At 41.7% G+C, this 72,089-nt stretch overlaps 3 protein-coding genes and 1 long non-coding RNA gene across 10 annotated transcripts in view; 2 read left to right on the forward strand and 2 right to left on the reverse strand.

Annotated features, from left to right (window-relative positions):
* Nucleotides 1-2,152: 2,152 nt before the first annotated feature.
* On the forward strand, nucleotides 2,153-16,779 carry gtpbp2b (GTP binding protein 2b). Of its 6 annotated transcripts, none has more exons than XR_006957797.1 (13): nucleotides 2,153-2,518; nucleotides 3,089-3,115; nucleotides 3,233-3,417; nucleotides 3,767-3,878; nucleotides 4,053-4,250; nucleotides 6,704-6,878; nucleotides 10,288-10,507; nucleotides 10,933-11,068; nucleotides 11,293-11,351; nucleotides 13,064-13,235; nucleotides 13,457-13,483; nucleotides 15,219-15,624; nucleotides 15,890-15,980. XR_006957797.1 is itself a non-coding variant. In XM_047043654.1 (13 exons), exons 1-13 carry the CDS (start codon nucleotides 2,324-2,326, stop codon nucleotides 16,076-16,078), a joined length of 1,860 nt encoding a protein of 619 aa, XP_046899610.1. In that variant the 5' UTR covers nucleotides 2,154-2,323; the 3' UTR covers nucleotides 16,079-16,779. The 6 variants fall into 6 exon arrangements, 5 of the variants coding, with proteins under 5 accessions (XP_046899610.1, XP_046899612.1, XP_046899613.1 ...); XM_047043654.1 differs by having other exon boundaries at nucleotides 2,154-2,518; nucleotides 15,219-15,383; nucleotides 15,890-16,779; XM_047043656.1 differs by having other exon boundaries at nucleotides 2,154-2,277; nucleotides 15,219-15,383; nucleotides 15,890-16,779.
* Nucleotides 7,631-8,544, forward strand: LOC124483290. The gene is made up of 2 exons (XR_006957798.1): nucleotides 7,631-7,824; nucleotides 7,906-8,544. It is a non-coding gene; the product is annotated as an uncharacterized LOC124483290 (long non-coding RNA).
* Nucleotides 16,780-18,384: 1,605 nt separating the features above from the next.
* Nucleotides 18,385-50,600, reverse strand: tp53bp2b (tumor protein p53 binding protein, 2b). 2 transcript variants are annotated; one of them, XM_047043651.1, is made up of 18 exons: nucleotides 50,067-50,600; nucleotides 43,808-43,955; nucleotides 42,996-43,109; nucleotides 39,201-39,277; nucleotides 38,490-38,588; nucleotides 37,853-38,042; nucleotides 36,933-37,114; nucleotides 36,500-36,664; nucleotides 34,297-34,510; nucleotides 33,437-33,559; nucleotides 33,154-33,248; nucleotides 32,257-32,647; nucleotides 31,346-32,112; nucleotides 30,842-30,979; nucleotides 25,322-25,455; nucleotides 21,862-22,028; nucleotides 20,074-20,273; nucleotides 18,385-19,624 (listed from the first exon to the last, which is right to left on the reverse strand). In XM_047043651.1, the coding sequence occupies exons 1-18, from the start codon at nucleotides 50,073-50,075 to the stop codon at nucleotides 19,583-19,585; spliced, it is 3,255 nt and encodes a 1,084-aa protein (XP_046899607.1). In that variant the 5' UTR covers nucleotides 50,076-50,600; the 3' UTR covers nucleotides 18,385-19,582. The 2 variants fall into 2 exon arrangements, with proteins under 2 accessions (XP_046899607.1, XP_046899608.1); XM_047043652.1 differs by lacking the exons at nucleotides 42,996-43,109; nucleotides 43,808-43,955; nucleotides 50,067-50,600 and adding an exon at nucleotides 40,254-40,794.
* Nucleotides 50,601-72,048: 21,448 nt separating this feature from the next.
* Nucleotides 72,049-72,089, reverse strand: part of LOC124483740 (epoxide hydrolase 1-like) — a 3,687-nt gene continuing 3,646 nt past the window's right edge. Inside the window, exon 9 of the mRNA XM_047044282.1 lies at nucleotides 72,049-72,089. This exon is cut by the window's right edge and continues 173 nt beyond it. Within this exon, the coding sequence (XP_046900238.1) occupies nucleotides 72,049-72,089 (41 nt within the window).

The following is a 72,089-nucleotide window of genomic DNA, read 5'->3' on the forward strand; positions in this document are numbered from 1 at the left end:
TTGGCGAAACTGAAGGTGTCCGAATATTCCAACACACGCGTCAAAGTTGTCATGTGTGAGTCTGGCCAATCATGAAATTGCTGCGTCGTCACTTGAACCCGTGCAGTTGCTCTTGAGAAAATGCGCTCGGCTACACAGCCGGCAGTTCTCGAATCGATCTCACGGTACTTTGATGGCGACGTCACAGTGACGTGTCCTCGGCGCCGTCTCAAGTCGGACAAAAAGTCTAACCAGAATGCACTTTTTCAAGTCAGCCGCCTGCAGCCGGCTGCGGCGCCGCATGAAGTCGGGTCATGTCGAACGCACCTATTAGTAGTTTACAGCGGTCGGGATTGGACACAGTGACGCTACATAGCTTCCGTTTTGAAAAAATAACTCACGTACTCTGGTGAAAGTGTCTGAAATATTTAGAACTCACGCATCTAAAGGTTAAAACGAATACACTTATCCAAAAACAGATGTCATGTACAAATTGGAAGAATTAGTGACATGATACTTTGACAGACGCCATTGCTGTGCATGCCATGACCGACTGTGAAAGTGATCAGCCACGCGCTATCGTCTTTGAAAATTTAGGGCTAGCTAAATAAACTATTTTGGGAAAAGGTTTTCTAACAGTTCGGAACGTTTATTTTCACTGATTCTTTTGAGGGTGATTTGTGAGACGCTAAACTTTGATAACATGTAGCGTTATGCATTTTCAGTATTTCAAAATAACTTTCTGGAGGGTTTAACCTAGCTAGCGAAATCCTAACGTAAACAATGTGAATCTGATATAACGCTATAAACAACTCAATTTCAAACCTATATGCCCCATCCAATTTCTGAAAATATGTTTATATATTTAAAAGTATGTCTGTAAAGAAACTCACCTTTGAAGTAACTTATTTTCAGGTAAAATCCATTGTGTGAAAGACGGTGGGGCCCCGGCAAAATCTGTTTAGGAAGCCCAGTTTTAGCTATGCGTTGAAATGGGCATGCGCAAAGTTGTTGCTCAGGGGCAGATTGAGGCCCCGTTTACACGGAAGAAAAAGGCATATATTTTCATGCGGTTTGACCTTTCATTTACACGAAAACGGAGGTTTTATCACGGAAAACGATCATTTCTAAAAAATCCGGCCAAAGTGGAGATTACTGAAAACTCAGTTTTTGTGTTTGCGTGTGCACTAGCTTAAACGGAGTTTTAGGTTCTCAAACCTCACAGTATGGGACTAAAAAAGCATCACGTCCTGTGAGCGTCCTGTTTTTAGTAACATGTGCATTCGACTTCATGCAGCGCCGGCGTCGCCTGCAGCCCGGTTGACTTGAAGCGGCCAATGGCTTTCTCAGCTTCAACGCAGCCGGCTGACGGCACCGCCGGTGGTGCATGAAGTCGAACACAACCAGGATAATGGGGTCATTTATTTGTGAATTGCGTTACATTTATGAATCACGAAATACATGTCTGCATCGCATCACATTCAAACAAATGAACCTCGCGCCTGAAAGGTAAAGGAAGTCGGTCGTGTTTGTTGATTTTTTTAAATTCTGATTGGTTTGCATGGCTTTATCCTTCACATTACACTGCCGCCTGCAGGTTTGGCATAGTTATGATGGCGCTCGGGGGCGTGTATGCGAGTTCATGTAAACAGAAACATTTTTGAAAACGTAGGCCTACTTGTGTGTACGACGTTATTTTTGAAAACGGAGAGGCAGAAATACTCGTTTCTGTAAATACCCGGCTATGTGTAAAGGTGGCTGAGGGGCAGGTTTGCTAAGGAAGAATTGTAATATTCTGTGATGACGTGTCTTTGAAAATAAAACTAAGAGTCTTAAGAGTCGCTTACCTTTTGGTCACATTTAACAATTTTGTATTACAAAACTATTGGAGCACAAATTTGCATTGTGTGTCATGCAGCTTTGATGTGCTATACAAATAATGTTTGCTTAATCATGTTACTCATCACACATTGATTGCTTTTGTACATGTTTATAAAATCAGCGTAAGCCACGGTCTCAGCGTAAGCCACGGCCTCTTGGGGCTTATTGCTTAATTATTTCACAGGCATCTGGAATTAGTAGTTTTGTTCAAGCACCTCTGGAAGAAGATACAACATCAATATTTTAGATACAAGCATGTTATTTGTGTAGACACATTTGCGCCATAACGCATCCTTTGACGTCACAAGCAGCTTTGTCTTGTGTGGATGATGGAGAGGCTACAACCTCCACTGGACCAACTTGTCTGTGTCCCGGTTTTCGAGGACTTTACTTTAGTAGTCTATGAGAAATTGCAACGTAAGCGTGCAGTCATCGATATAAAAATAAGGCTCTAGCTCTGGTCATGATGGATGCTCAAATATCAGAAAGAGGAGTTGATAGTCTGAGGACTCATTTTAATGGACCCAGCTCGTGCAATAATGCTAATGGAAAAAGAATTATGTCCAAAAAATCGCGTTCAAAAAGAGGCAAAAGAGGGAAGAGGCGACGAACTAAAAAGACAAGGAATAACAAAGCACCACCATATTTACCACCAGAGGTAGCTACTGCTATTATTGAATCCGATAGCTTGCCAACGATCTGTATACCTCGTAGCTAGTCTAGCTAGCTACGAGGTATACCAGATAAACAGTGTAGCCTATCAAAACCCTCACAGCTTGCTAGCCTAGTTATCTAGCTTAGCCAGGAAAGCGTCTAAAAGGTAGCTAGCAAAGCACCCTCGATCTTCGGTGTGCACCTGGTATGGTTATATTTGTTGCTATAGCTAGATAACGTGGTGTTCATTATTTAGTCGAGTCTAATTTACTAGCTAACTAGACTAGTAATAACTACCGTGTTGATAGTTTCTGATGAAATCCAACCCACACAGTTTGCAATGGGGCGTGGTGGTATGAAATCATTTGGGGTCAGATGGCTGAGCAGTTAGGGAATTGGGCTATTAATCCGAATTGCTGGTTCAATTCCCGACCGTGCAAAAGGACGTTATGTCCTTGGGCAAAGCACTTCACCCTACTTGCCTCGGGGGAATGTCCCTGTACTTATTGTAAGTCGCTCAGGATAGGAGCGTCTGCTAAATGACTTTTTTGACCGTCTTCACCCCTTTTCACAGGCTGAAGAGGGAAATATTGAATATAAGGTATGATGCTCCTCTTTCTATGAGCATTATTTCAGATCACTGTAGGGTGGCACACTATTCTTAAATAGCCTACACTCTTGACGTGAATCTTGATGCCACTTTTATTCTTCATCCTAGCTCAAACTGGTGAACCCTACTCAATATAGATTTGAGCACCTGGCCACACAAATGAAGTGGCGTCTGCAGGAAGGACGAGGAGAGGCAGTGTACCAGATCGGGGTAGAGGACAATGGCTTGCTAGTTGGTCTGTCAGAAGCAGACATGAGAGCTTCACTGAAGACCCTGCGCAGGATGGCAGAAAAGTACCGTACTTCCTTAACGTTTACCTTAACATTTTAAGTCATGACCCCCACCCCCCCAAAAAAACCTATAACAACAAACAAAACAAAAAACAAGAACAAAACATTCTAAGTACAAGTTGCCATTCATTGTTTAACAACTTAAGCAGTACCATGCCTGCCAACTTTGTCAGAATTAAGCGACTTAGTAAGGTAGAAAGACAAGTGTGCGACCATCTTATTTACTTGGGATATCCTGGGAAAGGCTATTTCAAGCAAGTATTGATAAGCAGTCTATTATTTATGATGGTTTCAGTACACACTCAAGCCTGACCAAGTTTAGGAACTTGACTACTTCTCTCTATGATGCCAGGGTTGGTGCTGATATCACACTACTCAGGGAGAGAGAGGTGGACTATGACTTGGAAAGAAACTCTCGTAAAATCGCAGAGGTTCTTGTTCGAAAAGTTCCAGATGACCAGCAGGTGAGACAAAGCAACTGTCAATATTATTTTTTAGGACACCTAGAAAGTATTGTGGACAACAAACTTTTCAACACTTGGCTTTGACATAGTAGTCTTTTTTTGGTATTTTTTTGAATGGATTTTTTCTTCTATTGTCCTCACTTTTTATGTCTCTGTTTATGTCTCTGAGTCCAGTTTCTAGACCTTCGTGTTGCTGTTCTGGGACATGTGGATTCTGGGAAATCAACTCTATTAGGTGTCCTGACACAAGGAGAGCTAGATAATGGCAGAGGTCGAGCCCGCCTCAACCTGTTCCGGCACCTTCATGAGATCCAGACCGGGAGGACCTCCAGCATCAGCTTTGAAATTCTGGGGTTCAATAGCAAAGGAGAGGTGGGTTCAAACACATCTGCTGGCGAAGGTACAGACAGGGCTCCAGACCAACTTTTTCCCTTGGTTGAACTGGTGCGCCTAACTTTTTTATTTAGGTGCACCAGCACTAAATGTAGGTGCACCCAAATTTTCCTTGCGTCGCCACAATTTCATGGTCACTTTGTTATCACGTTCCATATACATTCATATATATTATGTAAATGATCTTAAACAAGAATAAGGTGTAGGTAAATATTGGTTTTATTTGAAGCACAATTAAACTATATAAAAATACAAATCTTTTAAGTGCTTCACTGACCTGCCAAACTAAAAAATTGCAAGCAAAATAAAACATTCCAAAATAGAAAGTGCTACTGACCTAACATTTCATGGCTCAAAGTCTTATAGCTGGGGTCCCCCTTTGCTGTCGCATGCCCTTCAGATGGCCAACCCCTGTAATTTGGCTTTCTTCCCCTTTGGCCTTGGCTAAACCAGCTTGACACTCCCTAGCATCAAAATCCTAGCTCCATGGGTTAACTCCATGGCCCAGCTCCGTAACTCAGGGGTGGATAATTAATTTTTACAAGGTGCCACATGAGAAACTTGAAATGTGTTGGAGGGCCGCATCAACAATAACTTGAACTTAATTCTGCTCACTATTCATTTTCCCCCATTGTAAAAAGCAGTAAAGTATATATTTTGATTAGCTGCTACTGGTTATCAGAAGATTCTGTCAATAGTTATATAAATATTTTACATGTGGGTCAACTAGGAAAAGACTATCGAAGTAACAGTAAAAACTTAAATAATCATTGCATCAGTGTTTCATTTTATGTGTAAATAGTTAATCTTCACAAACACTGAAAAGTTGTTTTGCAGTAGGTTAAAGTTATGCAATTGATCAACTTTATACAAAAAGCAATACTTTTTTTCCAGTTTATTTTGTTCTGTGAGAAGAATCCAGTGGGCTTGAACAAGTGCATCGAAATCTGGCTGAATGTCTGAGGTGGATATGCGAAGGACAGCTGAAAGGTGATGATCCGAGTCTGCAATTAAACTAGCAAACCATCAGCCCGCTAGCCTGGTCCTAACCAGACCCTTGTACATTTAATTTGTGCAGAGGGTCTGGGATCTCTCCATTGACAAACGTTAACTTCCTTGAAGGCGGGTCCTCTGTTCAAGTTTAAAACTATTGGATCTGCCCAGAGCCACTCTGATTTGCAATAACCAATCGCAAGCGTTCGCCTTAGCCAATTCCTTCACCACACTGTAACGGAGCTAGCTGCCGTAGCTGTAAAATCAAACTTTTCCCGAACCCCGTGGGGAGGAGGGCCACAACATCATGGCCACAAACAAAACTGGGCAAGGAATATTCTTGCTCCGGCTTTAACCTCTGGATATTCGGCAGCGTTGCCACAACCGCAGAATAGCTTCGCTCGCATCTTTCTCCGCCGCCATTAATGAACTGCTCAAACGAGTGCACGACATTAACGTCATCGTTCTCAGCCACTCCTTCTGTTCGCTGATGGGACCTACAAAAAAATTGTTTCTGGAAACCGACTTCAAAGTCAAGCTCCCAGACCTAGTACAGAAGCAAAATCCAAATTGAGCGGAAGTACGTAGGAGGGCAGAGCCAGGCTATCAGCCCGCGTCCACTGAATCAGTCATGTTCTTATTATGTCCGCATTAGTTTTTTTCTTTAGTCCCTTAGTGCCGATTCAAATTATAATCTTTCTACACAGCGACCTTAACAAACTAAGAACACAGCTTTAACTTTGACATCAGTAAACAGATACTTAGAAGTCCATGTCTTGTTAAAAACTCTACATTCTGCATCAACCTTTCGTTTTTCATTTTCGAGGGGTCTAACCAACAGCTAACTCTCCTGTCGGTGAGGTTGCGCAAGCGCACACATGTAAATCACCTGATCACTAGTCTTTCAGGACTACATATTTACTAGCACTCAACACATTTATTTATTTTTAATTTTTGATTTACCTCACGTGGGCCGGATTGGGACAGTACAATGCTCAGGTCTGCCATAACTGATTCTCTGGTGCTCAGGTCGTAATTTTAATCACACAGCACTTGTCGTGTAGGCCTACAAGAATATCTGGACCACAGCCAATCAAAGGCAAAGACCTGCCCCATCACTGTCTCTGATTAGTTTACACCACGATAAGATCCAACCATGAGTGTGAGTTCCGTCAAAGAAGAAACAAACGCTTCGTTCCTGGAGAGGCAGCGGATGCGAGGAGGTTAGGTGCACCAGTGCGACCTAGGAAAATGTTTAGTCGCATCCGTTCAAATTTGGGTCGCATATACATGTGCGGCCATTTTATAACTCTGTCATGTCAGCATTCAATGCACGATCTAGGTTACTATTTACTTTTTCTAACATAAGTTACAGATCGCCGTTCATTTACCAAAAAAATCAATTTTGAAAAGTTGCTCATGCTTTTCATCATGTTAAGGTGGTGAACTACAGTGACTCCCGTACAGCTGAAGAGATTTGCGAAAGCTCCTCCAAGATGATCACCTTTATTGACCTGGCGGGCCACCACAAGTACCTGAAGACCACTATCTTCGGCCTCACTAGCTACTGCCCGGACTTTGCCATGCTAGTAGTCAGCGCTAACACGGGCATAGGTGGGTGTGCCCAGTCATTTTTTGCCTTTGGTATTGCATATTTCTTTCTAGGGATGCAACTAACGATTATTTTTGTAATTGATTAATCTGTCAATTCTTTTTTTGATTAATCGATGAATCGGATAAGAAAACAAAAAAGCATTACTTTCCGACCCTTTATTCAAAAACGGAACTGACAGTGCAAATTCACAGTCCAAAGAATCTTCAGAATATGCACAAATAGGCACACAATTTTGAAAAAGTTATTACAATTTTCACAATTGTTAACGCACAAAAAGCAAATATTTGGCACAATTTTCACAACCTTAACTTCATCTACCAATTGCTCGACCCAATTTGGCACTACTTCACACTCCCTTATCTGCATTAGACACTGACTTTCCTTGTTTACACACTGATTTCAATACACATCACCTTGTTGTCAAAACACTACACACAATGTTCAGTTGTTGCACACACTTTTCCAGAAAAGTCTCAAAGCATCAACCTACAACACACAAATATTCAAATCTCTAAACACTCAGGACTGGTGAGCAATTTGCGATCAGGACTGCAGCATAAAAAGGGCCTTGAGCCTCTGTTTTGTTTGGTGAACAATGGAGAACTTAGAACATGTCAACAACCAGAGAAGGAGAGGGCTAATGGTGAGAGGAGGAATAGGAGGACAAGGAACAGGACAAGGAAGAGGAGGGAGAGGATGACAAGGAGGAGGATAAGGAGGAGGAAGACGAGGACGACAAGAAGAACGAGGATGAGGAGGAGGAAGAGGAGAAGAAGGAGGAGAAAGAAGAAGGAGAACGGTCATCTCTAATGAGATTCGGGCAACCATGGTTGACCATGTGCTCAACCATGGTTTGAGCATGAGGGAGGCTGGCCAGAGGGTCCAACCAAATCTCAGCCGCTTCACAGTTGCTGCCATCATTAGAACCTTTATAATGGAGAACAGGTATGAATTATATTTGCCTTGTGTACTGAAATACTGCATATCAATCGAATACAGTGTGTTCACTGTATTTGTATTTTGCAGGACTGAAAGAGAACCACACCGTGGAGGAAGAACATGCACTTTCACAGCCAAACAGGAGACTGACATTGTGAAAATGGTTCGGGAAAAAAACACACTATCACACTCCAACAGATACAAACCAGGATCCTGGCTGACCATGCCACATTCAGAAACATCCAGACTGTCAGCCTCTCTTCACTGGACCGTGTTCTCCGCAGGAATGCAATGCGGATGAAACAAGTGTACAGGTTCCTATTCGACCGGAACACAGACCACATCAAGGAGTTACTGCAAGAGTTTGTGTTTGTAAATCCCATACATTCAGCACTGACACATGCATGTATTGTACCTGTAATCCAATATTGTTCTTTTTCTACAGTGTCTCACTGTACCTCACCGTGTTGAACTATCTGTGTCCATACTGTAACTTGCATTATCATGCTGTCTGTTCCAGCGGATCCAGGAGCATAATATAGCTAATGAGTTAAATGAATACATATTCATTGATGAGGTTGGATTCAAACTGGTGAAGAGGAGGCGCCGGGGCAGAAATGTCATTGTCCAGCGCGCCATTGTTGAGGTCCCCGCCGAGCGTGGTGGGAACATCACTTTGTGTGCTGCAATGGGTTGAGCAGGCCCGTTGACAGTACTGTACTGTTCAGAAAGAAAAAAAAATGGGTTTTGAGAAAGCCGTTATTGTTTTGAGAAACGTTTGTTAACAATTGTGAAAAACTGTAATATTAGCGTGGATTTAATGCTATTTTCAGAGATGAGCAATTTATTAGACTTTTGTTAAAAACGATTGTTAACAAACCTGGTGTATATGTGACATTTTTCAGTACAATTCTGAAAACGTTAAGATTAGCGAGGATTTCATGCATTTTCAGAGATTAGCGATTTGTTATCATTTTGTTCGAAACTTAATTGAAAAGATAAAGGGTGTGGAAGTATGCCAGACATTATTAGAATAATCTGGTGTATATTAGAGATTTTTTGACACAATTTGGAAAAAGTTAAAATGTGCGATGATTAAGCAATTTTCAAAGATTAATGATTTTCTATCATTTTATTTGAAACTTCATTGAAAAAGTAAAGGCTGTGGAAGTATACCAGACATTGTTAGAATACTCTGGTGTCAGTTTGAGGTTTTATATTCATAAAAATATTATAAAAGTCATACATTTTCAAAATTGTATGGATAGTTTTCCCCCGGTCCCTAATGCAACGCTGCAAAGTAGCATCTTCCGAATGTGTGACGAATGTCGAATATGAAACTAACTTCACCTCGACAATTAACACTTTTTCGATTTATTTAGTGTGAAATGCTTCCACACCTTGGATGACTTAAGGCCGATATATGCTTTTCCGTTTTCCCAAAAACGGACACATTGGAACGCCCTCCTCTACGGGGAACAAGCTCTCCGAGAGCCCTCAGAGAGCCTTGGAGAGCTTGACGTGCACCTCCTGAATTTTCAACTATCCGTCCTTATCCATAAGCCCGCCCATCCGTAAACGGAGTCAGAGAAGCATATTGAGGCCTTTAGGTCGTACTGATTTCTCTGCCTCCGCCATGTGTTTCAGAACAACGTAAAGGCCGATTTTATACTACTCCGTTACGGACGCACAGAGGGAGTCAGACGGATTCGTTGAATTTATAGTACTCCGAAGGCTGTGGGTGCTGAAAACAATTCACTGCCAGAAGAGTTGGTGGCGCTGCACTGCGATGCTAGCTAGGTTATCGAAAAGTCGGAGCAAATTTACAAATTAGCCGTTTCATCAATAAAATAAGCACATTTTTAGCAACTACACTGCCCACTTCTCGTGACATTTAAATTCAGATGCTGATTTACATGTACTGTTTAGCTGAAATATGAATTGTAAACTTACAGCAATGGCGGTCAAAGGATTCTGTTCGTCTTGTTGGTCACGGCAACCCTGACGCAAGCGGTTTTTAATACGGACCAATAACAGCCAAGGGGTATCCGTAAAATGACGGACGGATAGTCAGGAAAATCAGGAGGTGCACGTAGAGTTCTCCGAGGGGCTGGGAGAGGGCGTTTCACATCAGAGAGGGCGTTCCCTGTGTCAGTGTCCACGTAAACGGAGTAGTATAAATTGGCCATTACTCAACGTCTCTCCAATGGTCTTTCCTTTACCTCCATTCTGTTCCGCGCTCAACGAAACTTTAAAAAAAAATACTAAAACATTTCCGCGACTTATTGAGTGGCGTAATAATCGTGCGACACAACGAATGGATAATTAATGTAGTTGCCAACTCTTTTAATAATCGATTTGATCGATTCGTTGTTGCAGCCTTCCTTTCCCGACTCTTTGGGACTGTACAAGAACACACAAATGTATGTTTGACCTGACTGCCATGCACCTCTGACCTCTGACCCCCAGTCGGTACCACTCGAGAGCACTTAGGCCTGGCCATGGCCCTCAAAGTGCCGATCTTCATTGCCGTTAGCAAGGTGGACTTATGCGGCAAGGGTACGGTGGAGCGGACCGTGCGCCAGCTGGAGCGAGTGCTAAAGCAGCCCGGATGTAACAAGGTCCCCATGGTGGTGGCCAGCCCAGACGATGCTGTCACTGCTGCCCAACAGTTTGCTCAGTCCTCCAGGTAGCTATTGACCAGACCCCATAAAGCTGGAATAACAGATTTACTTAATCCTTCTGGTTGCTAATGGCCAGCCCCTAAAAGCTTGAATAACAGATGGTACATTAAACAAACATTTGAGATAATAGTTCAGTTATCTTACTTACATTTTTTTTTTTTTTTTTACTAAAGCATCAAGTATTATACTGCAAGGCACACTCAAGCAAAAATGAAAGTCTACCAAGCTTCAGAAAGTTGGCCTTGAATCTCACGGGCATGAAAGACCCATGAATGATGTGAACATTTATTATTTATTATCAATGATTTTCACATTTTATGTTAAGACTGTTGTCAGGAGGCCCTCTATGTCAATAAGCAAAGTTTTAATTCTAAGATGTAGAGTAACATTGAATGCCAGTGCCTTTATAGTGTGTCTCTACTGTGTGCAGCATCACACCAATATTCACACTGTCCAGTGTGTCCGGGGAGAGTTTGGACCTGCTCAAGGTGTTCTTGAACATTCTCCCACCCCTCAGCAACAGCAAAGAGCAGGAGGAGCTCATGCAGCAGCTGACAGAGTTCCAGGTACAGCTCATTCTCTTTTCTCAATTATTATATTAGCATAGAATACTATTTTGTCAAAGCAACCATTAAATATAAATACACACAGAGAATATGTATTATATCAGGTAGTAATAATTAAGGGAAGGTCTGGCCTGTAATCCATGCATAAGATACCTTAGTATGTAATCCTGGTTTTAAGTTCAACACTTTCTCTAACGTTAGCCATGGTCTGTGTGTGTCTACAGGTGGATGAGATTTACACAGTACCAGATGTGGGCACCGTGGTGGGTGGAACGCTCTACAGGTCAGTCACTGGAACACTCACCACCTGTAGCACAGCATGGGCCAATACTACCAAGCAGGATTTGGGGTTACATTTATTCATTTAGCAAACGCTTTTATCCAAAGCGACTTAAACAAGGTAACTTCAGATTTAACCCTGGGTTTTCAGTAATACAACGGTGGTTCACTTCTACCAGGGTAGATCACCATGGTAACTTGTGCTGCACACATAACCTGATCTGGAGCAGGTTATGTTTGAGATAATAGATCAAATAGCATCATCGGTCACGATCCTGTGACCTTGGTGCGTCAATAGTTTGAGTTTCCCTGACGAGGGGCCCATCTTTGTTGCCTAGCCTATATGCCAATATTATTCTAAAACAGAGACTGATTAAAGCACTGAAACCTTATTAATTACTTTTGCTTATAAGTAATCATAGTTACAGGTGGAATTATGTTTTGTATTTGATCTTAATTTGATCAAAATACCGTTGAACACCATCATGCAGCTGAAAGAATAAGGCTAAAATTGTCTCACACGCCATAAGAATACACCTAAGTAACACATTCATTTAATGGATTACATAATTGCAATTATGGTCAGAGCTAGGCCTACTTGTGCCTTAATGATGGGGAAGTGATGTTGGTAAGCCTACTAATTGTTGGCTAAGCGTATTAACTTTAAACTGCATTCACACAATCTGCAAAATGTTACTTTTATCTATCCTTCCTGCCTTTCACAGTGGCAACAGTGTTGCTTTTAGCCTGGTTTATATAGTTACATTTTTCATATTTGTTTAATATTATTGTTTGCTCATCTTGTAAGATATATGGCTCTGGTAGACTTCCAGGTTTGCGATTGGTCATAAGAGCAAATGCCGGCCCTTTAACGTGAACGCACTCGTGGCTACTTGTGTTGATGTGAAACAAGTTGATAACCACTGTCATGACACTGCTTAGGGTAATAGCGGTTGTTAGTCTTAGTGAAGCCCGCTAACTAGAAAATATCCCGGGCATGTTGAACTTGCTTCATAGTACAAGCCCCGAGTCAGTTGATCTGGTGTCTGCAGTTGGTCACCAGCAATAGACATCCTTAGTCGAGGCCAATGGCTGAGGAGCTCTCTTACAGTTATTAGTGACAAATACTGCATATCTGACAGGACACAATGGTTATCCATGGCCGGATTAGATTTCCATTGCTGTGCAATCATCATCAGTGACTTACTTGCTGGACATTATTTAAACTGGCAATCCACAAAAATGCTTTTTGGGCATAATGTCACTTAGAAGTAAATTTTCTAATTACTATTAACTATAGCGCAGATTTGGCCTGATGAGCTGTGCTGGTTACGCTGGCACAACAGAATCAGAAGCTTGAATCATCTTATTTCAGAGGGTTTTCTTTATGGGTGAAATACAGGCTAGCTAACTAAAAGCAAGACAGTGTAAAGTGGATAGTGATACTATATTTTCAGTATAGATTATGAATTTTATGTCAATTAACTAACTTGTTTACTGATTATCCATGTGGATGTGCAGTAATATCTCAAATTGAACTGTGGACCCATGTGCACATTTCCAATTAAGTTAACACCTAATCAACTAACCGACATCTTAATTACCGGCTGCATTACGGGCACTGCACTTGTTAAAGAAGGATCAGTATAAAACTAGTCCTTCTGCACTTTGGTGTTTAGCTTTGGTGTCCCCTGTGTGGTGTCTCCCTGTGGCCAGTGGGGTGTGTAAGGAGGGCGAGAGGCTGGTGGTGGGGCCTACGGACGAGGGCCGCTTCCTGCGCCTCAGGGTGGGCAGCATCCAGAGGAACCGCTCAGCCTGCAGGGTGCTCAGGGCCGGCCAGGCCGCCACACTGGCTCTGGGAAACTTTGATCGTTCTCTGCTTCGGAAGGTCAGTTGTCAGACACAGAGTTGCCTTACCACATGACGTTGAGGGAGTCTTCAGGATTTCCTATTGTTTGTGCTTGATTTGGAAGTCAATGTCTACAGTTGACATACTGTATACTTCAGGCCTGCGATATTGGTTCTGTATTGACTGTATAATCTGCGTCACATTTACACAGCAAAATCACATCAACATTTAGTCTTTTTTTTTGTCATTGCCCCTTGCAGGTTAAACGGAAAAGGAAACACTTTACAGTAAGGTTATGTTGACTACTATGTAGCGGTTTAGACCCCCCCAGCGGTTTGTATCATGTCAGGACGGGGGGGCGGCAAAATAATTCCTTTGTTAATAAATTGTTACACAGAACTTTATTGTATTAAATATTAATCCAAAATGATTCAAACCTTCACAAAATCAGCAACAGCAAACAAATAATTTATGCATATGCAGGTAGCAACGCTAGTGCTAAATAACTATTTAACTGGTCGGCTCCATGACCCCGGCAAAGTAGCTAACTCCTGAGACTTCTCGACAAAAGAACAAAGGGGAACCTTTGATTAAGACATGTTCGTAGGTACCTAGCGAAAAGTAGCCTCAACTTTCCTAGACCTTTAGCTGCGGCACTAATGCTGAAGGCTCGCTGATATAGCTGTCTGTCTTACTAGAACGGCGTATGTATGTGAGAAAGACGCTTGAGTGACAGAGAGACAGAGTGAGAGCAGGGGAAGGAAATGCAGCTGAACGTATACGCTGCGTATTTTAACCTAAATAGTGTTCAAACATTTTTTTTTTACGAAACGCAATATGTGGCGGCCGGTGTTGATTCTGTGGCGCACCGCCACAAATTAGTCTATGTGTGGGAAACACTGACATTGATTTGTTTAATAATACATTGATTGTTTTGGTAACACAACCTTCAACTGCCCCTTTGCAGCATCCACTCACCTCAGCATACACCCTTCCCTCGTACTGTGCTTTCTTACTCGTTTGTAATGACCTAAACCATGTAATATCAGTACATCAGTACATTATGAAGCATTGTCTACGTACCACTTATTTACTAGGTGGTAGGTAGTTACATGGTAGTTAATGTTACCTTGATGGGTAAGCCTACCCTAGGCTCAAGGGGTAGTGAGGGTTGTCTGTTAATTGCAAGGTTGGCGGTTTGATCCCCGACGCCTCCTAGGTCATGTGCCGAAGTATCCTTGAGCAAGACTCTGAACCCCAAGATGCTCCCAATGGGCAAGCCCGGTGCCTTGCATGGTAGCTCGCTGCCGTCGTTATGTGTGAGTGTGATTATGAATGGGTGAATGAGAGGCTAACATTGTAAAGCGCTTTGAGTGCCGCTAAGGTAGAAAATTGAAAATAATTACAAAATATATAAATGCATTCAATTTACCATTTACTGTAACCTTAATGTAAAGTGTTGCTCACAACCTGTACAGATACATAATGCATATAAAATATATTGTTTGTAATATAACAGAATAAATGAGTACATAATAGATAAATAAATGAAACTGTTATTGGCAAAAGCGTTATTGATGTGGACATTTTTCACTGTTATTTATTTTTGAACACAAGCAGCCTAAAATGAATTGCTTGCTGCAATCAGTGTGTCTGTCATTATGATTGGAATCTATTAACCTTTAAAAAATCTACCTCATCTATTGGGTATTCCATGTTGACCAAAGTTGATCTTATTATTGGTCTCAATTAAGGGTGGGCTGTATGAACAGTATAGAAATATACCAGTATGAATTTGGCCTATGATATGGATTTTGACTCCACCGTGCAACCGCGGTAGAGCCTTCCAAAATAAGATTTGTCACAGCCCCATCACACCAGGCACGGCATAAAATTACCGCACAGAACTTTAACGCAAATATCGCAATCAATCTTCGACATCCTGTTCAAAAGTTGGAATGTTGCACAGATGCACATTTTCAGAATTGAGTATTCAGCCATGTAATAATTTGTTTTGGCTAGGGCATGGTGATGGTCAGCCCTAAGATGAACCCCACCATCTGCTGTCTGTTTGAGGCGGCCATCGTTCTCCTGTTCCACGCCAAGACGTTCCGCAGGGGCTCCCAGGTCACAGTGCACGTTGGGAACGTGAGACAGACAGCCACTGCTGAGAGCCTGGATGGGAAGGTGCTCAGCCTCTCTTGTTCTGTTCACATGCCGGCCTTTTGGCTTGACATGGGGAATACAGCAGACAATAGAAAAATACTTGACTGAGTGAGACGGCAAACTTGTGAAGAGAAGGTGGAGTTAAAGTTTGCCATCTCACTCAGTTGAGTATGTTTCTGTTGTTTCTGGATCTTCTTGAAGTTTCATTCCAAACTTATCCATTGGGGAGAAATTGGTCCACAGATTTGTCTGCCTGAAAATGGTATGTTCATATAAAAAATGCAAGATACATTTTTTGCCAACAATGATTTTGTAATGAATGTTAAGCTATATATTTTCACAAATGTAGGTCCTTACAATAAAAAATATGTTTGACCCTATATTTCAGTATGGGGCCCAATCTAGACCAAAGTATATTTGTCAATGGCATACAAATGTGGCAGTAGAGAGTAACTCTCCAGTGTCTGAACCTAAGCTGTCTTGTGGCCCACCCTGCCCTGACATGATGTCCCTCTCCTGACCACCAGGAGGAGCTGCGTACGGGCGAGCAGGCGGTGGTCTGCTTCCGCTTTCTCAAGCATCCGGAGTACCTCCGCCTGGGAGCCAAGCTGCTCTTCAGGGAGGGCGTCACCAAGGGCATCGGCCATGTCACACGCCTGCTGCCTGCTTCCCAGCACCACGACCAGAACCACGACCAGAACCTGAAGGACCACTGATTAGGGAGTGTCATGGGTGGAGAAGGAGAGGAGGAACACCACTCTCTCACACATGCACCCCAGACGGAGACAGATGCCCAGTAGTGGTCCGTGATTGCCCAACCCATCCTGATACAAGGATGACATCAGAGTAGATTGGATTCCACACATCACCCATCGCATTTAAATCAGTGCCACTGTTTTGCCATATATTTACGTCCTTATTTACCCACACTGTTGTTCCACGTCGGGACATGTATTTGATCAGACACTGTTGATCCCTTTGGTATTCTGGAGTAAAGCTGGGATAAGTATCCCTCTCCTGCCCTCTGGCCTCCAGCATATTATAGTAATGCTGGGTGACCCGTTTAAGTGCTAAAGAAAAAAAAGAACTTGCTGAAATCCTGAAGCAGATTACTTTAAAAAGGCAATTCTCTGCATCAGTCTGTTTCCTATCCCTGGTTTATTTTGCTTCTCTCCAAATTAATGTGAGACAGACAGAAAAGAGGCATCGTTTTGAGATCAAATAGGGATATCTTTTACTGCAAATCTGTTTTGGGATAGGCGGATCCAATGCAGTAGTTGCTTAATTTTTATTTTGAGTATTTAGGGATTACATAGACTAAATACCAGGATGTCCCATGAAAGTCCTTTCAACATGGTCGCCAGTGTTTAAACGTTGCATGGAAGCAAGGGCCAAACCAAACTTTGACATTTGATTTGAAGCATCAGCCTAATGCCATCTTAAAAGTGTGTGTAGCTGTTAAAGAATTATTCCCAAAGGGAACAAGGACCAGGAAGGTGCAGTGACTGCCCTTGCTAGAATGAAAGAATGTAAGACAGCTGGTGATTCAACCATTAAAATGGACACTGTCTTTGTTTCACTCAGCCCAGATTAATGGCTAAAGTACAGTAGTGAAAGTCCACAACTGAAGACAAATATTATGTATGTATGTATGTCCTCTGGTGATCTCCAGCACTTTAACTTTAGTCAGTTGTGAGGTTAAGAGACTAATGAACACATTTTAATGAGAGGAACGCACCGCGCCTGCATCAACTTGGTATATACCATTGTGTAATTACAATGCTGTATGTTGCTTTTAAAATACATTCCCAAGTAAGTGGTGTGTATTTTAAGTATTGCTTTTATTTATTTTTACATTTTCATAATGTTGCTGTGGATGTGATGTACTATTATCTTAAGGGTAAATTTCAGAAGACACTGAGGGCTTAAATACTTTTAGTCCTGTCATTTTATGAAAAAAGGTTGGAGAATTTGCAACAGAAGCAAACTCAACTGATTTTGTATCCTCAATATGTCCTGAGTAAGGAACAAAAAGCCCAGAATAATTTAATTTAGGGGAAAGATTAAAAAAAAAACCCAGGTATAGCCTATTCATATTCATTCTTTTTCTCACGTGAATAGGGTAAAAGTTTTAACCTTTACATATCACCATGAAAATTACTGTGTTGATTACTTACATGAAGACAAACAAAAAATGTATTACAAGTTTTTTTTTTATTGCTTGCTAACATGGGCAAATGGTGCATAATCTAATTAGGTATGTGCTAATTTGCTTAAATACCACAACAGATCTAAACGTTGGGTATAGCCAGGTGAAATGTCTTGTTGAATCTTGTTGACGTATAAAAGTAAAAGACTTAATGTGAAGGTCTGAATGGAACCCATTTAGGCTACCTATGAGCATTAATACATAGAGGCAGGAATAAATACTTTATCCAACCTTTATTAATTAATATTGCAGAGATGGAGTTTGAGGCTGGGTCGTTTCACCAATAATAGTCGTACCACAGCGCAACACACATCCAGATGTTCCCATTAAGTTGTAGTTGATCACCAGGTATGTTTTATTAATGTAGGTCAGTCATTTTCATGGTGATATCTAAAGGTTAAAATGTTTAGCCTTTTCACATGAGAAAAAGAATGAACAGACGTAAGCTATATTTGGATCTTTTTCAAAACTTTTTTTTCCTTACTCAGGACATATTGAGGATACAAAATCAATTTGTCCTCGTTGACCCCCATTTTGGCTTAAAATGACTTGACTATTTAGTAAACAGACTGGTCTGAGACGCAGAATTACAAAACAAATTATACTTTGGCCTTTGTGTATAGTAAAGGTACATGACTGAGAGAACCTTCTGTGTCAGTGGCAGCTTTGTACATCTAACTATGTTAGAACTGCATGCCCAACTGTGACTATTGACTCAGAATAACTAGTCAAATGTTGGAGAATTGTCTGTTCCCTTGTATTTTGAGGTTTTGTGCAATTATAAACAAAGCATTGAATGTACTGTACATACTACACCTCAGTGTTATCATATTATGGCACTACAAATGTTAATTAAACATGTTGATTTTGCACATTTTGGAATCTCTTCTGCATGTAGTACTTATTGTAAAATCTGGTCTTGGGACATTTCAAGTTATGTGGACTTTAGTTTGAAGCTATGATACATTGGGAAATCAGTTTAAAGACTGAATGATACAAGCTGTAGTTTATTAATAAGATAATGCACCTTGAATAAATCAGAAAACTATCTCATAGGTTCGAGTTTGATTCATGCTCTTTTTGTAAGTGTATTGTGTATGTACCATGTTAAACCTATATAATTATATCCCTCTTGGATCACATTTTACTGCAGCAATAATACGTGTTTTAAAGATGAGTTCTAAATGTGATTTCTTTATTAGCAATTGACTTATTTGGCTTGATCAACAGATATTTTACATGACAGTTACTATTATTTTTTACCGTTGAAGTAAGCACAGCCTTAAACATTTCCTCACACATTTTGTCAACAAATGCTTGTCTTTCTGTATGAAGTCAGTTTGATTGAAGGATTTCGAAAATATTCCATCCAAGGGACCTATTAAGCTTTTGCAAATCGACATTCATTGTTTATGTAGTTGCACTTGAAAAAACTGCATGCTAGACTACACACATACACGGCACACATACACTGCTCACACACGCATAACACATACATTAAGACATGAAAAAATTACATTCATATGAAATTCAAAAAAATAACAAAATTACACATTATTGAGCCCAGGCGTAATAACGTAATAATTTGACAGCTCACTTCCTGTGATAACATATCACGGCACATTGTCAACCAAGCTTGAGCGTAGACGTTGGCCTCTTGCCATGAGATACAAAAAGCTTCATCATGATATTTACTAACTTTTACAAAACAAATGTGCTCAAAAACAGCGCTCAGTTTACAAAAAACACTGTTTAGAAAAATCCTCTTCATTACAAATGTAATGCAACAAGGACATTCCTTCTGGTCATACTGGCATTTCAACCTGCACACACATGTGAAATGTATTCACAGCAATGTATGGCCTTGTTGCTGTGACCCTTGGATCAAGGTCAAAAACGAAATGCTGAGATTCAGTGCTAGTGTGCCCTTTCAACAATAACTTATTTTCATGTCTTTGCCATGTTAAGTCATGCTGGGCTCCCATCCATCTCTTCGAACAGCCAACAACATTCAGGCCAGGCTTCTCTGCCGTGGCTTGATCCTCAGACAAAGCTGGGAAAGGAGCAGAATACAGTATGAGTATGGTTTAACTGGAGCTGGGGAAAAAACGTATTATATAAGTAACAGGATTGCTTTAACAAATTTGATGAAAAGCTAAGCGGAGGAGAGCTGGCTGGGTTGGATGTCATTTATAATAGGAAAAAAGAGAAAAGAGTCATCTAGTCAACTCTTTTTGGAGTCATGCAAAAAATGTTCACCATCAAAATAGGTAAATGTCAAATATTATTTACAACATAATTACACGATGACATACAAAAAAAGGAATGAAATACAATGCTGATGAACTTAAAATATATCCTTTAGATTCTATTATGTAACTGTTTGCCTTGTAATTTCCACCAGTGTGTTATTATGACCATAAACATTTATGAATATGATCCCTAACGGGCTGAGGAAGTTGAACGTTCTCCTGAACGAGCGGAGGATCTCCTTCTGCTCACCCCAAGCAGGTTCCTGGGAATGTAGCCTTCTCGGTCTCCAAAGCGGGCCCACCACCAGTCCGTCTCCTCCTTGTCATCACGCCTCAGCACGGTCATGCAGTCCCCCTCCCTGAAGGCCAGCTCGTCGTCGCTCTCACTGTCATAGTCCCACAGCGCGTATACCACCCCTCGGTTCATGACGCCCATTTTCTCCTGAACCCCTACAAACACAAAAGTGTGTGTGCTCCATGAATACACTCTCACACGACACTCACTCACTAGCAAGTCATAATACAGCAAAGTCCTCTAGCGAAGGAGTTGGGCTGTCTCTGTATTAGGGAACTAAAAGGAAAGAACTACGTTACAAGGTAACAATCATTAGTAATCTGGCTATATTACGATATATAGGCCATGATAATTTTAGTTATATGTGTTAAAAAGGTGTCATGTGAATAAATCAATCCCCACATCAGTGGTGACTGATGCTTGCATTTCCCATATTCAACATTTACTAATTAAACGTTGGTTCATCTGGTAGACAACAATCCCTAGGGCAAATCTAAGGAAAATAGGTGGCAAGGGTCATGGCCGCAGGAACAGGGGTGCTGAGGGTGCTGCAGCACCCCCTGACAGCACAAGCATTTAAATTGATATGACTTAAAAATCCCCCACCGTGGCACAGCTCCGCAGTAGGGGACTGGCCATCGGGAGCACCGGGAGAAGAATAATGATGGAAAACCAGGCTAAGAAACGTAGGGTGGGACTGAAAAATTAAGAGACAAAGAAATCACCTTCACTAGACAAGGTTTTACCAATTGAAAAAGTGTTTATTTTACATAAAGCTCAACTATTTAGCGCTCAAATAAAGCCCCAAAAATGTGCGCACTTTAAGGATTAAGGATAGAACTCCCAAACTTGCATCACATCGAACACTGAATATGCTTGCATTAGCAGGGCAGCTGTGGTGGCATACTGTATATGGGGGCCAGTTCTGGTGGGCCGGTCTGGATCAAAGTCCAGGGCCTATTTTTACTCCCAGTTCCTCCCTGCCGCCCCGCCACATTAAGCCCCCCCCCCAGCACCCCCTTGATAAAATATGTTCCCGCGGCTATGGCATTGGCTATTTTCAGACCTGATAGGCTTCTGCCACATCCTTAATATAGATGAGATACTTGTAACAGTAAGCTGATTACAGTTGATTTTAATCAAGATGTCAAAATATTATGATGTTTCCCCATGAGGGAAACAAAGGCGAGAAATGTGAAGCCCAGAAACTTGCAGACTCATTCAGTCATGTAGCTGACAAAAGAATTAACATCTATGTTTAACCTTTGTGGGCTAACAGTCATATATTGTAAATGTAGTCATGAGTTGAATTACTTTCAAATACATCTGTTGCGCTCTCTCATTACACCCCCATAACATGTTACACATCTTGCGTGGTAAACTTAGCAGGATTTCAGCAAAACCCAATAAAGGTGGAAAGGGCAATATCTTTTTTCCATGATTGTCATCTTCTAATCCACAAAGTTCAAGAGCCTTTCTCGGTGACCTCAGTGTTTAAGATGATAACTCACCTCCTGCTAACTTAATTTATTCCCAGTGCTATAGGCTTTGTATAAGGATTGCCCTCCAAAGCTTTAACTTAGGAAAATACTTTTACTCTCAGCCCTGCATTAGACAGTTGATAATAAAAAGCCACTCATAACTGGCCCTTGTCCTCCTACATCTGTTTGCCCCAGGGTGTCTGAGTGTGGCTCTCTAATGCTCAACCTATGTCTGCTGTGCCGACAGGAACAAAAGACTCACCGTAGAGGAACTGGGAGCACTGGGCATAACCCTCCTCCATCTCCTCACACTTGTCCGCGGCCGTCTGCAGGTCACTGTAAGTGGTCGCGAACACTGCAGCTCCGGACTCAACCAGGAACTTGCACACCTGCACGTTGTTGCAGGACGCTGCACAGTGCAGGGGGGTCCTGACAGAGGGGCAGGAAAGAAGGATGAGAGGAGTGTGTGAAGAGAGATGCGAAGGATGGGACGAGGAGAGCTAGGGTCAGTTTTAAAGGAAGTTTTCCGACGGCACTGTATTTCTAGATTGATATGATGACTGCCGAATTGATACCAATTCTTTATTCGAATAAAGCACGTAACATAAGCCCAAACTTTCTTTCACAGAATTAGATGAGAAACATCAGATTGTTAACATCAGCTACATAGCCTTTGTGCAACCTGCTTAGTAAGAAAAACTAGGTGGCAGAAAGTGAACGCATGTATGGTCAGATGTATAAAAACTGACTTCTCTGCAGTTTAGACACAATGCGTAAGCAATGCTTTGAGTCTATGTGATATGGTGACTGTGGATCCAAGGCGACAGTTTACTTGGTCTACAAAATTATTGCTGAAATATTAAGAGCTTATTTATCTTTCAGTGCACAGAATACATTTTTTCAAAAGCCGTTTAAAGATGGTGCCTTTTATTATGACCCAGGTTCGAGGACAGAAAAAATACTGGGGAATAGTTTTGAATATTTAGACTGGAGCACACGAACCGGTGCCAAAACGGCAATGCAAAAAGGCCTATGTTTCCGAGCTAGGGGTGGATAAAATGACTCGGCAGTCGGTTTGTTACATATCCATCTGGGAAGTTGTATGTTTGGAAAAGGGCAGGCAAAAATACTTGGCAGGTGATTGGATGTACGTACCATGTCTATCAGACCAACTTCAACCACGCCGATGTAAAAACGTGCCTACAGGTCACATACGAGGTGTTTATAAATCTCAGAAAAGCGTGATGTATGCAGTACAGTTTCCTCCGTACACATCCTTTTACAGATGATTTTCAGTTTTACAGAGTTTGATACGACTGGTCCCAGGTCTAAAGACAGGTGATGGGGAACATACACAAGTACACATGTAACAAGGTTACAATCCAACAAGACCACAATACAACCACTCATAGAACAATGAAGACAACAATACAACATACATTCAGGGGCGGTTTTAGGCACGGGCGGACCGGTGTCACTTGGGGGTGCACGAGCATAATTTTTTTTTAAATCTCTGCCCCGCGAAGCAGTTTTCTCTAATCAGTTCACTTTATGGGGAATTGGCATATTGGCGCCCCCTTCAGGCTGCTGCAGGCACCCCTGCTTGCTGAGACAGTGCCGTGCAGCACTTTCCGTCGTTTGCGCCACCAGATAGTAGCGGTCCTCATTCCGTGTACTCTCGGGGGGCGGCCGGCCGGGTAGGGGGCGGCACAAGATTAGATTCTCGGGGGGGGTGCAATTGATAAACTCGCCCGGGGCACCCAATGTGCTAGGACCGCCACTGATTACAATGTATAATGTGATTTTGATATGGCTTTTTCTTTCTTTGGCTCTCGACGAAGGCGGTCGCATTTTTCTCCCCTCCTTGACCTTCCCTGCTTGGCTCTGTCTTGTCTTGTCTGTCTCAAGATACTCTCTCACCACCACTCTCCGAAACTAGAAGCATGGAATTAATTAGCTGGTCTCTCAATGCAATTGACACCATCTTCTCGAAGAGAAGCTCGGGTTCGGGGGAACCCAACTGTCCTGACGGGACGTTCGCAGCTGGCTACACGATGGACGCGTGGGACAATTGGCGTGTCGTGTGTCTAGCGGCGCTTTCCGTGGAGGACGTTGAAGACGTCTTTATATTCGTAACCGTGATTACAGGCTTTCTGCTGTTTGGAATAGGCGGTTGGCTTGTATATCGGAAAGTCAAGGATACAGCTGCGGCCATCAAAAGCCCCCTTAGGCTGCCCGACCTGATTGATACGGTGGGTAGAGCCGTTGGAGCTCTGACTGTGAATTTACAGCGTAATATGAATTACAACAGGGATAAGTTTGCGGCTCTGCAAAGGAAGATCGAGGAGCTGGAGACCTTCCTGAAGGGTGGACGTGAAAATTGAGTCGCGTCTACTCGTCAAAACAACTTCACCAATCGTATCTACTTTCGGCCCCGTAACCAGCACAGGCCTTGGCCAAGGCCGTTGCTGGAAAACAACTCCCCTGGAGAGCGCTGAAGCGAGAGTATCTTGCTCTTCCCTTCCCCCTCCCCCACCTACATCTGTGGCTTGGTCTCTACCCGGGTCATGACCAAGGATGTCTCCTTGCCTACACAATCTGAATAGGGAGACTCGGACTGATTGTGGCCTAGGTCGAGGGTGCCAACCCAGACCTACTCACACACTAACTTTCACCTACTACAGATACCACCACCCCCCCACCCCCATCCAACGCCTTCGACTGCTTGTTCCCCTGGGTGGCTGGTGGGTCTGTGTCCAGCGCCTACCATGGCTGCAGGTCCAGATGCTGCTTGTTTACCCCCCCCCCACTCCCCGTTGCAAGTGTCTGTGTAAATATTGGGCTTATGTGCTAAGGTTTTTGCCTGTTCCCATACTGTACTCCTCTAGGAGCATTGTCTGGGGGTTGCCTTTTTCTCTCCTCCTCTCTCCTCATGTTATGCTGTAACTTTTCTTGTTGGCGCCGAAAATGGCAGCCTAGGTACGCTCTCCTGCCAAAGCAAATTCCTTGTCTGTGAAAACTTTCATGGCGAATAAACACCAATTCTGATTCTGATGATATTATAAGGTAGCCTGGCTGCTAGCCCAACTTAGCCCCGCCCACAAGAAATGTGGTCGGGAAGTTGGGTCTGGAGTTGCTCGGTTGCGGAAAAACCATACCCAAACAGAAGCTGTTCGGACCAATGAAATTGTCAGGAGGGGCTTTATACGATGATGGACAGATGATCAACAGTAACGCAATCAACCACGTCACCAAAGAGCGCTTGGGTGAATTTGTTTTCAACAAACATCATATTACGTTGCTCTGATTGGTTGTAGGTCTATCCAATTGAGCGAAGAGGCATTTGTTTTACGAGTTCGGTTGAAACACGCCCCATACTCACAGCCCAACGGAGAGCTATCAGACTCATATTCTGACTAGAATTATGAGTATGACATGTCAGGCTAATTATAAGGTAATATATATATATTTTTTTAAATATATAAAAATATATTAGTAACTTTTTCACACACCTAAAAGGGATAGTTTCATCAAATTAATATGTTACCATCCCTATCAAATATGTAACCATGCCTAACCCTATACTAAGAATACAATCTGGACCTAATCTCACATAGTCTTAAATACAGATTTCTTGATATACATACAGTATATCAATAATTTGAAATTGATATACAACAATAAAATTATACATATCATTGCAATGATTTTTATATACTCACCATCCATCGCTATCAGCTGCATTCACATTGACACCAAATTGCACCAGGAATTTGACAATCTCTGTGTGGCCGGCACAAACAGCATTATGCAGAGCTGTGATGCCCTCATCATTGGGCAAGCTGGGGTCCTCTACCTGTAGAAGACAACATCATCAGACTTAACATTTTTGTAAATTAACTAGTGGTGGGCCGTTATGGGCGTTAACGTGCTGCGTTAACGAGAGACTCTTATCGGGCGATAAAAAAATATTGCCAACACGGGTTGCAAAATAGAAAAACCAATGGCCACAAGGTACACAGACCTATGAAGCCGCCTGGTTTACTTCAGGGAAAATGTATTTTTAAGAAGCTTCCCAATGGAAACGTCGACAAGACTAAGGTTGTTTGCACCTTGTGCTATGCGGAATTAGTTTACTGTAGGAGTTCTTCCAGTCTCAAATACTATGGGGTGCGGAAAGGGACATTCCTAGGCTTACCAGGAGAAGGATAAGGAGCAGCCTAACCATATGTCGCCACGACTTGACAGCGACGCCATGTAAGGAACGTCTACTGTTCGGATCATTTTACAGATTTTTGAATCTCTAAAGTAAACTGAAAATCATTCACGTCCTACTAAAACAGCTGCCATGCGAAAGGGAATGAGGAAACTGTTTCCTCTACTAAAAAATACAATGCGGGTCACGTGAAAAAATGATCCAAAGACTCGTAGAAGACCGAGTCTGGAAATGAACAAATCTTTTGTTTCCTCTTGCTACAAAGCCTATGCAGGTCTCGTGAAAAATTATCCAAAGACTCGTAGAAAGACCGAGTAGGGAAATGAACGAATCGTTCGTTACCTCTAGCTACCAGTACAGAGCCTATGCAGGTCACGTGAAAAATGATCCAAAGACTCGAACCCGAAGACCGAGTCGGGAAATGAATGAATAATTTCGGTTTACTTGAACGAGCCTATGCAACAGTCCCGATGCCCGGCCACGAGAAAATGAACGAATCACTCTTTGAGAGGACTTGTTACTCCCGAGTCCTTGTAAGGATTCGTTCAAAATGAACGAATCGTTCACGAACGTCACATCACTACTGGCGGTGACGCATGTTCGAAAGTATAAAAAAAACCTTACGCCTACTAAGTACGTCTGAGATAAGTACGTCGCCACTAAGCCGTGTGAGACAGACGTTGTCGCCAAACAACACACCTACTAAGCAGCTACGTCGCCACTGTCACTGACTTGTTTTTTCAAACCTTATTAAATGAAATCAAATGTGCATAAGGCTACATGTTTCATATGTTAAAATGTGTTTGAGAACTTCATTCAACCAGCCGATGATCCATATCCCCTCCCTTCAGCAAGCTGACAATGACTGTCATTTGCAAACTTTATAATGTGTCTATTCTCAAACTTACTCTGGCAACTATTTGTGTAGAGAATATAAAGAATTGGAGAGAGTACACAACCGTGGGGTGAGCCAGTGGATGAATGGAGCTTGTCTGAAAGGACGCCATTAACTCTCACACACTGTGATCTTTCTGTCATCAAGTCTAAGATCCATCCAATAATATTCATGTCAAAATTGAAGTCAGAAAGAAGTTTCTCTACTAGCAACTGTGGTTGAATAGTGTTAAAAGCAGAATAAAAATCAATGATCAAAAGTCTGGCAAGAGTTAGTGGGCCCTCAAGGTGATGATACAAGCTGTTCAGCAACATCAGAGGCATCCTCAACACCCCTACCAGCTCTATAAGCAAACTGCAGATGATCCAGAGAACGCTTGTCAGTACACATGCTACAGCATCAACTAGAGTGTGAAGGGACAGCAGGGCTCGACATTAAGGCTTGTCCGCGACAAGTGGATTTTTTGGAAGATAACTTTACTTGTCCCACTGGACAAGTTAAAACTCAAACAAAATAAAATGCTGTTACTTCACGTTATGTTCCAATCATTACGTCTATTTTACCGATTTTATTTGACCGAATTCTGCATTAGCAAAACACAAAATAAATGACTTTGTCCCAATATCTCTACAGACCGTGCAGCTAATTTAATGCTAAACACTTGAACGGGGGCTTATTACTTGAAAGAGGAATTATTTTCTGTGTCATCTCAGTTACACTAGCAGGGTTTAAAAAAACTGTGACTTGCTCAAGTAGGCAAATGGCCAGTAGAACATAACATTTCATAATAAATTAAGTAAATCAAGCAATGCTGTAAAGACCCAGTGAAATGTTATACAGCTAGCAAATTAACGTTAGCTAGCATCGCTACAACATTGGCTAACTCTACTTTGGTAGGCTATCCTCAGTATTTGCAAGCTATCTAAACATATACTGTGTCTGAAATAAGAGAAATAGACCCGAGACAAGCTTTCACAGGTGTTCGCGTGTCTATGTTGCTTCACTCCGTGGGCCTGCACCTTGTCCATTACTGTTTACATTGTTAGCAGGACTAATTGGTTGGCTGCCTTCTCAGCGTGAGAAGTACAAGGTTTGGCGTGAGAGCCTGTGAGCAGGAGCGATTCTAGGCGGTGCTCAGCCCCCAATTAGAATGTGACACGAATACAGTGCCTTGCAAAAGTGCTAAACCCCCTTGCTAATATAAATCCAGAATTTCACTTGATAACAATTTATATATTTATGTATTATTATGCAAAATATTGAATGAATGAAAAAACTAAGGATGTCCCTTTCTTCATGAACTACCAGCATCAAATGATAAAGAATAATATATATATATATATTTAGGGGTGCTTGAGCATCCCTAAAAAGGGTTATAAAATCGTCAGGTGTATAGCCTACTTTACAGTTGAATATTAGCTGATATTTAACTATGTACATTTAACCAATACAAATTCTGCTAACGCTTGCTAGGTACATCACTGCCGACGCTAGCTAACTAGAAACATCAACACAATTTTTTATAAATAAAATGAGAAATCTTTACCCGGACAAGTAACTTTTGTGTATGGACAAGTGAAACGTTAATGTACTTATCCAAAGGACAAGTGCCTCAAAAAGTTAATGTCGAGCCCTGGGACGTTTTTGACATCATCAACCAGTATATTATCTACTGCCTGTATTGTCCTTTTGAAAGTTGTTAAATTAAATAGGCTGAACATCCACATGTAACATCAAGCATAGCCTAGAATTTCCAAACAAAATAGCTTTCAGTTTTACGTATGCCACTTGGACCGTGTCCTGGCAATAAATAAAGAACATTATGCTACATGTTTTGCCAGTATAACTGGCTAGACCATTGAATGTTTATGATGTTGGATTGGATACAACAATGCGATCAGTCAACCGACTTTAAAATGTTTTTAATGACGGGCTAGCATATAGCACAACTTTTGTCTGATACGTACGTATGTGGCATCCTTTAGTCAAACAATTAGCCTACATTTTGCTGAGAGATTGAAGGGCTAGACAACAAATTTTCTAATGAATCACCGACTAAGTCATCTTCTGACATTGCCTCTGCTCCGTGTTAAGATCTCCAAAATGATGAACTGGCAAAAACGTTATAACTATAAATTTACTCTAAAATGTAGGCTACTTAAAAGTATGGCGACGACGTACTTATCCAGAAATAGTGCACGACGTATGCAACTTATCCAGAAGTAGACGTCACATGACAGTCTCCCTAGGCAGGTTCTCCATGTCCCTTTCCGCACCCCATACAAATACCACCTAAACGCAAAGCATTGCTTAGCTAATGCGGAAAATGCCCGGCCAAGGGCAGGGGGAGAGTCGTCGTCAAACTACTATGTTTGAGTGCAACCGAGGCAAACCCGTCAGCACAGCTCTATCAGCCAAGATAACTAATCTAAAAAACAGTTAATAAACACAAGTTTGTGATGCATTTTGGAAACAGGAGATGAACCCCTGGTCTAATGTGCCACCTGGCTTGAGAAACCCGTTCTCAAAGACTTACTTGAAGTCATTATTTGGGTAATACACATTCTGAATGCCTTCGGCGGAATTCAAATGAGCCATTTAATCTAGATTAATGCCAAGATTACAGTGAGATTAATCTAGATTTGAAATTTTTTTTTGAAGCATTTCTTTGGTTAAGGTAAAGAAACACGTTTTCAATTTGTCATTAAAGCCACAAGAAACTTGGTGATATTTGATATAAAAGTTCAACGTCTCATTTAGCATCCAAAATAATCAGAGTAAATAAACATTCAGAAGTATTAGAAAACCTAGTATAAAACCAGTATATTTTTCTGTTTAGACCATTTCACAAGACTATGTAGGCGTGCTGATCACGTTATGATTGACATCTCGACAGCTTCGCCTATGTCAAACCATCTTTCACAGCAACAGTCACACACAATGGCACAAAAAATCTGCTTAGTCCAGCTCTACAATATTATGGAGCAGCCATCATATTCATAATCAGAAGACAAAGCAGTGAAAAACGGTGAGCTACAAAATGCTTATTATAGTTAACACAATGTTACACATGCAATGTTAGATGCCACTCTCAAAGCTAGCGCTATGTAACAATGCTAAATGATGGCTCTGTAGGGTTGCAATATGGCTAGTGCCATATTGTTATTTATAAATGTCTTTGAGTTTGAGTTGAGGATTTGTTGCAGTTGGGCCTGTTGGGGGTGGGACAACTGACGTGGATTTTTTCATGATTGGTTCGCAGAATTTATTTAGTCATAAATACCCATAGGCCCACCCAATTCAAACCCACTGTCAGGAACGTTACACAAACTTAAATGACTATATTTTGATGTTTGATTGAAACTAATGTCTAATACTTTTAGATGCTTACTATTATGTACATAAGACCCTAAATTACATTGTAAGAAAAATTTTGTGGATCTGGGTTTCCTGGGGCTTTAAAACATGATGGGGTATTGTGTGTAGATTGAAAGTATTTTTTTTCTACACATTTCCCTTTTAAATTAAGTGTATAATACAATAGGATGGGAAAAATATAATGCAGGGTATAAGTACTTTCAGTCACTGTACATCTGTTACTATTTCTCCACTAAGGTTCAGGTTAATCCATGCCCACTGGTAAGACATATAGCATTATCAGAAAGTAACCCATTCTTAATACAGGATTAATTCCAACGCATAATTTGTATGCAAGGTCTATATCATCTAAATTCACTTTGAATATTAAAAAAACTGGAAGGGTTGGATGATGCACTATTCACTCTCATATGGAAATTGGCAATTTCAAATAACTTTAGAAAATGTCAAACGTGTTAGATCAAAACCTATTCTAAACTTGAAGCTGATTTAAACCTTTAATGTAATTTGCCCCTAGATTTTCCATGTATACTGTATTTTATCAAACCATATGTGAATAAAAGGCAGTTAGCTGAGTAAATGAAATGGTTCTGAATAAATTTACATGGGCAGTGATCTTTCTATGTGCTATGAACTTCTGTTACTGCGTACCCAGCTCTTTCAAATAGACAACAACATAGACAGCAACATTAACAGCTTTACAGAAGGTGACTGCTTAGAACTACTTCCCTAGGTCCACCTGGATGTACCTACGTCATAGATGACCCTCTGCACCAGGTCGTACTCTCCCTCTAACGAGGAGTCCAGCAACAAGGCCAGGGGGTTGAACTTCACTCTCATGCCGTGGTCGATACGCTCGGAACCCACCTTCCGCAGGTTGGTCCTCTTGCCCTGAGGACACACACCAGGAGGGGGACAGCTGAGCTTTCTTGTACTCAAAGCACTACAGCACATTACAATCACAAACTTACAACATAATATATAACAACAGTAACAGCCATCACAAAGAAATTAGGTATTAAAAACCTGATTAAAAAAGCAGTTTAAGCAGTTTCTTAAAGCAATCAAATGGGGAAGCATTCCTAATGGAAACAGGTAATGAGTTCCACAGCTTAGGAGAAGTGCATGAAAAGGCATGAAAAGGTTTAAAATTTACAAAGAGGCTGATCTAGAGAGATGGAACCAGCAGAAGAAGGACATAAGAAAAGAAACATTTTGCCCCTAATGTGCACAAAGCCTTCGAGTGGGGACCCGTACCGGTGGCAGAGTGACCTGTCCCGTCACCTCAGGAGGCTGCATGTTCAGGGTGTATTCTCCTACGTCGGGCTCCACGGAGCTGGGATAGGGTGGAGGAGGGTAGGGGGGGTACTCCTCTAGGTAAGTCTCAGGATGGACGGGGGTCAGAAGGCAGGGCTCCTGTTCCTCTTCCTCCAGGGGCGGGGGCAAGGCATGGCAGGGTGAGGGTAAAGGGATGGGCAGACGAGGAGGAAGTGGAGGAGGCTTCTGAACATCCTCCTCGCTCTCAATGGGCTGCAGCTCCAAGGAGCCTCGGGGCGCCCACGCGTGTCCCGGGGAGCCTCCGGACCTACCCACCTCCAACTCATCAGACTGGTAGAACGGGGCCGTCATGGGAACCGCCACTGTGGCCACGGTCTCCATAGCAGCTAGAGTCGTCTTCTGGTAGAGAAGCTTTTGGATGTTGGGGCCGGCGGGACCCTCAGGCTCTGTGATGGAGCTGCGCTTCTTGAGGGGCCGCGGGGCGTGGTGCAGCCTCCTGCGCAGGGCCTCCAGGTCAGCATCGCTGGGGTGGCGATGGGGGTGGGATATGAAGGGCAGCAGCTTTGTGGGGCTGAGGGGCCGAGGGGCACGCTCTGACTCTAAGATCAGACCCTCGCTGGCCGGGGCTACTGCTGTGGCCAGGGCCCCCTGGTCCAACTCAGTCTCAGAGACCTTTTCAGAGTAAGTATTGTCTGTGGTGAAAGACTGCTGTCCCCCACTGGCTGGGATGACTGGTTTTCCATACACTGGGGGACAGAGAGAACAGAGAGTGAGAGAGAGTGAAAATGTGAAAGCATACTGTCTATCGGAGACAATTATGTACAAATATTTGTTCTAAATATGTTGTGTATATTGTGTCACTTCCTGTATAACCAGCTGAACTTTCTCACCTCTGGGCTGTGTGCGTGTCAGGGTGCCTGTTCCTGACTGTGGGTAGCCCTTCCCTGGGGTCGGCTGCTGTGTGTACATGGAGTAGATGGAGGAGGCCGCCACAGTTTGGGGCTTCTGCAGCAGCGGAGGTGGGGGCTCTGGAGGGTCAGGGGTGAAAGGTTGCACCGTGGCCGCCGGCGGGGTTTCCTGCTTGGGAGGCAGGGGTAGCGTGTGGCTGTGGTTGGGAACAGGTGGCGGTGGACGGGGGTGGGAGGCAGCAGGTTTGGCCTTGCCAGGGAAAGTGCCAGTGCTGTAGGGGGTTTTACTAAAAATGGGAGGGCCAGGCTGAGACATTGATTTAGGCTTGTTAGGTACCGGTGGTGGCATTTTTGAGAGACTCTTTCCAGCAGCCTACGGGTACAAACATGGTAATAGCCATTTAATATCATTTATGAAATGCATGGGATACTCACACAGTCAACAACATTCATGAATGTGTGTATTAACCTAACCAAAGGCATCTAAGATCAAATATATACTTCATCATAAACTACATTACAATTCAAAGGGACATGGAAGCTGAAAAAAAACGAAGACCTCGTCATATTATGCGATCATTTATAATAAATTAGTGTTAGTAAAACAGGCCTAAGGAACATTTTGCGAAAAGAAGGAACTTTGATGACAATAGATTTACTTTACTGGAAGATGTGGTTATTATATACCTGTTGGATTACTGTATACTAATTACTGATCTGACACCATCAAACTTTGCAAGGCAACATGATTGTGGTCATTGTATCAGGCCGGCCACATCTTGTGTGATAGGTGGTCTTTTCATACACGGAGAAGGTCATCATGGGTAGCTGAAAAGTGTAGGAATACTGCAAGCTTGAGGGTCTGGCTAAGTGTGGTACCTGGGCGTCCCTGTAGAGATCCTCGCTGCTCTGATGATTCCGTGAGGGGATGGGGGGTGGAGCTTCCAGCATGGTGTGTCCTTTCATCTCCACATCTACCACAGAAGCAACACCACATTATCAGAATAATGAAAATGCTGGAATTAGTTAACAGACTGGTATAGGATGGGATTGGGCAGACGGACTTATAGCCTTTTCGTATACAGGATGTTCAGGGGTTCTCTTTTGTCTTAAATGCATTGCAATGCTTAAATACATTTTTGGATGCAAAAAGTTGGTTTACTTGATTCTTGGGAGTGAAGGCTTGACCTGCGAGGGAGGGTGGCTGAGTAGGCGTGACCTCCACTCGCTTCTCCATTTGAGATGGTCCGATCGGAGACCTTGGATGTCTTGGATGGATGGAAACCTGACCGATTAAGAGGATAATGGTTTAAATACTGAGTGAACCCTGGAATTGTGACACATGATCTCCTGTAGGACATATTTGCATGTTGTAAATGTAATTATCGTGGAGCTCAGTGACAATGACTCATACCAAGAACCAGTGTGAACTGTCATTTAGAAATTGGGTTCCATGCAACCATCAAACCTAGAACAGGATGCATAGCTGTAGTCTGTCCTTATGTGAAATATAAAAATACTATTCAAGATTCAAGCATAAGGACACTTGTTTAGATGTTTCATCATAAAGATGCTCGTATTAGTACTCCTATCTAAATGGTCATCACTATTTAATAAAAGAATGACCATTGTTAACAATAATGGTAAGGCTGAGAAACAAGCACAGTCGATATTAATTAAGTTAAGTTGTTGTGCCCTAAATACCAAATAGCTGACATCTGGTCAAGCCAGCTCCAAACTCGTTTTTTATCAGAAAATGTAAATATTGCTGGTTTCAGACATTAATTTAAAGAAATGTTTTGAACTATTTATGGCTGTATTGGACAGAGACAGCTACAGAGAGACAGGAAATATATGGGAGAGACAGGGGAAGACATTCAGAAATGGCCCAAGTTAGAATAAAACCTGTGTGGCTGCCCATATGGTACACGCTCTACTCGCTCAGCCACCGGGGCGTCCCGACCCACATGTATTTTCATCCAGTGTATTAGCCATAAACATTTTGTTTCATTAATATTTCACCTGAGGCAGGTTTGAGTGGTCTGGGAGGCGCCTTCATGGAGGAGTCGGGCATTGGTAAAGTGGCGGTGCCGTCTGGGTAGGCAGGCTTGACCAGCACCTCCTGCCGGCTGGGTACTGGGGGCCCGCAGGCCGTACTGGATGACTGAATGTAGGGGCCCACTGCTGCCACTCTGGAAGTACCACTCTGCTGAGTACTCTGGCTGTCAGTAGGAAGCTGGAGAGAAAACACACTCTGTAGCTATACATTCTTCATTATCCAAAATGCTCTCCTTATTTTGACTTATTGGGCCCATACATCAGTTCTAGGATATACAGTGCCCTCCAAAAGTATTGGAACAGTGAGGCGAATTCCTTTATTTTTGCTGTAGACTGAAAACATTTGGGCTTGACATCAAATAATGAACGTGAGACCAGAGATCAACGTTTCAGCTTTTATTTCCAGGTATTTACATCAGGATCTGATGCACAACTAAGAAAATATCACATTTTGTTTGAATCCACCCATTTGTCATGTGAGCAAAAGTATTGGAACAGATATACTTAAAACATATTTAAGTGAATAAGACTTAATATTTAGTTGCAAATCCTTTGCTTTCAATAACTGCAGCAAGTCTGTGACCCATTGACGTCACCAAACTTTTGCATTCTTCCTTTTTGATGCTTTCCCAGGCTTTCACTGCAGCCTCTTTCAGTTGTTGTTTGTTTTGTGGGGTTCCTCCCTTCAGTCTCCTCTTAAGCAGGTAAAATGCATGCTCTATAGGGTTTAAGTCTGGAGATTGACTTGGCCAGTCTAATACCTTCCATTTCTTGCCCCTGATGAACTCCTTTGTTGTTTTGGCAGTGTGTTTTGGGTCGTTATCTTGCTGCATGATGAAGGCTCTGCCAATCAGTTTGGTTGCATCTTTCCTTAAATTGGCAGACAAAATGTTTCTGTAGACTTCCGAGTTCATTTTGCTGCTGCCATCATGTGTTACATCCTCAATGAAGATTAATGAGCCCGTCCTAGAAGAAGCCATGCAAGCCCAAGCCATGACATTACCTCCACCGTGTTTCACAGATGAGCTTGTGTGTTTGGGATCATGAGCAGTTCCTTTCTTTCTCCAAACTTTAGCCTTTCCATCACTTTGGTAAAAGTTAATCTTTGTCTCATCAGTCCATAAAACTTTGTCCCAGAATTTTTGAGGTTCATCTCTGTACTTTTTGGCAAATTCCAGCCTGGCCTTCCTATTCTTCTTGCTAATGAGTGGTTTGCATCTTCTGGTGTAGCCCTTGTACTTTTGTTCATGAAGTCTTCTGCGAACAGTAGATAGTGATACCTTCACTCCTGCCATCTGGAGGTTGTTGCTGATCTCACTAACAGTTGTTTTAGGGTCTTTCTTTACAGCTCTCACAATGTTTCTGTCATCAACTGCTGATGTTTTCCTTGGTCTACCTGTTCGACGTCTGTTACTTAGTACACCAGTAGTTTTCTTCTTCTTCAGGACATTCCAAATGGTTGTACTGGCTATGGCCAATGTTTCTGCAATGGCTCTGATTGATTTTCCATCTTCTCCAAGACTCACAATTGCTTGTTTTTCACCCAAAGACAGCGCTCCGGTTTTCATGTTGTTTTCACCTCTGAATACAGTCTGCATAGACAAAACCTATCTTACCCAATCTGAACCTGAGTGTAGACATTCAGTGGTATTTATTGATTGAATAATGTATGTAATAGGACACACCTGGGCAACAAAACACACCTGTCAGTCATATGTTCCAATACTTTTGCTCACGTGACAAATGGGTGGGTTCGAACAAAAAGGTGATATTTTCTAATTTGTGCATCAGATCCTGATGTAAATACCTGGAAATAAAAGCTGAAACGTTGATCTCTGGTTTCACATTCATCGTTTGATGTCAAGCCCAAATGTTTTCAGTCTACAGCAAAAATAAAGGAATTGGCCTCACTGTTCCAATACTTTTGGAGGGCACTGTATGACTAAAACAACACTCTACAGTGTGACTTAGTAGACAGAGGTGGTGATTTACATATAAACAAAATGCATATAATCTCTATGCTTCACTTTCAAATTACTTTCTACAATACACAATACATGTGAGAGGTCAGCACCAAAAGAGTGGCAGCTCATTCTTGTAGCACTGGAATGTTCCATCGATAAAGTGAATTGAATTGTTGTCGTTTCTTAGGATGAACCGAACGTACGGGTAGGTTATCCTTCTGCTGCAGAGCTGCCTTCTTCTTCCACAGACGCTCACGCAGCTCAGCCACCCGGCGGTCCATGGCGGCAACCTCCAAGTTACGCTTGTTGAGGCTCTCGCGCTGCTGCTGCAGCTTCACATTCTGGTCTTGGTTCAGCTTGTTCCTCACCTGGTGGGGCACACAGAGTCAGTTAAGGAACCATATAGAATAGTAAGGGGTTTGCCCTCATGTTTTGGCCCTGGGCTTCGTAGAACCCAAAAGTAAACTTTTTTTTTTTATGGAAGCAGAACGAGTTTGTGTTATTTTTCCAGGCATAGACATAGACCTTCAACAAATTCCAATGTTCCCTAAAATGTCATATGAGATGTCAATAAAGTACAAAATCAACTTGTGGGTCTCATTGTTTAAAGTGGTACCTCAGGCCTGTGTTCCTCACCTGCAGCTCCTTGTAGAGGCGCTCCAGATCGCTGGTGGAGCTGGGCCTGTCGTGAGAGGGCTCCATCTTCACACTCTTCAGGGTCTCCAGTTGGCGACTCAGTTCCTCCACCTTGGTTACGGCCGACAGCAGCTCCCTCTGCTTCTGCTGGAACAAGCCGTTCATCTGCTCGATCTCCTCCACTGCAAGGCCGAAAGCACACACATACACCGATGTGAAGCCACACACAAACATACTCAACACACAAAGGCATAAACTGTACATACATGTATGCACAACCACACCTGTACACATTTACGGTGGGTATATAACATCAACAGTCCATCCTCATTGTATTTTTTTCTTCAACCTTAAAGCCAAAATATGTATCTTTATTTTGTTATCCAATAGTTATTGCATTCATCTACTGTACAGTGATAGCATAGACTTTCCATTCAACTTCTTATTTGGAACATGTAGGTCCCAATATAATAAAAATATGATTGGATGATTTTGTGTTATTTTAAAGGCAGTGAAGCCTTCTCAATGCACTATACTTTATACAGCACATATAGCTATTTATCTATACAAAGGTATCGGTGTCTCTGTCTTCTACATATAAAAGCACACAGACACTCAGTAATCCTTCAACTGACAAGTTGCATACATAAAAAAAGAGTATAGTAAAATGCTTTTAAGAAGGCCTGTCACAGTCATTGAAATTCTTTCAAAGGGATGCCAGCCAAAAACAACGTGCACCTCCTCCCCACCAGCAACATCCCTGCCTCTTCACCCTCCTCCCAGCTACCCACTGGTCAGCCCTCCCCCTCGGCCCTCCCTCCTCCAGTCACCCTCCACTGCACACCCTCCCCCAACTCCCACAACCTCCCTCTCCGTGTTGTGGCCCAGTCGCCCTGTGGCTAATCCAGTGAGCCGCTAACCTAGTTTGCCATTGCTGAGGCGTTTCTGCTCCACTTGGCCCTTCAGGGCCCGCACTCTCCTGAGCTTGGCCTCCTGATTCTGGGTGTTCTGGCGGAGCTGGTGCAGCCTCTCCTGCTCGGATGCCTGCTGCTGTTGCTGCTGCTGCTGCTGCTGCTGGTCCTGCAGCTTCAGGTAGCGCAGGCGCTGCTCCTGATCCACCATCACACCACCACATCAGTTCCAATCAAGCATTCCCATTCAATCTACCTATTGTAGATCGACCAATAAAAGAACTACTCTATTGTATTTCATTTTATGCTCTACTCAATTTAAAATATGCCTGCTGTTTATCCCTGCAAATTCTTAATATTTAATATTCTTAATATTGAATTGTATCAATCAGTGGTTGCTTTATCTTTTGGACATATGTTTTAAAATGTACTCTATTTGTATTTTTGTAGTTCTGGGATGTTGTCATAGTATCACTGGTATTAAAGTGGTAATTAACATAATTAATACTATTAATTAGCATTAATAATAATAATAATAATACCTATACTTTCAAGTTTAAACTTTTTTGTCAAGTGCACCTTAACAATAAAGTTATTGGCAATTTTCTTTATAGATTTACAGGCTTTGGCTTGGGGAATAACACACCTTTGAGGCCAGAAGTTGCTGCTGAGCATTGATCTGTTGCTGTTGCCGTGACGCCATTTCCTGTAACTCTGATAGGGTAATGTCCATGCGAGGAGGAACCTGGGGACAATAGAGAACATCTCACATGGAAGTCTTGTACAACACGGTTTGTACAGCACAGTCTGTACAGCACAGTCTGGTCTATAGAGCACAGTCTAGTCTACACAGCACAGTCTAGTTTATAGAGCACATTCTGTACAGCACAGTCAGGGGGGGGGGGAGGTGCTGGTGGTGTTTATGATTGGCTGGCAGGTGGCATGTTACTCTGTATAACTCGAGACTGCTATCAACTCGGTGTCTCACGGTGAATGCGTGAGACTTGAGCACCTTCCAAAATAAAAGCGCATCATCAGAAGTTCGGTAACTTGTAAAAATATATTTTTGATGGAGCACTGCCAATAGCCTACAGCACAGTTTAACAACAGAGTTAACACAACACAGTTATCCAGAACAGTCTCACAGCCCAGTCTCAAAGCAAAGTTTGCTTCTGCATTTACTGTCTGTTATTTCAAATTTCACAACCAATTTCAATTCACCACTACTGACTACCAAAACGTGTATGTATTTTCAAGAAGTTTTAATACATTTTACAAGTTAGATTTAGATCTGATACCAATGATAACAGTCACTGTTTGACAAAAAATATCTTGATTTTATTAAATGTTTGCTCACCCCATTTTCCATGCATCTGTCCACTGTTCCCTTCAACATGTTTCTCTTGGCTACGTGCTCCGGAACTCTCGATCCACCTGTTGAACCACATCACATAAGTGGGAAGTGTGTGTGTTCTTCATGTGTCTGTACACCATTTTCTGAGAGCAATGTGCTCATTGGAGCTGCAAGGAACCAATACATTTGATGGAACCAAACAAATATTTTAATTAGTTTAAATATCAAAACCAATCCAAAGCCATCTGTACCAAAAAATCTTAGTTATAAGGATCTTACCGCTTTGAGTCATGTCTATTAAATTTGGGATTAATAGGTACAGCCTTGTTACAAGTACAACCAAGTTTACACTCTAAGTTTAAGGACACAGTCTTATGTAAGGACCAGCAATAAACCAGGCCTCCTCCACAAGACTGTCTTGTCACACCAAACACGATCCAGTTAAGTCATTACATATATTGGCAAAGGTTTGGTAAACGGCTGATAAACATGGCCATATCATTAAGTCATGGGTAAAAAAAAAAGACTATACATATCTGTAAATATGGATGGCTAGTTGAGGGGCCACAACATAAGCTTTCCAGTTACACAATCCAAAATCCCAGTATTCCGTGGGGTACACACTGACACCCACCCACGTGCACACACACACAAGCAGGGCAGGGAGCCAAGCTGGTTGTAATTGACTACAATCATGCTCCCAAGACTAATAATAAGCTCTTTGTGTGGCCACATAATTTCCACTGTTGCATAACACAGCTTTTTCCTGAGTAGGGGTCTTGTCAAATAATGCAACTGAAACAAACAAGGGTTGTCTTCTGCCCAGGGATAGGTGGATCAATGCATCTATATAGCCAGTATATTGTGTTATTCTTAACATATATTGTATAAAGTGATTTGTTACATGGAATCTAAGAACAGAAAGACAATCTTGTCAAATGAAAAGCCGTAAGACTAGGTCACCAAGAGAAATTACTGTTTTCATGTCTTAGGTCCATCATGGTGCTCTTACACTTGTAGAACATAAACACAATTCATTAATGTTAAACCACCCACCTAAAACCACAAGTTCATACCGTCCACTAGGGGATCATTTCAACCAGAAACCTAGGAGGAAGGTTTACATAATCCTCTGTGTGCCACATGACCTGGCAGGGACTGCCCTGACACGACTATGACAGTGACCTGTCGTTGGCCTTTTGCAGTTTGAGCAACCCTGGCTAAACTGTGGGTCTTGAGAGGACACAATTCACCCATTGCAGTGCTACACAGACAAATCACTCCGTATTCTCGGCAATAGCTGTGTACTTCTGCAACAACAGCACGGGGGTTGGAGTTATCTCCATGCTGGTAAAAGTGCTTGGCATGGAGCCAAATTCAAAAACCCATTCCATATACTTCCACAGACACAGATTCTGCCTAAACTCTAATACAGTAAGATGTTTTTTTCCTCTGAATAAATGTACCAACAAACAAGCACGCATCACTTGACGGGTCCCCCGTCCAAGTATCGTCGCATGAGGGGCCCTCCCACAGTGTAGCGTTGTACTCCCTGGTTATACGTTTGTTGAAGTACACAAGAGTGTACGGCTGCAGCCTGCAGCCTTCCGCCTCATAGCCTTCCGCCTCATGCCCTCCCGTCTTATGCCCTCCCGTCTCATGCTTCTACTTTTCAAAATAAAAGCTTGTCTGGTCCGCTATTTCACCTTTGTACTTTAGTGTACGTGTTTTTTTTTGTTAGACTACAAACTAAAAATCCATTCTAGCAGCCTGGGAGGCCCGGTTGAGTTTAGGCGTCAAATATGGAGGATCAAAAGTGCCACAATGAATTAAATAAATACACCATTAAATAAATAAATACACCATTAAATAATTACTGAAATTTGTCATTAATTAATTAAAATAGACATTAAATACATAAATGTGTTCTTAAATGTGTCATGAATTAATTAAATACCAATTCATTTAATGTTTTTATATATAATGATTTCACTATTTAAATATTTCATGCTACATTTCATGCTACATTTCACAACGAGTTGTGTTGCAGTGCTTCATGAATTGTGTTATCTGTCAAACTCGCCCATCAAAGTCAGAGGGATGGGGACCTAGTAACCCCTTAACCAATAACATGTGCTTTGAGCTTAAGTTGTCATGAGTATCTGGCAGTTTTCAGAAATACAATCGGTGATTGGACGGCAAAGATATTAAGGCGGGAACCATGGGAATTTTATTTCCCATATTTGAATGGTCCGGCGGGAAAGGGTTTGATACAAGGGGAAGACTCGATCCTGCCAGCCCCCATGCCATTTGAGGTTTAGGATAAAATGGCAAAAATATCCGGAGCTGCTTAGAGAAGCAGCACATTTGATAGAGGAAGCTCTGACCAGAAATCCTCCGGCTCCGGCGGCTCAGTCACAGACGATACCTGCCGCTCCATCACAGCAGATACCTTTTACTGGCTACACGCTCTGGGTCAGCAGATCCTGCTTCCACATCCTCTGCTAAATCTAAAATTTCTCTCACCAACTCCCTAGAAACTTCACGGAGATCCTCCATTGTCACTATCCAGGCACTCTACTTCAGATCAAAGAAATGGATCAGACTAGATTTGCGCTAGCCCCACCCCACTGACTTTGATGGGCGAGTTTGACAGATAACACAATTAATGAAGCACTGCAACACAACTCGTTGTGAAATGTAGCATGAAATGTAGCATAAAATACTTAAATAGTGAAATAATTTTATATACAAACATGAAATGAATTGGTATTTAATTATTTCATGACACATTTAAGAACACATTTATGTATTTAATGTCTATTTTTATTAATTAAAAGACACATTTAAGTAATTATTTAATGGTGTATTATTTAATTCATGTTGGCACTTTTAGTCCTCCATAGGAAAAGGCAAGAGAAAAAAGAACAAGATGAGAAGGCGGCAAAGCTGCCGAAATTAGTTTCTTTTTTAACTAGACCATCAACTAGTCGCCAGCCCACAAAGTCCGCCACGGACGACCCCCCCACGGACGACCCCGATTCGGACGTCCCCCCTGCTAGCAGCAGTGCAGCAGTTCAGCTTGGATCAGTATCACTGCCCTCAGACAGGTAACCTACTTTTTTTTTTACGAAGTAACAATGAAGCAACAAGATCGTGGCTATGTGTGGATATAATTCTTTGTTTGGACAACAACTCGACATGGTTTAATACTTTGGACCCTTGGGAATGTAAGCAGATGAGGTTTTGATGAGTTGTGTGCATACCCGGACATTCCTAAGTAATCGAAGGTAAGTACAACTTTTTTCTCTGGCATTGTTGAATGACCAGTCACCGGACAAAGACGTTGACGCTACTTTCTGCTGCAAGTTGAGCTTGAATTGGTTTATTTCAATGGAAGCACAAGAATCGTAGCTTTCCAACGATGTATAACATGTGTACTAGTCGAAAAAAAATATTTATGATTTTTAATGCGTAATAACTGGGGGAGGAGGGGGCAGTGTTTCGGGCCCGCGCGCAAACAGGTTAAACATGTTTTTAAACATGTCTGTGGTATACACTACTATGTCACTAAGAGAAATTATTTAGTATCATATACAGTATACAAATACAGAAATTATTATCGTCAGGTGACAAAGGGGTTGACAGGGAGTTTGTGTCATCAGTAGCATCCTCAGCATAGTCAAAACGGCAAATTCAGCTCATACAAAACAGCTTTGTATTCCAGCGAGACACATAGACAGAATCTCCCAGAGCAAACACTGGGAATGGGTATGTTGTGTTTGTGTGTGTCCTCACCTGTCTCCCGACAGGGCACTCGTTCGTGGCGCAGGAGAAAACGAACCTCCCCTCTCTGCTGACCCCAACGCTGAAGCACATCCAGCATCCGCTCACCATCATCTATGGCACGCTCTGAGAGCATGGAGTACACCAGACAAGGAGTCATCACATGGCTTTTAAATTAGTCGTTTAAATAGGGATTTACTATATAGTGTTGAACTAACCACTAACTTGCTCAACTAATCATAGAATAGGACATATGAACCAGAGTCAGTTGGCAGGTAATTCAGCACTAGTAAATATAAAATTGTAAAGGGGGAACAACTTGCTTCCTTTTTCAAATACGTGATTAAATAAGCCACAGGCTCTCTAAAACAAAAGACAAATCTGTTATTTATTTTGCTGTTCAATAGGCAATATTTTCCTCGTTTAGAAATCCTAATGGCGAAGTATTGCACCTAGCAGCAACATGATCAGTTTGAGTCCAAATCCTGGGCTTCACACGGCACCCTAACCCTGCACTGACCTTGAAGATGCTCAGTGGTGTTTAGTGACTACTTTCCTCAACTCTAGTACAAAGTTGACCAAAGTAGCAAGTAAGTGTCTGAAATTGGAAATAGTCCAGACAAAATAATTGCTTGCTGGCTATTCTCTTCCTTCTCCATGTTGCATACAGGTTTGGCCATGATTTTATTCCAATACATGTTGGGCAAACATTTTAAGACACGACAAAGTAGGTTGGACATCAGTATGGTTTTAAAAATATGCTTTCAAAGCAGTAAATAATCACATTGTAATAGACGGATGTGTGTGGATGTGTTGATAGTCACCTGTTCCTCGCCACATTTCAGCCAAATAGCAGTCGCCCTCCCCTGGGTCTTTACACAGCTCCACCACATCTCGGCACAATGTTTCTGGTGTCACCGGCACTTCTGTGAAATGCTGGTCATTGTTGCTAAGGAACACGGTGAGGAACATCTACAGCAGGAAAATACACAAATCAGTGCTGGACCTGTCAGTAACATGTATAATCAAAATCGAAATCAGATTTGAAGTTAAAAAACAAAGTGTTACATTTCAAATGTTATAATTTTGAAGAAAATTTGTGGCTAAAGGCACTTTGGTTGTTTAGGTGGATAACCTTCTAAAGACACTTTAAGAACCTTTTCTTTTGAAGATCAAATCAATTCATAAACTGCCATTTTATGGAACCATTGTACAACATGGTTTGTGGATAGTTAGTTGTCTGTTTGTTGGTAGTTAGACAGACATCTAAACAGGAACCCTCAAAATAATCATACCAAGGCTGACATAACCTCTATGAATTGGTGTTTTTCCAAGCATGCTGCATGTAACCGAGCTTCACGATGGGACCTTTAGGACTTATTTGGTTTCACAATGTATGCTTCATGTTTGGCTACCCGCAATGTTTGCGGCTACCTCGTTGTTATGATCAGTGACCTATGCACTTTTGTAAAACTCTCTCTTGGAAGTCGCTTTGGATAAAAGCGTCTGCTAAATGCATTAATTAAATGAAATTAAATAAATGAATGAGAAGGTTGCCGGTTCAATTCCCGGCTGTGAAAATTGACGTTGTGTCCTTGGGCAAGGCACTTCACCCTACTTGCCTCAGGGGAATGTCCCTGTACTTACTGTAAGTCGCTCTGGATAAGAGCGTCTGCTAAATGACTAAATGTAATTAGCACACAACATTTCATCTGAAGCAGATGGTCACTTTCTGTTTAAACTCCATGTTATAGTTTGATAACACGTTGCTTTTATGGATCCTATTAATGTATCACTTGATTATGACAACAGGGAATTCAGCAAGTATACACAGTGAGCTTGAGCATCTGGCCACCCAGCCTGGAGACAGAATGAGGACAAGCAGAGGGCCTACCCCAGAAATGTCCCTCAATATATGAGGGGTGAATGCAGTGGAAGACAGTTTCCATAAAAAAGATCTGAGCTTTGTCTCTTAGTAAAAGCTATGATGAAGAGGTGATACAAAGACACCCTTGGCAGGAAGCTGCCCTCTGAAAATGCATCCTGTCCTTTCCACTCTGCTAGAAAGGTCAACAGTTCCATCTACAATGCACAAACACCAAAGTGCCACAACAACTGTTTATGTGGACAATAAAAAGAGTTATGAACTGTGAGTCAGCTATTTTCTCACACCATAAACAACAGGTCAAGCCATTTCTACTCTCTCAACAGACAATGATTTATACTTAGAAACGTTTAACAGGGGGTGCAGTAGATACTTTTTCCCTCAGAAAGGTCTGATGACCTCAGGCTGGTGAAGTACTGCTACACTACTGAGGGAACAGATCACAGATGAACAATGACACTGGGTATTTTATTAGAGATGGCCACAACTGCAGCATTTCAGCCCCTTTAATATCACAGGTACTTACCATTTAGAGCAGTCCCTCAACTGTGTCAGGGGCCACAATTTTTTACGTCAGATTTCTTGAACCAAGAAATAGCAGGCCTAAATATTTGTTAATTCAGGTTGTGGGTATTCAACTAAATGAAAAATGCTTGGCTCTGGAATTGCTAGTCAGAGAATACCAACTGGAATATTATATGATCTCCTTTATCAAAGTGGCTAGGATATATTTCAAATTTAACCAAGATTTTACATGTGCGCCATGGTCTAAAATCATCTATGATCCGCACAAGCTGTCAACAACAGGGATAAGGACAGAAACATGATTATGTTGAGGCAACAGTATGAAAGAATCCCGTCTTTCACATCTGCCACAAACATCTGCCACTGCAACAGAAGTGGTTGCTGGACATGTACAGAAGCAAGGCTAAACCCCTTCACAATGCTAACTGTCAAGCAGTTGAAAAAGGAAATAGTCTGCTAAAACCAGCTCCCCTTTAATCCCATTTATGTCTAAAAAGTAGGTACTAAGTGTCAGAGGTTGAAAGTTGAACAGAAGTATGTCACTTCTACTTTCACATTGTCACTTTCCACGTGTCATCTATTTTGGAAAATTGGAAGAGACAGCAGATTTACAACCCTCTGTGGCCACTGGGAGCATAAAAGACAGTGTTTAGACTCTCCCTTCCTCTTCCCTATATATCAGCACAGAACATCAAAGGCCATGCAAAGTGCTTTACTTATTGTATATCACTGTAAGGGTTGGACTTTCAATAAAGAAATGTGTACCTGATTGTGGATGACAGGGTAAGTGTTTTCCTCCCTCCCTGTATGAGATCATATGGAAATTAAACTATTTGCCTTCTACCTGTTACCTTTGTACAATATTTCTCAACCACTCGCCACAGCTGAGCTCATGCTTTTAAATTAGTGGTTTAAATGGTGTTTTACAATATAGTGTTTAAGTAAGGTGTAAATAGCAAAAGGGGAGCAACTTGCTTCCTCCTTCAAATACATACATGATCAACATTTTGATGTGAGGGTGTAAATCATCCAGTGCAAAGGCTGGATGATATGTGTTGTTTATTTCTGTTCAAGATTTTATTTTATTCTTGTTTAGAAATCCTCAAGGAGAAGCATCCCTCCATGCAGCAACATAATCCGTTTGAGTCCAAATGAGACAACTCCTGAGGCAGTTGAAATGCAACCCTAAAGAAGAGGTTAGTTGGACTTCCTGAATAAATCTGGAGAGAAAGGCAGGGCATGTCTTACAAAAAAGCTTGCTGAGACAGTGCCGTGCAGCATTTTCCATAATTTGTGCCGCCAGGTAGTAGCGGTCTTCGTTCCGTGTACTCTCGGGGGGCGGCCGGCGGGGTGGGGGGGGGGGTGCAAGTGATGAACTCGTCCGTGGCGCCCAATGTGCTAGGACCGGCAATAATTAAGGTATTTTTTCGTATAAACGCCGCCCTCGAATAAACACTGCATCAAAAATGAACGTTGTGTAATAAACGCCGCCCTCGAATAAACGCTGCACCCTAAAAATCTGAAAACGGTTATTTAATTGGTTAAATTCAACCCCAGTATTTATTTTTTGCAGGAAAAATAAAGGATTATCTTATCTTATTACACATGTACATAACTTTCTGCACAGCTTTCTGTTTGAAAGCTAACGTGTATGAACATCTAGGCATGCTGCTTCAGATTTCTACACAATGTAGAACCCTTGTATTTGAGACAGTTGTACTACCAACGCACACCTAATTGATAACCAATGAGAAAGGGAGTTGCCGCACTCATAGACAAACAAAGAATAGACAATAGACAATTCACAAAATCTCCCTTAAAAATTAAACGCAGCCCTCGAATGAACGCCGCGCCAAAAATGAACGTTATTTAATAGAAGCTGCGGCATTTATTCGAAGAAATATGGTACTTCATTGTTAACTGTCAGTGTGATCTGGTGAGGTGGCACCTAACCAGTGGCACCTGAACAGTAAAATCACAGGTAAAGAATACAAAAATTAAGTTGTAGAAAAAGCTGCAGTAGTGCTTCTGTACCCCATTACTCTGGCTGTTGGCTTGGATGATGTTGATACTGTAGCTTGGGGTCAATTAATCCTGGGTGCTGGAGGTCTTAATCCCAATAGTAATTAGCAGCAAAGCTGCTTGTGTCTCACCAGCTCAACAAAAACAACCTTGTTGAAGACGCACTGACAATTCTTTTCCACATATTCGTTCCTTGCTTTGACAGCACTTGGGTGCTCAAATATAGGTTTTGGAATGGGACTTGAAATTATACACATACTTATATTCAATATTGATAAACATGTTGGACTGATATGTTTAATATACCATGACAGGCTCATATTTGAGAGCCAATTTGAGATGTGACAGCAGACCAGTGACAAGCACTGGGGTAATCCAATCTGGGGGATGAATTCATTATTCATGGTTGCTGACAAAACATCAAACAAATGAGCATCTGTTGATGCATGAATTACCTGGAGTGGAACACTTGAAATCCCTAGAAATGTCCCTTTCTGGAGGGATCGTTTATAATGTGCTGCTACTGTGCATGTGAATTTGGGTCTGGACTCTTGGTGGCAGCTTGGGACAGGCTTGCGTGCCACCGCCGGTCTACTCCCAAATGTTTTGAAGCTGTGGCCCTCATGCAGCCATATGGCAAGGGTCATGTGACGTTACAGTTGGATCAGCGAAACACCCCTCCCCCTTCGACAGCGCACATTATTCAGACAGCAGGACACTGTGCAAGAATAACAAAAAAAGGACAAACTCAAAATGCTAACCTTTCTGTGATAGTACTTGTGCACTAGGCCTATCTGGGTGAGGGCTTTGATCAGTAGCACAGTCACATATTTTATAATGTGAATCTAAAAGGCAGATATGTGAGGAGTGTGACTGTGTATGGGTTTTTGTCACTGTGGTAACGGTTGCCAAGATACACCGTGAGCTCAGGTGAGGGCTTCACAATGGAAATCAATGGAAATGTAACCTCGGTAGTTTAAATAGGCCACAATTTATAACTAGTCTACTAGTCATTCCCTTTGTCTATCACCACTGACCTAGTAAGAACATCCACAGCATAACTGCAAAATGAACACTTGCATCCAAATGAACCTCTCTTTTTAAGCATGTTGAGCGTAAAGGAGCTTCTGACAAGATTGGAATGGAACTGGATGCAGACAAGGTGTCAAATTGTTAGCTAAGATTTGACCAACATTATTGGTGCATTACACAATGTGTAAACCCATGTTGTGGTTTCCTCCCAACATGAGGAAATGTGGCACACAATGACTCTTTTAAATGTTTCCATCAGAGCCATTGTATTAACACAATGCAGTAAACTTCAGTAAACAATTTCTGCTTTGTTGATTTGGTCGCATCTACTATCTGCCGTCAGCCATGTATTAAACGAAATCCTTAAAGCGACACTCTAAATAAGAACATCATGTGTTTTACTGACTGATGATCTTGGCTAATTGAAAGCAAGAGCACAAAATCAATACAAGAGCCTATACAGAGCTCACTCATACTCAAGGATGTTAAACTGCTATGCACTTAAAAATATATTAAATGGAGTAGACATCTCACTGGCATGCCAGTGAGAAACCCTCTGACTAAACATAAGACCGGTTTTCAACAAATTGCACGCTCAGAATATGACATGCTATCTTGATTTACCATTCTGTGCACAGCACGCTAGCTATTATTAGAATACCAGTTTCCCTATTGAGAGTAAAGGAGGGAGAGCACATGGAAACTGAAAAATATGCAGGTTCCTATTGACAGGGGACAAGTTTACACTAACTTCAGAGCTTTTTCACATTTCCGCTGCAGTTTTTCTGTGACAAGTATGACTTGACTCTTTTTGTGGGTTTATTGAATAATGTTAGGCTGATTCACTGCAGCTATGTACGCTTTAGGCTACTTCTTAACTTTTTTTTCAGTGAACACAAATAGACGAGCCAGAAAAGCCACTGAATAAAACTAGACCCTTCTGCTGGCTTCACTGTGACTGATTCTAAAATCAGTGAAGGTCAAATGAGGCATTTCATTAACAGTCTCTGAGCGTATTCTTTAACAAGGTCTATCCTCAGTGTTTAATATCCACCACACACCAGGTTGTACTTGACGCATGCACTTCAGTAATTCAGAAAGGGAGAATGACCTACAGAACGTAAAGCTTTGAGCTACCCTTTTTCTAAATGTGGCGTTTTATATATGGCTTTGGTTTTGTTACAGATGATTGATTCAATGAACTATATGAAAATTCCTTTAAAACACGTTACACAAGTTAAAATAAACCTGGAAGCTGTACAGGATCAGACAGCTTAAAATGGGCCACATACAGTGTAAAATAGGGAAGGATGGACAGTAGCCTACCTGCGTCTGTAAAAAATCATCATAAATCATATTTAATCATTGAGAAACTGAGTGCATGATTGACACTGGATACAATGCATTTATTATAAAACTTGTTATTCAACATAAACACTTTAATAAAAAAGGTGTGGCTGATGAATCTATGGTAATATATTTCAAGAATTCACAGTGCCACATGCAACTATGTTCACAACAACCAACCGGTGTAGAGTATTTGGACAGTTGATAATCAAAAGCAATGCACAGAACAACAACAAAAAAGGCACACCCGTTTTCCAGAACAGTTAACTCACCGGCATCATTTTGATCGCTTGACGGGTTTGTTCAGCGTCGCCTCCGCGCTTCGAAGAAATAAATCTCAAATGAACGGGGGGCGGGGGTGTTATTGATAATCCAGCCGTGTAGTCAGATCCAGCCGTGTAGTCAGATCCAATCAGTGTTGATACCGTCTGCCTTTACTGCTCAATTATAATATGCATGCTACTTATTGTCCTCCTCTCCTCAATAATATGTAGACCTGTTGCAGTGTGCCTCTTTTCTTTAAGATATTGATGTGTTGCCAAATAAATTGTTATCTCATTGCAAGGTCTGGAGGCCACCAGATTGACATGTTCTGATACCAAATTTGATCGCGTTCAAATTGCAGCAGCCAAATTATTGATATAACAATTGATTCTTCTGGTACGCGCAAACACTTTTATGTCCTCGATGTCCCAACTATGATGCAATTCATTTAGGATGCTGTTCTTCTCCGTCCTCGAGTATCCTATGCTTGCCTCCTGTCCTCTCAATGTATTCAACACGGAATCAACAGACGACAACCTAACCCCGAGTGACGCTGAAGGCTTCTATGGCTAATCCCTTAGCAACGTTAAACTCCTCCCCTTTACCATGCGGTGCTGGTTGAGCAATCCACGTCCAATTATTATAGCCCAAATAGGCTGTATGTTTATCGCCCCCTTCTGGCTTTGAGTGAAAAGTGTTCAATTTCCAAAGTGGTATCCTAGGACAAATACGTGGCTCCTGGAGTCCCACAGAAGCTCAGAAACTTCCCTTCAGATGGAGTAAGTAACTACACAGTAGTCTCATATCAGGTACAACAAGTCAGAGCTGTAATTATGATGGGATCCTGGTCCATCTTCAGGCTGCTGGCCTGGAACACAAGCCCACCGTTTTCTGCCTTAACTGACAGACACCAGCAAGAGTGTATGGCTGCAGCCTGCAGCCTCCCGCCTCATGCCCTCCCGTCTCATGCCCTCCCGTCTCATGCCCTCCCGTCTCATGCCCTCCCGTTTCATGCCCTCCCGTCTCATGCTTCTACTTTTCAAAATAAAAGCTTGTCTGGTCCGCTATTTCTCCTTCTACTTTGGTGTACGTGTTTTTTTTGTTGCTAGACTACAAACTAAAAATCCATTCAAGCAGCCTGGGAGGCCCGGTTGAGTTTAGGCGTCACAACGACGGTTGAGGTTAGGATTAGTTTAAGGCCAGGAGTCGTAGCAGAGGTCGAGGTTAAGGTTATGCACAACCACGACGGTTGGGGGACAATGATGGTCGGTACAGCACACTGTGCATTTTGTCATCTGCGGTGTGTTTTTTTTTTAAAGACACTGATGTACCTTAAGGAAAATCACAAAAAGAAACCATCAAAGTCTGCAACAATAAATTGCTCTAGGTAACGTTAGGTTTCATTAAATATACGTTAACATCAGGGAAAACATCCAGAAATCAGCAAACTATATGGATGAAAAAAGTAAAATGTTAAGTTTTTCAATTTATTGCAACAAACGTGCTCACGAATTTACCTTTAACTCCATCCGTACAATAATTCGAGATTTGGTATTTTTGACCCTCTGCATTTACCGTTGGACAGCTTGGGCATTAATGCATGACTTTTCCCAATTTTATTTCAGCAGGAGAAAACCAGTCCTGAATCACAGCTCCCCTGCCACAGGGGTTTATTTGTCTTAATAAGCAAAAGTGTTCTCGCCAACTCTATTAGGCATTCTAGGCCCTGAATACAAACTTTTTTTATTTTTGGACAGTATTTTACATCTCGTAAAGCAGTGACCCGATGCATCAACAACATTGTTGCATTCACACTCTTCTTCCTCCCCCTTACATATTACCAATTGGGAGTTCATCTCCACAAGAGTCTTGGTATACAGCACACACTACAAAAATCTCATCTGCAACAACATGCTTCAGCTACATATTAAAGACAAAGGCCAAAGTTCACAGTTGACGTTTTGGACCAGCCTATGGCATCATTCGGCACAGCAGGAAGACTCTGCTGTTCACAAACTGCTGCCCATCTTGTTGTCCTTTCAGTTATACTTCCACTTTGAAAACTGAAACAGGCTGCGCTGAACTGAAGTTGCATGACTGTCCTTAAGCACTAATGCACTAATACTGAAATAAGCCATGTAAGCAGGTACAGTGTACGTCTGGTCCCTTACATTCGGGTTTAATAAAATTAAGCTTCAAACTCTTGTAGATTACATTTAGTGTTTTATGGTTACAAAAATATATGAATCCTAAATCATGGGCTAGTGCATTACAATATTGTGTGAAAGGTTAGTGCTTTTATGTGCAAGTGACAACGTTATTGTAATTTAGTGCCATACTATACTGTGATAGGATTTATTTTACAAGAAATGTCACAGAGTGCTTCACAAATGCCCATAGAACTAAACGTACATCAGGACTATGCCTCCATCTCATGAGAGTTGACCTGCTAAAGTATATACACTCTACAAGTCAAATGAACATTCCTGGTTAAATTAACCCTGACTAATGTGCTGTGTATTGTATGTAGTCCCTGATTAAACCACCCTAGCTCCCCAGGCTAGATGTCAGGGAGATCTGAGAGGTCACACTGTCACACTGAGTTGAGTCTGCTCAACAAGCCGGGGAGCAGAACCCTCCAACATCAGCACGTGGAGCAAGATCTTCACCAACTATGCATCTGCTTGGATCCACACAGACCCGTCGCTATGGGCGGGCCTTGGGGTGCCGGGCCCGCCCTGGGACTCGGTTGGGCCCGCCCTTGACGAACGAGCCAGTCAGTTACTTATCACACGTAAAAAAAATCCAGTCCAAAACACAGGAGGAAAGGTGCTGGCTGTGGATTAAACAGTGTGGGCACCCCCACTCCCAACTCAATATATCGAAAAACACACATATGTCTGCACCGAAGTAAATGAAGCTGCTTGCAGGTAGCTAACGTACAGTAACTAGCTATCTGTCAAAATGCGCTATCGCTAGGTATGATATAGCTATCGCTAGGTATGATATAACTATCTAACCGTCACATAATTATTTCCTGAAATAACTCACGTTACCGCTACAAACAAATTCTTCGTAAGACAAAAAGTTTAGACTTTTAATTGACAATATTGATAAAACATTAAGAAATTTGTCTTAACTCGTAATATGTTCTCCGATTTCTATTTGTAGCGGAAAACACTGTAGGCATAGCCTGGTCCTAACCAGACCCTTGTACATTTCATTTGTACAGAGGGTCTGGGATCTCTCGATTGACAAACGTTAACTTCCTTGAAAGCGGGTCCTCTGTTGAAGTTTAAAACTATTGGAACCGCCCAGAGCCACTCTGATTTGCCATAACCAATCGCAAGCGTTCGCCTTAGCCAACTCCTTCACCACTACTGTAACGGAGCTAGCTGCCGTAGCTGGAAAATCTAACTTTTCCCGTACCCCGTGGGGAGGAGGGCCACAACATCATGACCACCAACAAAACTCAGCAAGGAATGTTCTTGCTCCGGCTTTAGCCTATATTCGGCAGCATTGCCACAACCGCCAAATAGTTTTGCTCGCATCTTTCTCCGTCGCCATTACTGAACTACTCAAACAAGTGCACAACATTAAAGTCATCGTTCTCAGCCACTCCCTCTGTTCGCTGATTGGACCTACAAAAAAATTGTTACTGGAAACTGACTTCAGAGCCGAGCTCCCAGACCTAGTACAAAAGCAAAATCCAAATTGAGCGGAAGTACGTAGGAGGGCAGAGCCAGGCTACTGTAGGCACCATAGAGTTAATATAACTAGAGTAAGCTACTATTGTCTTTCAAGATGGCGTCCCCATTCATTTCTATGAAAAGTGCTCAGTGGCTCAGTGAGGCAAGCGAGAGCGCGAGACTGGACGCGGCCATATTTCCACTTCCGTGTCTTCCGGTCTAGCTTTAAACAGTGGCTCTTTTTTTCCCTAGCTCCGAGACCTCGTGCACGCTTGCAACTAGCTGTACACGTCATACTTTGCGACAACCAGTCGCGAGCATAGATTTATATGGTTATGAGCGCGTGAGCTAAGGCAGAATCTATGGGCAGAAAGTCCGATAAGAATCAGAGACATGATGGAAACTTAACGGAAATGTATTCTGTCACTGTATAGTATTCCTTCTACTTGTTTTTTAGAAATAGGCTATATAGGGCTAAATATAGGGCTATTCTAGATGGAACTCATTACATATGTAGCTTTTTTCTTCGTGATATGAGCATGATTTCCAACGCATTGTATCGGATGAAATAAACTGTTAACATGAACAGCTCTGTCGTTGTTCTCGTCAGGCAAAGAAAGCTTAGTTATTTTGGTAACCGAAATCTTCCATAATGCAGACTTACCATAGCTTATATTCAACTTTATATTCAAACGAAATGCCACGAAATTCACACTGCCTTCAATTTCACATCAGTGTCTGAAGGACTGAAAATCTTTGTGTCTAATCCAATATGTAATAATGGTAATCAATGACACAAATATGTGTTCTAGAAAGAGTGGTATGGAGTCGCAGAGGTCCGATAATATCAGCTTTAATGCAGCAGTTGGAAATCAACAAGTACAGAGCTCTGGGGTTGTCTACGTTTCCCTACCCGCAACAGAGTTTGGGCTGGTTCACGAAGTCCAACTGGCTATCTGTCCCTGCCCCAGCATATATTATACAGTGCAATTGAAACAGAAATATCAAAAAAGGGTTGAGTTTGTTCTCTTGTGTATCAGGGAGTTTGTTCTTCCCCACGCATCCCTTCTGCTCGGGTGCTGTCTCAGCCTGGATTCAAGGTTGCTTCTGAAATGGAGAGATAACAACACAAAATACAGCCTGTTTCCCACACCCTGTGTGAGACACAATGTTTTAAGCCTGAGCACACTTCTAAGTTCATAAGATGTACATTTAATAAGCACAAAACATAACTTTAATACATGTATCCTGTTTAAAGTCTTACGAGCATTGTTCCCGTTGCTATATAGTGCACAGTGCCCGTGATGCATTTGGTGATTAAGTTGCCACAAATATTAATAACTGGAATTATAGATAGTGCCATGCCCATGATACAGCTAATGATTATAGCACTAGAATTATACTGTAATGTATTATAAATTCTTTAATCCCTCTTTTGATCTCTGAAAACACCAGAGATCAATCAACATAGCCCGGACCAACCACCGCCTCCTCTTCCTGGTCAGCCACCCCCAGCAACGGCATTTGGAACCCCTTCATTGGGTTCTCCACAGCCGAGACAATGATCTGGTTGCACAGGGACCTGATACATGGGATAGAGCAACAATCATGTTGATATTCGATATAGCACACACTAAGCAAATTAGCAGAAACCATCTTAGTCCAGTACAATTCTAGTATGGTCAAGCAGTAACACTCTTGACCTGGTCGTAACCCTCTTTTCCGGACTCTCACATTCGTAGCAATAGCAAAAGGTTCACTGGTCCTCCTGGCACTTCTCCACCAACTCATGCACAGCACAACACATGCTCCAGTGGTACCACATACTCCCTTTCCCCAGCACCCTTAGAGCGTGCAAGGTTCTCTCGATGACCTGGAATGGTCCTGTCCATAAATGTACAACAGGCTTTCCCGAACATCTGATGATGTATGGGGGCAGGTGGGGCAGGGTCTTCAAGGGGAAGGGGGGGGGAGGCAGACCACTCCTAGGTCTGATGAGGCATATGGGCAAATAGGGCAGGGTCTGCAAGGGGAAGGGGTAGATCATCCAGTGAGAAAGGGGGGACAGGGTCTCCAGGGGAATGGGGCCTTAGAACAGGGGTTGTATATCCAAAGGTAGTCAGACCCGCCGCTCTGACTCGTTCTGAAGCAGAAAAGAGTTACAGTCCCAGCATCACCTTATCTCCCATGATCAAGCAGTAACTGAGTCAAATGAGATGCAAACAGTCGGACACCAATGATTAAACACAGATATTGAAATCAAGAAGCCATTTGAGGATTTAAAGTGGATATTTTTAGGGTGGGACAACAAACACAGAATTAAAAATATCCCATTACTGATTATACAATGTTAACATACAATTCAACAATAATGATGAGACTATGCAGCGTTAAGAGTGGACATTCGACATCCATGTATCCACGGCAGACCTGGACATTCTCACAGGCCCCCTTCACCACATACATACAACTTTAGCCAAGCTTTTTAGAATTGTAATATAGAAAAAATAAAAGAAATTATCAAAAGAAATGTAATTCAAAATGTAACTGTCAAACCAATCTCCTGGTTTAACTCCTCCACTCTTTGGGTTACAGCTTCAGAATTTTGCAGAAGATATCTCTTTTCTAGTTAGCATATTTTATAAAATTGGTTAACTATTTGATTCACCTCTTCATTATGCTATGTGAAAGGTTTAAGTTGTAGTACATATGATCTCCAATAAATCAATTCAAATGGTGTTAAGCATCTGGTATAGGACTGGGAAAGACTTCAATTCACATAGTAAACATACTGTATCTATAATTACCAGGCAGTGTTTTCCACTTCACATTTCTTTAGTTCAATATTGTGCATGCATATCATGTTTGCACAAATAGGGTATGCAAAAAAAAAAATCTTAAAGTTTCCTTGAATAGAAATCCATATGCTATAAACACTGTTTTGTTATCTCCACCCCTCCTGTTTGAGACATGATTCATCCCATGGCTCAAATCAGCACATAACAAAACAGATTACTTAGTTCCATAAGTTCCTCCTGCGAATTTACATAACCTACCAGAATCTGTTTCTTTGTTTCCTTTTTTAAACAAAATCAACTGTTAATCTTGTTTCTTTCACTTCAAAAAAGGTTTTCTTTCTTTTAAAAGTTAAGTTTAAGACCTATATTGTTTCGGATTCTCAATTTTACCAAATCACACCTCTTTTCATCAAAGATATGATAAAAGCAATTTTCATTATGCCAAACCAGAATCTGTATGCTTCTTAAATGAAATATAGACCAATTAATGTTCTTAATGTAGCTAACCAAACATTTTTCCCAACTATATTTTCTACAAAGGTCAGATAGGTAGAACTTCATAACTCGTTTTGCTGCAGTTCAAAACGAGCCAATCAGCTCAAACCATCATAACCACAATTTATCAGACTTGATGAGTCTTCCCAAATGATTTCAGAACTCTGTTACCGATAATAACCCTCTTCATGCACTAATACCATTTATTAATACAACATTATCACAGCCTAACTATTTATCCCAAACAGTATGCCAGGCTCTGATAAAACTCTCGTATAAAACTTAAAACCAAATGACGATGAAACTCCAAATAAAAGTACATTGTAAATACTTTCTCTTTCTAATTTTTAACCACAATGCATCTAATACCTTTATCAAAACTCTTAAAAACTCTAGATTTGACTCTTTTGACTTAAAATGTTTGCCCCTATACTTTTAAAGTATATGCATAGTTTCCTCTTCAAAACATCAGTGTTTAAACCAATCATCTCTTCACATCCACAAAACGTTCCCCTTTCATTTCATAACCTTCCATGATCCTCTCTAAACCAATCTTTTATGTAACTTTACAATTGCTTTCTTATAATTTTTCACATTTCCTCAAACCAAAATAAAATAACTTTGCTTTTTTTAATTTGCTTAGCACTATCTATATCATAACTTTGTTTCATGGAATCCATGTTTAGATAGGATAAAACTGCTCCCAGACCTACGTCATTCATGTCAGTATTACGCTCTGTAATCATGTTAGCCAAACAATGCCCTTAAGACAAAAAGAAAATATAACTCAAAATGCTCCCTTTTTCTGTTTCAAACCCGCAATTTAACAATGTAACCCATAAGACACAAACCCTTACTCTTTAACTTCTCAAAAGTCTTATCAAAACATGTATATAGAATACTCCTTTGAATAAATGCTATTATTTCCCAGTCATTACGCCCTCTGCATGCGTAATGCACGGATCTCAAATTGACATTTGCGGACCCGTAGATCGCTAATGAAAATATTTCATTTTCATATTTTGTTGTTAGTGTATGGTTGAATGTAATACTCTTCTCACTTTTTCAATGACTCTTAGTTTTTACTCAATGAATCAACTCAAATAGACAATAGCCTATATCAGCGCGCGTCTCAAACTAGAAACAAACAAACTGCGCGCGCTGGCACAATTTTTTTCTTTCAACAACACAGCTATTAAGCGATTATAATCGGTATGTATACTGTCTATTCACCTAATTTCGCTCCAATATAACTCTTCCAGTTGTATTTGAACCAATTTAAAAACCGGGGGTTTAATTTCTGCATTTTTACTGAATGCCATTACACATCACAGATTCTCCGATTATAAATACAAGCTCTGGTCGGAAAGGTTTCAAAAAACCTCACTGTTTGGCTAGGAATTATAACAAATGTTGATCACGCATTTGTTAACCACCAAACTTGGAATTCATCTAACACATTCATCTGACACATCTCTCAGCATTAATACTCACATAATCATGCAGAGCTATACCCTCTGGGATCCCCTTTGTAAGATCTCAAGTGACGGGACTATTTTAGCCCCCACCTTTCTCCATCTCGCCCCTTGATTTCTTTAACTTCTTGGTCAAAGAAAAAAACACACTACACGCCTCTCTATTTTTATTCAGCACAATCTGACTCCACACACATATTGTTTAGGGACTCCTAACTATTTTGAGGACACTTAACCTCAAGCACTAACTATTTTGAGGACACTTAACCTCAAGCACTAACTATTTTGAGGACACTTAACCTCAAGCACTGACTATTTTGAGAACACTTAACCTCAAGCACTAACTATTTTGAGGACACTTAACCTCAAGCACTAACTGTTTTGAGGACACTTAACCTCAAGCACTAACTATTTTGAGGACACTTAACCTCAAACACTAACTATTTTGAGGACACTTAACCTCAAGCACTAACTATTTTGAGGACACTTAACCTCAAGCACTAACTATTTTGAGGACACTTAACCTCAAGCACTAACTATTTTGAGGACACTTAACCTCAAGCACTAACTGTTTTGAGGACACTTAACCTCAAGCACTAACTATTTTGAGGACACTTAACCTCAAACACTAACTATTTTGAGGACACTTAACCTCAAGCACTAACTATTTTGAGGACACTTAACCTCAAGCACTAACTATGTTGAGGACACTTAACCTCAAGCACTGACTATTTTGAGGACACTTACATTTACATTTACATTTAGTCATTTAGCAGACGCTCTTATCCAGAGCGACTTACAGTAAGTACAGGGACATTCTCCCCGAGGCAAGTAGGGTGAAGTGCCTTGCCCAAGGACACAACGTCATGTGCACCGAACGGGAATCGAACTGGCAACCTTCAGATTATTAACCCAACTCCCTCACCGCTCAGCCACCTGACTCCCACTTAACCTCAAGCACTAACTATTTTGAGGACACTTAACCTCAAGCAATAACTATTTTGAGGACACTTAACCTCAAGCACTAACTATGTTGAGGACACTTAACCTCAAACACTAACTATTTTGAGGACACTTAACCTCAAGCACAAACTATTTTGAATCATAAAAACGGTTGATTTCCCACTACTGTTGGTTTGACTAAGTACGATGAAACATAGTAATCGTCTAAATTTGGTTCTGAGTTCCAAATAGCAGTACTTTGAATTAACAGGTGTCTGCTTACCTTTTTTTTATGTTGAGGCGCGCCTGACGATTACGTCTGCCTCCTCGTACCGGTGTATGGGTCTCTCTCCCGATCTGTCGGTCGGGCCAGAACCCTCTGGACTCCCTCTTTTCAGCGTCGGGGTCACCATTTGAAGGACTGAAAATCTTTGTGTGTAATCCAATATGTAATGATGGTAATCAATGACACAAATATGTGTTCTAGAAAGAGTGGTCTGGAGTCGCAGAGGTCCGATAATATCAGCTTTAATGCAGCAGTTGGAAATCAACAAGTACAGAGCTCTGGGTTTGTCTACGTTTCCCTACCCGCATAAGAGTTTGGGCTGGTTCACGAAGTCCAACTGGCTATCTGTCCCTGCCCCAGCATATATTATACAGTGCAATTGAAACAGAAATATCAAAAAAGGGTTGAGCTTGTTCTCTCGTGTATCAGGGAGTTTGTTCTTCCCCACGCATCCCTTCTGCTCGGGTGCTGTCTCAGCCTGGATTCAAGGTTGCTTCTGAAATGGAGAGATAACAACACAAAATACAGCCTGTTTCCCACACCCTGTGTGAGACACAATGTTTTAAGCCTGAGCACACTTCTAAGTTCATAAGATATACATTTAATAAGCACAAAACATAACTTTAATACATGTATCCTGTTTAAAGTCTTACGAGCATTGTTCCCGTTGCTATATAGTGCACAGTGCCCGTGATGCATTTGGTGATTAAGTTGCCGCAAATATTAATAACTGGAATTATAGATAGTGCCATGCCCATGATACGGCTAATGATTATAGCACTAGAATTATACTGTAATGTATTATAAATTCTTTATGTCGCAATGCGACCTGTGTTTTATATGTTTAACCTAGAAAACCAAACGTCTATTAATGGATATAACGTGATCTAACAAGACGTGTTAATAATGTAATAAATAAAAGCTTGAGAAGTGTGTCTAAAATATACTTGTTTTAACATTTGCCTTTGAAAGGGGCATATTCATAGAACCATATACAAGACGTTACCATCAGATGTAAGTGGGGGTATAGTCACTGAGGACCTTCATTGTCCCACAAAAGCAGTCTGGCACGATCAAAAAAAGAATAATGAGTGTGTTTAACAAAAGCTTCTGAAGGCAAGACTAACATTATTTAAATATCCTTTCCTATTGTGGTTAACAGTTAAAGTATTAATCTTCGTCTTTGCTCCAGATAGACATGTCAACAATCTATGCTCGCGTTTAACATGATATATTTGCCATCATGTTATGAACGTTTTTACGAAAAATCAAATGCGTTTTGAAATAACGGGAAAAAACTATATTGACAACATTTAATGTATGTGTGACAACGATTTGCTAAACTTGCTACAACAAGGCAGGCAACTCAAGCCATTTCTCCCTGTGCTCATTCAATATAAGTCTACGGCTCATTCAGCTCAATGTAAATCGTCTATCGGCCAATGTGACCTTTTGTGCTTGTGCCCTGTTAGTATCCGCCAGCACATTTGCAGAGAAGGGTCCAAATGCAGTACTCCCTCCTCAGGCCCCTCTAAACCGGAACTCTCTCCTCAGGCCCCTGAAGCCGGAACCAGAGAATGTCTAATAAAGAGAGAACTCCCACTCTCGGGAAACTTCCGGGTTCTGAACTGGTTGCAGTTCCACTCAAGTTCCATATGAGGGCGCTAACGGTCGAGTGCAGAATGAATGGAGGTCTATGGAGCTATACCCCTCAAAATCCACTTTTCTCAGGATAAAAAATACACACCACTGGGTGTTAGATTTTTTTAAAGTCGCCTTTCTGTTCTAAAAAGCCTTTGAAAATGGCATTGACGTCACACACATCGTACGACCAGAGCTACTGCTTGACGGCAAGCTCTGGTTACTTCCACTTTACTCTTGAGGCATCGACAATACAGTTGACAGGTTAGGCTCTCCCTGTCAATACACATGCTAGAAAGAGTTTTGGCTTGCTAATGTTGTTGCTAATGTTGCTAATGCTCTGACATTCTGGTTCTGCTTCTGATGCCATCAAGCGGGATCTCTGGTCGTAGTCAGTCCTTCACTAACCAATCAGCATTCGTTAGCAGAATGCTAGTGTGTTATGGGCCACAACGACTTACCATGTAAGAAATCAATAGGACATAAGTACTCGTTCATTCAACTTTTGACCTGTAATCTATGTTGAACATGCAAAAACTACAATCAAATCTGAGATTTATCAACAACAATCAGGCGAAAGAGACAAATTTAGCCGTTTAGCTCCATAGATTTCATTCATTTTGCACTCGACCGCGATCACCCCCAGTGGAACTCTGGTGGAACTGCAACAACATTCGGTACAATGGGGCTTAATAGGAAGTGGGCAGGCTCTCCTTAAACAGGCTCTGGGAGCACTGCAATTGGTCGCTATTGCATTTGCAGGCAACTTTTATTGACGTAAGCAAATAAATGGGGTGCTAGTTCACCCATTTCGGATTGGTCTCAAACTTAGCAAAAATCCGGAAAAATTATTCTATGAAAAAGCTAGTAGTATGAGCCAGGTTCGAGAATCCAACCAAAATTCTTGGGGGAGATAGTTTTGTAAATGTTGACTGGAGTTAATAGAATAAAAACGACCGGAAGAGTCGGAAACCTAACCGTAATGCAATACCACCTACATCCACCGGGGCCGTTGCTTCAAGCCGAGGGGCGAGGGGTGGGGGCTTGGTAGGCACTCCCATGGTATCCTATCGGAAAACAATAGGTGCGTTCGACTTCATGCAGCGCCTGCGTCGCCTGCAGCCCGGCCGTCTTAAAGCAGCCAATGGCATTCTCAGCTTCAAGTCAGCCGGCGCTGCATGAAGTCGAATACACCTAATGGCTGCTGACGATAGGCTACATTAGGTGTATTTTTACAAATTTATTTTGAAACAGATGACTTTGTACATGTTAGGACCTTCAATATGGATACAGTGGCGATTTCTTTAAGACTGCAAGGGAAGCTCAGCTTCCCCTAACATTTCAAAGATTAATGGTCAAATATTTACTATTGCAGGGCTGCCAACTTTTCCAAAAACCTTGGCGTGAGATTTGGTAGCCCCCCCCCCGGGCGAGCTTTTGCGAGCTTCACTCCCCCCAAAGGCGAGTTTACACGGTTGCATAGCCGCGGGAACATATTTTATCAGAGGGGTGTTGGCGGGGGCTTAATGTTGCGGGGCGGCAGGGAGGAACTGGGAGTAAAAATTGGCCCTGGACTTTGATCCAGACCGGCCCACCAGAACCAGCCCTATACGCCACACAGCTGCCCTGCTAATGCAAGCATAGTCTGTGTTAAATGTGATGCGAGTTAGGGAGTTCAATCCTTAACGCGAGCCGAACATTATTTGGCCTTTATTTGAGCGCAAAATAGTTGAGCTTCATGTAAAATAAACAGCCGTTTTTCAATTGGTAAAACCTTGTCTAGTGAAGGTGATTTCTTTGTCTGTTAATTTTTCAGCCCCACCCTACGTTTCTTACCCTGGTTTTCCATAGTTATTCTTCTCCCGGTGCTCCCGATTGCCAGTCCGCTACTGCGGAGCTGTGCCACGGTGGTGGATTTTTAAGTCATATCATTTTAAATTCTCGTGATGTCAGGGGGGGCTGCAGCAACCTCAGCACCCCTAGTTCCCGCGGCCATGCACGGCTGTTTGCGCGTCAATGTTGCTTCACTCGGTTAACCTGCGCGTCGTCCGTTAATGTTTACAACGTTAGCTTGGCTACTTGTTTGGCGTTGCCTTTTCAGCGTGAGATATACAAGGTGTGGCGTGAGAGCGTGAGAAATGGGTGAAATGCGTGTGTCACATGGCGAAACCGTGAGAGTTGGCAGCTCTGCTATTGTGTTAACATTTTAACTGCGTTAGAACACGTTAATATCGAAAACGAGTTTGTTCAGAATCAGCTACATATATAGACCAATTATTTGTTTGTAAACAATCGGGATGCGCGCGCACTGTGGCTGCAGAAAACTGGGAAAGGATAGCATTTTAAATGGCAAAAGGACCACACGGATAATACAAATAGTTAGACTTAAAAAGACCAAAAGCGTCGAGGAGGACATACCTTTAGGAGAGAAAGCGATTACCCAATGATCTGTCGCATCAGAATTTTGATTTGGGTCACGAAAGTCATGAAATTTTAGTGAGAATGTTGCCCGGTACAGACCGCATAGTCGAGCGGCAACCATGTCTTCACGTCATGTCACAAAGTTCATAATTGTACACTTTTACAGTCAATTCTACATTTAAAAAGTCGAGCAGGGCAGCTTTCAAGAGATATGGGAATTCTGCTTTTGGTCAGCTGGTCCGATTATTTTTCTGATTTGTTTAAACTGGCAATCTGAGTGAGACTACATCCCAGTTACACTGTTTTGACGTTAGCCTCAGTCAGACTCGCTCACTGGCAGTGTGCACAATGTTGTATTTCAATCCATTCTACACCAGAAATGTCAGGGAGGACTGCCTAATGTAGATACGAGTCTGGTGAAGATAGCCAGAATCTCGGATTTCTTTAACCTGTCTGTTTCATTTGCCTGAAAGCGACCTCCGTTAGCCAGGCTAGTTTTGCCCGATCACTTGGACAGGCTATTTAAGGATATCGGGGTCAAGTGACTTTTGTGCATAGACAAGTGAACGTAAATGTATTTGTCCAAAGGCCAAGAGCCTCAAAAGGTTAATATCAAGCCCTGCAATCCAGTGGCCAGAGATATATGATGACCTGAACGACACTCCAAGAGTAATAGAACGGGGAGAAGTTCGTCTTTTGCAACCCACATGCGCAGTTGAGCCTGCTTGACAGTTGTGTGACGTAGGGTGATAATTGGTCTATAAGCAGGTCGACTGACTGATTTGCATTTCCCTGTTGAAGCTCAGCTTCCATGGACTTCAATGGGGCTGCTGTGAACAGTTGTTTTAAGTGCTTCGAAACTATACGGTCATTGGATAAATGCTGCGGGTATGTCCCGCCCTGGACGCTCAGCGTCTCTGGGGTGAATGGACGAGTGGGCTGGCCTGGACGCTGGGCTTCCGCGTGATGATTGGAGGGTCTGTCGAAAGACTGCATCTCCTTTTGATTGACAGCGATTTTGTACTATAAATCTCGCCAAAGCTATTCAAGCTCAGTCTCATCACGGATTTTGCAACTGAAGTTGAAAGACAAACTGCGGCAACCTATTTCTTGGTATTTGTTTGGCGAAATTGCTTGCAAATTTTCATCATACATTTCATACAATTATACATCACATTCCTTGTTTTAGTTTAACCTAATTAAAAAAACGTGCCCCCCCCAAAGCAACGTATGGCCCCCCCGCAAATCAGTGCCTGGCGCTGGGCCTGGATCCACGCATTATGAAATATTGGAAATGACTGTTGGAATAAGAATTGGAGTAAATTGTGTTTAAAGAAAGCAAGATTAAATACAGTATGTGAGTGAGACTAGCGAAACATGTGCAATAAAAAAAAAGACCTATGAGGGTATATGAGTTGATACTTCCAACATTCTCACCATGAACAGTACACATCTAAGTAACACTCACCATCTAAGACATTCCACACATGTACAAAGTCACTGTCCAGCGATTACAGTCAACACGTTTGTAATGATCCTTGTTAAGTTATCAGAGTTGCGCTGGCATAACTTGGCGTAGAAGTATGAGCGGAGCGTCAGTTTTATAAGTATTTATTCGTTATTCTGTGCACCGGCTATGTCCAACCGTCTCTGTGCATCATACAAGAAAACTCAACAACATACGTCATACGCGTCATGCACGCAGATCTCAAACAGAACAGCCAATGCTATTACCGTACTATCCGTCATCCATAATGATAGTTTAACAATCCTCCACAATATTTTTTTTACTTTAAATCTGTTTGTTTTCATTAGACATAAGTCTGATATCTCTTCTCTCTGCTATCTGTCCTCACCATGAGTACTCAGCCATCCACAACTGCCTCTTCTTCTGCTTCTCTCTCCTCTGTGCTGACATGGAGCTGCATCACACAATGGTGGAACTCAGTAGCCTGAGCTGTGCTCCAGAGCCATTCTCCAGCAGGTCCTGAGGATGTTCCAATCTGTCACAGATACAGCTAGCTGGTCTGATGCCCCATGACTCAACAGAACCACTGTACTGTACTTGAGGCAAAAGAGAAAGAGTCAGTTGGGCCACTGTTTGGTCCTGACCGTGAGTGTGGGTCTGGTCCTGGTCAGGAAACTGGCCGCTGACTTTGACCTAGTTCCTGCTCCTGGTTGTGGCTGCTGGGCAGATTCAGGGCCTAATGTACTAACGCTTTTGCGCCCACTTCAGGCGTGTTTGTTTCGCAATTTGCATGTAAAAGTATGGCGAGGTATGTACAAACATGCCGCACTGAGGTAAAAGCGCAGACTGCCTGTCGCGAGAACTGAAAATGGCAAATTGCGCTTCTCCGTGTCATGCATTCACGGGAGGGTCAGGGGAAAGTGGGAGTTTTGGAAAAATAGATGGGAGGGGATGCGTAAAGTGTGCCTAATTACCCTTACAAAAAAGAAGGGTAACACTTTAGAATAATGGTCCGTTGTTAACAAGTAGCTATGCAGGAAGTAATAGGTAGTTCTACATTAACACTGAATTTAATACTATTAACTAATATGGAACCAAGATTAACTAAGCAGTAAGTAATAGCTAATTTACAACAAAGGTAGTTCCTTGGTAGGTATTTGGTTATTACTAAATAAATGTATCCTCTTGAGAACTACTTGTGAACTATGACCAATTAAGAAAAAATAACCAATTAAATATAGCTGCAAGCAGCGATGCGGGTTCCTCCGCAAAATGGCAAAATATTATAAAAATGTACATTGTAGAAGGTCAAGAGTTGGACAACAAGAGAGCAAAACTACTTCATGAAGGGCCAACTACAATAGGCTGAATGGGGATTTGAACTAATGAGCATAAGGTTACAAGGCAGCCTCTCAATCCTCTCTGCTACACACCAACTGTTGAAAATGTATGAGTAGAAAGGGCAGAGTATTAGCTTTGGTCAGCTTTGGGACAAAGGTTAAGAAACGGTTGACATTTCAAAGTGGAATTGCGCATGGTATTTCATAATGATGTCATCCTGTTTAACTTAACAGATATTCAAATTTAAGACAGGCTAAAAAACTGCTGCTGGATTCAAACCTACAACCTTATACTTTGCCGATCACTGTCCCAGTCCATTGAGCTATTCTCAGTGTTGAATGTTGTCATGTTCAGTTACTGTATAAAAAAGTAATCTGTTTCTTCTGTGGTAAGAGTTGTTAGATTCAGCCAAAGTTTAAACTACTCAAATTCAATCATATTTTGACATACCAAGGTGAAATTGTTGATGGTACTTCAGATTGATGTCATCTTGAACCCAACAAGGTTTGAAAACCATCAGTCAAAATGATATTTGATTTATTGACACAAAGATATTGAGGCAATGTGGATATTTACATAAATACACCCCTTTCAGACATTTTGTATTACATTTCTCATTCCATTTCACCCTATATAAAAACACACCTGCCCGCACACTATCCCAATCCATGCCATTTTACTCCCTCCCAGCGCAAGTCACACCAAAGCGGATATACTGCAGGGGTCGCATGAGGTTTAAATGTCGACCAAAATTTGCCTCCCACAATCAATTTCTCAAAGATGGCTTGAAGACCGCAATCCAGAACCACAGTCAAATTACAATCAAGAATAACCTCATAGGAAATAATTCTATGACACAACCCATGATCATCTCTTTGCAAGTATTACCTTACTACGGCCGACTCTCACTTCCGATTAAACCAAACAACATGCACTCTCAGGGTGACCAACAAGATTATTTTAACTCACAAACAATATTACAAACATCTAACTGAACGAACGCAACAACTGAAATCCATTGCATTGCTGTTGTAACCTAACTATTTTCCACAAGTCTTGGCATTTTTTTAGATGCCGCACTGCATGCTGGGTACCCAAGAGCGCTGACGCTGATGATCTAGCTGTGCTCCGACTGCGTGATATGACGAGATGCTAGTGACCCGTTAAGGTCTCGGAGTCTCCTGAAATGGAACTGCCTTGAAGCTGTGTGCGCATCATCATCAAGGCCCCATGTAAATGTCAAGATAACATCCAAGCTAACAATTTCGCCAATTCTGACTGCAGCTTTGTACACCATATGTACTGTGTTATGGTTATGGTACTTTGACTTTCTTCAAAGTAAAAAATACTGGTTTGTCCTTTTTCATCAAATGTCTTCAAAAAAGCAGTCTGCAGAGCTACTGTGTCTGTGGGGTGACTGTCTGTCTCTGGAGGGCTTGCAGGCAGGGGCAAGCAGGGCCTGCATGCAGGCAGTCAGGGCAGGCCAGCTGGATGAAGCTGTCCTGGGGTCAGGGCTGAAGAGAAGCTGTCCAGCTGGAAGGGGGTAGTCCAGCAAGTTCAGGTAGTTCAGCATCCTTTGTTGAACTCTGTTGAGCAGATCACTGCATGACCCTCCAGACCTGTAAAGTGAAAAAAGGATTCATGTCAGTTGTGAAAAATGAAGCTTTTTACATCTACACTTGACATAAACTACAGTTTTGACTGTGAAATGCAGTAGCATTACTTGAACTTGAATCCAAATGTGGTGACCTGATGGAGACCCGGCCATGCAAAGTCACTCAAAACATTTGGTTCGATTCCAGGCTCTGGCAGGAGTATATAGCTCTAAACTGGTCAATATATACAAATCTGACAAAAGACCAGCTTGACCTTTGCCTGTAAACAGTGATTCTGACTGTCAGAGACCGTTGAATAGGCTGACCGAGTGAAACTAGCCTGGCTAACGTAGGTCGCTTTCTCAGACAAATGACGAATGAAATAGGCTTGTTTTGAAATATCCTATATACTGGCTATCTTCAGCAGGCTCTTGTCTACGAAAAGCAGCCCTCCCTGACGTTTTAGGAGTAAAATTGAGTGAAAGACAATATTGTTTACACACTGCCAGTGAGCGAGCCGAGTCTGTCTCTGAGGCCAAGTTAAAACAATGTACCCCCGGGACGCAGTCTCACTTTCAACAAATCACAAAAATAATCGGAGCATCTGGCTAAAAGCACAATTCCCACATCTCCTGAAGGCTGCCCTCCTCGACATTTTTGGTGTCGACCGAACTGTAAAATGGTGAACTTATGAACATGACGCAACCAAAACATGGCTAAGCCTATATGGTCTCCCTGGCGCATAGGCTTATTACAAAGACTCTCACGAGCCAAATCAAAATTCTGAGCCGACAGGTCTGTGGGGAATCGCTTGTTCTCCTAAAACCTGCCCTCCTCTACCTTTTTGATGAATTCGCCGAGATGCTACATGATTCACTAATTACACAGAGGGAAAAGCTAGCTACTTTTCGAGTTCGGTTTTCCGTCACTTCAAACTCACGATCTAAAGGTCTCAAAGTGCTCAAACCTTATATTTGATTTATTAACACAAAGATATTGAGGCTATCATGGCGGACCTTATGGGTTATTGAGGCTTTTTTGTTCCCCATGAGAAATAAGGAATGTATACCAATTTTCAGGCATTTTGGAGTAATGGGGCGCTGGGGAAATCACGTAGACTTTGGGCTTATTTTATAGCGCCACCTATGGCGTACATGGGCCACTAGCCGTCTGGGAGTAATGAGTGACCTGTTGAATCATTGGGCCAAATTGGAAAAAAAATCAGGTCCAGGGGCCTCATGTATAAAGGATTGCGCAGCTTTCATACCAGAAGATGGCGTACGGCCAAAACTCGAAAAGTACCTACGCACAAAAATATTCACATGTATAAAACCGGTCGTACGCCAGGTCCTGCGCACATTTCCTTTATAAATCACAATCAACGTGAGATTGACCGCACGTGAACGAGCCACTGACCCCGCCTTGCCTCCTCCCATAAATTAATATGCAGATGGACTATAAATGCGCTCCTGAGGTTATTTCGTTGTCTGAATTACCGTATTTATTCGAACAAACGCCGCCCTCGAAGAAACGCCGCACCAAAAATGAACGTTAAACGCTGCAGCGTTTATTTGAAGAAATACGGTGACTGTGAGATTGCGGTTCTGACAACAGAGGTAGAGGCGAGAAAATGTGTCCCGTTTAGCGGCCTGTCATCAGGTATTAGTGACAAAAGACAGCACTTTGAGATTTAGCTAAATGTAAAGTGCATTACAAATAAAACTAGAGATGGGACAATTTCTGGGGAAATTGTAGGGTGTGCTTGCTTACTTGTGTTGGTTGCAGGGGTCCGTATTTAAATTACATTTCTGTATATTTTATATAAAAATGCATAGCCTACTTATTATTTATAAAGATTACATAGATTTAAAAGCATATTTTTTTCTGCTCATTTACAACTCAAAATACTAAGAGTAAAGAGTAGAATGAAATAGTTGTCTTCTCATTTCCCCTGCAAGAGGGAATGGTGATCAGCAACCTCATAGTTGAATCAAAACGATTGATTTGGCAGACCGGTGTAAAAATTGACCTAATCTCTATGACTTAAATGTCTGGTCTACAATCTACCCAGACTCTCCCACGTTACCCCGCTCCTCATCTCCCTCCACTGGCTACCCATAACGGCCCGCATCAGATTCAAGACCCTGGTACTTAAATAATGAAGATAGTGTGGCTCATTGGCTAGTCAATTCCCATGATGCAAGGCGGTAAATAGTGTTAACATTTGCTGATAAGTTTGCCGTTTGTTCAAAATACAAATGTAACTTCATGAATTTCGTTTTTTAAATGTGTCTGCTTAGAATGTAGTGTTTTGTTGCGTATTTGTCATTGTTGTGCTGGTTTACCATTGTAAAAAATGTGAGTTAAATTGTGAGTTAAATGACTGTTACATTTGATAAGAACAGCTGGATTCTTGTCAACTGTGGTGCTTATACAGTGAATAACATCAATCAGGTAAGACTCTGTAGTGAAATGTTGCAAGGGCTCATTCTCGCCAAATGTTTAAGATCTGAGGTTTTGAGGGGCCCCTAAACACTTTAATACATTAGTGAGTAGTAGTAAAATTACATTTAAAAGTTTAGTTCTTGAAGTACCTACATTTAATGAAAGTGCACTTTAAAGTATTGCAAAATATACTTTGAGGGTCTTTATGAAGTATACTTCATGAACTGAAAGTGCACTACACAGGTTACTTTAGTATTCCAAGGTATACTTGAAGTACTTTAGGAAGTATACTTGATGAACTGAAAGTGCACTACACAGGTTACTTTAGAGTATTCCAAAGTATACTTTGAAGTACTTGAGGAAGTATACTCGATGAACTGAAAGTGCACTAAACAGGCTACTTTGTAGTATTTAAAAGTAAACCTTGAAATACACTATAAGTGTACTTTAAAGTGTGCTAAATGACCTAAAAAGTGGGCCAATTCAGTTTACTTAGTACAAAAAAAGTATATAAATAAGTACACTGCTAGTATACTTTAAGAAACATGATAATAGTATCCTTTTTATACAAAGTATACTTTCAAAATAAACTTGAAGTATACTTATTTTTTGTAAGGGATGTCCCGACCAGAGTGCGAATTATACAATGACAATTGGGGAGGTCAACTTCTTCTCCAGGGCGTGCATCGCCCCCCCCCCCCCCCCCCCCCGACCTGTTGTTTTGACCTCTTTTGGGGGTGTCCAAGTCTTAATTAGGGGGGTCAGACCCCCCCCAAACTTCACACCCTGGTCCCGACCACTTTTCAAAAACGAAAATTACATTTACTCCTGCACACACACCTGATATCACAACCATAGACATATATTGCTGTATATGATTGAATGATTATAAAAGCCACTTGACTTGGAAGCCAGAGAGAGAAGTGAGACATATGGACTAGCAGCCACAGGTAACCAGCTGAGAGGCTGACAGAAGGAGGAGAGCTGGGATTACTTCTTTACTTCACAAATGGAACAGGAGGCTGAAAGGAAACCTCTACCAAGGCCAAACAGTGTTCTGAGACAAAGGATTGGTCCTCAGCAAATTGTAAAGTGAAATATATATAAATAAAACTTGTATTTGCTTTGGTTGTTTATTAATTTAGTAACTGAATACAGTATGTTAGCATATCAAAAAAGTGCAATTATATATTTGATGTTGAAGTTGTTCTTAATCTTAATGACATTACAAGCCTACCATAACAATATTATTATGTACCATTTAAAGTTTATTAATGACCACCTTTGGACACCAATCAAGTCAAGTCCTGGAAAAGGTTCCGTGTACCTCCTTGACATAAATTTAGCTAAAATAATAACTTCTCCAAACTTAGTGGTTACATCCAAGTAAGACATTATGTGACCTTGGCCTTTGACTCCACTGCCATCACAAACT

This window comes from Hypomesus transpacificus, chromosome 21 (genome assembly GCF_021917145.1).
Source record: "Hypomesus transpacificus isolate Combined female chromosome 21, fHypTra1, whole genome shotgun sequence".
NCBI classification, from domain to species: Eukaryota; Metazoa; Chordata; class Actinopteri; order Osmeriformes; family Osmeridae; genus Hypomesus; species Hypomesus transpacificus.

What these genes read in the sequence shown, in the direction of transcription:
- tp53bp2b (XM_047043651.1), bottom strand. An exon ending in GACACGCACACAGCCCAGAG is followed by an intron (nt 32,113 to 32,256) that starts GTGAGAAAGTTC and finishes TCTGTCCCCCAG; the next exon opens with TGTATGGAAAACCAGTCATC. An exon ending in GACAGGTCACTCTGCCACCG is followed by an intron (nt 30,980 to 31,345) that starts GTACGGGTCCCC and finishes GTGTGTCCTCAG; the next exon opens with GGCAAGAGGACCAACCTGCG.
- gtpbp2b (XM_047043654.1), top strand. Translation starts at nt 2,324, where the DNA reads ATGATGGATGCTCAAATATCAGAAAGAGGAGTTGATAGTCTGAGGACT. An exon ending in GGAAAAGGAAACACTTTACA is followed by an intron (nt 13,484 to 15,218) that starts GTAAGGTTATGT and finishes TGTTTTGGCTAG; the next exon opens with GGCATGGTGATGGTCAGCCC. An exon ending in CTGAGAGCCTGGATGGGAAG is followed by an intron (nt 15,384 to 15,889) that starts GTGCTCAGCCTC and finishes CCTGACCACCAG; the next exon opens with GAGGAGCTGCGTACGGGCGA.